The sequence below is a fragment of the Silene latifolia genome, chromosome 9 (assembly GCF_048544455.1).
Source record: "Silene latifolia isolate original U9 population chromosome 9, ASM4854445v1, whole genome shotgun sequence".
NCBI classification, from domain to species: Eukaryota; Viridiplantae; Streptophyta; class Magnoliopsida; order Caryophyllales; family Caryophyllaceae; genus Silene; species Silene latifolia.
In genome coordinates, this window is record NC_133534.1 from 33,659,107 (window position 1) to 33,731,195 (window position 72,089).

A 72,089-nucleotide genomic window follows, 5' to 3' on the forward strand; every position below is an offset into this window, starting at 1 on the left:
GACTATGATGCCGATCTAATTTATGACGAAGGAAAAGCTAATGTGGTGGCTGATGCTCTTAGCAGAAAATCCTGTCATTCTTTGAATTCTTTTCGGGAATTACCTCCTGAACTTGCTTTAGAACTTCAAAAATTGGGAGTAAGCCTTGTAAAAAGGGGCTCTCATCATCTTGATGCCATGTCAGCCGAACCTGACTTCCACCGTGAGATCCGTACTTGCCTTCCTAATGATCCTACTTTCAAATCCATTCGAGCTAAAATTCAACTTGGGCAAGCTAAGGATTGTAAGATTGATGATAATGGGTATCTTCGTTATCATGATAGAATCTATGTTCCGAGTGCAGCCGATTTGAGAAAAAGAGTTCTTGATGAAGCACACCTCTCTCCTTACTCCGTTCATCCGGGAGCTACCAAAATGTACAAAGATTTGAGATTGCAATTCTGGTGGCCTAGGATGAAGATTGAAGTTATGGAGTATGTCAGTAAATGCCTCACCTGTCAGAAGGTAAAGATAGAACATCAAAAGCCCGGGGGTTTGCTTCAACCCTTGGATGTTCCTCTTTGGAAATGGGAGTCTATTTCCATGGATTTCGTGATGGCTTTACCCAGGACTTCCACTGGGAAGAATGCTATTTGGGTGGTTGTGGACCGATTGACTAAGTGTGCTCGGTTTATTCCCATCAAAGAGACCTGGAGTTTAGAAGTTCTAGCTCGTGTCTATGTGGATGAGATAGTGCGCTATCATGGGATTCCTAAAGATATTGTTTCAGATCGAGACCCTCGATTTTGTTCTCGTTTCTGGACTGCATTACAGGAGGCCTTGGGTAGTAAACTATTGATGAGCACTGCTTTTCACGCCGCCACTTATGGTCAAACTGAGAGAACAATTCAAACTTTAGAGGATCTTCTTCGTGCTTGTGCTTTAGATTTCCAAACTTCTTGGGAGAAATGTTTACCTCTGGTTGAGTTTTCTTACAACAACAGCTATCAAGCCTCCATTAAAATGGCACCATATGAAGCTCTGTATGGTAGAAAATGCCGTACTCCAGTCTGTTGGGATCAAACCCAAAATGTTCCAATGTTAGGACCTGATTTGGTGACCGAGTCCATTGAACAAGTTAAGATCATTCGGGAGCGGATGAAGGCCGCTCAGGACCGTCAAAAATCATATGTTGATGTCCGTCGTCGACCACTTTCCTTTGAGGTTGATGATCAAGTATTCCTTAAAGTGTCACCTATGAAACGGGTGAAACGGTTTGGCGTTAAAGGGAAGCTGAGCCCTAAATATATTGGACCTTTCCTGGTGATTGAAAAGATTGGTCCTGCTGCTTACCGTTTAGAATTGCCCCCAAATCTGAGCAAGGTTCACAATGTCTTTCATGTTTCTCAATTGAGGAAGTACATTAGTGACCCTAGCCATGTCATCCAAGAAGAGATTCTTGAATTGGAGCCTAACTTGGTGGTTGAAGAAAGGCCAATTCGGATTCTTGAAAAAGCCGATAAGCAACTTAGGAGCAAAGTTGTACCTCTAGTCCGTATTCTTTGGCGTTGTGGAAATGTCGAAGAAGAGACTTGGGAGACTGAAGCTTCTATGTTAGCTAAATATCCTGAATTATTCTCGTAAGGTATTCCTTTTCTTACTATTTTTCCGAATTACTAGACCGTATTTAATCATGATTAGTAAAGATATTATTCTTACTATAGAACTTTAAACTAAGATTTTGAAAATACTTATATGATTTTTAATGGTTTTAACACTAATGAGTGTTTAATCTCGTTGTTGGTGACGTCCCAATAATGGGTTTTCTCATTTATTGGTGTAGAAAAATTTTTATATCTTGATATGAATGTGGATATTCTTGTCTGATCAACGAGAGTATCACCGTTTCATTGAAAAGATACCTACATTTTTCTTATGATTATATTATTAAGATGTTGTATATTATAATTTCTCCTTCTTAGTTTCGAGGGCGAAACTTTTTAAAAGGAGGGGTGATTGTAACACCCCGTAATTTCGGACCGTTAATATATTTCGAACATAATTAGTTAATCAAGTAAAATTTGATATTAATATATATTTAAAGCAATAATAATTCAAAGAAATATAATTTTATTATATTTTGAGGTAAAGTATTTATTTTGATAGTTTCAAAACGTTTAAAAATAGTTTAAACCGTGTAAAAATCTTTTAATTCGAAATAAGGGCATATCGGGGGAAAAATGACAATTCTTTTGAACATTGGGTAAACGAATTTGGAAATGGGTCGTATGAGTATTCAATTTTCTTTTAATCTCGTGTCTAAGAACTTTGGTCTTATCGGAATTTGCATTTGACCAACGGTTTTAACTATTATCGAAACGAGCCAAAACCGACTCGTAAAATCCCGACTAAACCCGCACCTTTCCTCTCTTTCTCCCCTAACCCGCGGCACCCCCTCCCCCTACCTTTCTTTTTTCTGATTTTCTTGAGTTCATCATCCTCAACTCTCCCAAAAACCAAACACCATTAAAACTTATACAATTTCAAGCTAATTATCATCATAACTTTCTCATTTCTACTTCAAATTTCACAAAATTTACATTTCCGGAATCCTCTCGTCGAGATCTACAACCTAGTATGTTTTAATTTCAGTTTCCATTAAGTTGTTTTAAGACGAATTTCGGTAATTTCGGTATTTATACTTATTTATTGTGTTTTTATTGTTTATTTAGGTGAAGAATTGGAAGACGAGTTTGGGGACTCGTATATTGTCGAGGATAGCGGCTAGTTGCTTGTTAGGGTTTGGGTTTTAAGGTGCTAATTGCTCATTTTCTAGCTTAAGGTAACATATTTCGAGTTACTCGACGAATAATCGTCACAATCTTTGATTTTTGTATGTTTTTGTGATTTTTGGTTGAGTAGTAAATTTTCACATGTTTAAAATGGGTTGCATGCAAGTCTTTTGGTTAGTTTAAGATAACATGTTAGTATTGGGGACGATTAATTATGTTTCAGACGGTCTTATACTGAACAAAAATGGAGAAATGGAGGTGTGGGAGTGGCGGCAGCAGACCCACGGCTGGCCCACGGCTGGCCCGGGTTGGTCCGTTGCATGTTTCGCGGTTTTCCATGCAATATTTGTCATTTCGGGTTTATTGATGTCATAGTTAGAATAAGTACACTTTTGAATTAAATCATTTTAGTAGTAAAAATTATGTTTATATTGGTAGTTGCACATGTTAGTATAGGTTAGAAAATGAAATTGTAAAGAATAGGCTCAGCATGAATTATATAGCGTTAATTGTAATGTTGGATGATTATGCCGAAAACTGAGCCTTGGTCCCTTTGACTGATTCGATGTCAGTCAATTGTGTGATTGGTCAGCCGCAATTTAACCCGTACCTGTCGCAAAGCTGGGGTTGCGGGTAAAAATTCGGTTGGATGAAATTTTATATGAATTGGATAATCGGCCTTTTTCTTGTTTTAGGCCATTCATTATATCTTTATTTCACATGTGTAGTTAGTTGGTTTAAGTAGTTTCTTATATTGTAAAAACGACCCTAGATTCCCTGAAGCCTTTAATATTGTTAAAATTGCTAGAATTGGAATGGGTATTGAATATCTCTTGCAGGTTGTTGTGTTTGTCATAGATAGGTCTTTATAGTCTTTGACGAGTATATGTTCACTGCTTAATAGCCTTTGTGTTCCTGACTAGTGGGTTTATATCCAAGTTGGGGCATGACCTCGTTACTTACTTGATAGTAAGTGGTCAGCTTAAGTACTAGCCAACCCTTTGGTGGACTCCTTAGGATACTCACTTTGTTTTAGAAAAATTGTGGGTCTTGGGTGCGGTGGTGTGTATCCGCATGTCTAGGTCTGCGCAGATTTTAGGCTAGGGTCGTGTTGTGTCTTGTCCATGTTTTATTAATATTAACCGCTGAGCCAAGATACCGGTTCGATTACCTTCCCTACCTCGTGGTATAGACTCGAGTTACAGAGTGACTATTGACGGTGCTAAGAACTTATGTCTGTCTTTGATATATTGCCCTTTCTTGTATGGTAATTTTATGAATTGTAATAGGTGAGATGTAAGCCGGTTACAATTGATAAAGTTTGGATTACTGCTTGTTATATGTTTCACATGATAGTTTAGTTTGGTCAGTTTAGGGCTCATATGTTAGAATAATTGATAATTGAATTATTTATCATGTTGTTTACATGTTTCATTACATGTTATATTCAATATGACGATTCGTGGCTGGGAGGACTCGAAGTTACTCCCCACTGAATTGTGGCTTTCGTGTTTGTATAAAATGCGATTGACAGGTACTTGATGCTTAGTTGGGGTACACGGACGAGCTAGTGAGCAAGAGAACCTTGGACTTAGTTTGGTTTTTATTTTGTAGAAACCTTTAACTTTTGGTTTTGTATATATTTTAAAGGGACATATGTCTCCCTCTTCTATTTTGGTTTGTATCTTTATATCCCCGTGTCTTTAGCGTGGTTATGTAAATTAGTTCGTTAGCATTGCAGGTTTTGGCACCCTCCTCTTGGAGAGGTTGGAAATGTTTGTGAATGGTTTAGGAAAATTTTTGAAATTACAGGTTTTTGTCTAGTTGAACCAATTACAAACATATCCTGTCAGTTTTTCCGTAGAATTTACGTAATTATTTAACGCTAAATTTAAGGGTGTCACACTTTACCTCTCAGAAATAACATCCTATAGTCATCGTGATGGGTTCAGACATGCTAACATCGAGAGCAAGCGGGAGAGTGAATGCTCTATTATCGATGAGAGAATGGAAGAGGCTCCTTGATGTGATTTTGGCAATATTTGTTGTAATTCTGAGCCCGTTTCGAAGACGGGTGGTGATGAAGGAGGAGAAGTGATGCGATTTCCAGGCGTGATTGTTTCGAAAAGATTGGCTATAGGAGACCAAGAAGTGGGTGTTAGGAGAGCATTGGCTATTAAAAGGGTGAAACAGGATATGGACGATGGAAGGTCGGCCAGGGATTATTCTTTATTTGTTACACCTACATTTGTGGCTTTGGTCTCATTTGGTTCTTGTATAATTTTTCGAGTTCCTCTTGATGCCGGTAAAATCTTGTCAGCACTTGCCACATTTTGGGTTCTCCAAGAGCCAATCTACAATCTTCCTAATTCAATTTCCTCACTAGTCCAAACAAAAGTCTCCTTGGCAAGAGTTGCATCTTTTCTTTCACTCGATGAACTGCATTCTTATCTCATACAAAAAGTGTATGTCCCTTATGATGACAGTTCCTGTTCCGACATTGCAATTGAGATTACCGATGGAAATTTCACATGGGATACTAATACTGGTTCTTTTATACATGATTACATGGGATAGTAATACTGGTTCTTTTTTCTTTCTTTTATTTCTAGGCCTTTTTTTGTCTCTCGTAGATGTCCCACCTTATGATGTATACGGTGGAGAATTACTGCGAGTCATGAGAGCTGAAATCGGAGTAGGCCGCTCCATAGCATCGGGTAACCTTATATATGTGAAAGTGAGGCTAATCGGAATAACACCATAATAACACCAAAGTAATAACACAATAGCAAAGAATAACAATGGAATAACAAGTGATAAAAAAAAGTAGTAAAAAAATTAAAGTAACACCGGAATAACATTACAATAACACCAGAATAACAATACCACAAGAATAACAGCACAATAATACGTGGTAAAAAACAAGTAAAAAAAAGAGTAAAAAAATCAAAGTAGTAAAAAAAATCAAAGTGACACCGGAATAACATCACAATAACAGCAGAATAACAGTAGAATAACAGCACAATAAGACGGGGTAAAAAAAAATCAAAGTCGTAAAAAAAATCAAAGTAGCGCCGGAATAACATCACAATAACACCAGAATAACATGAGGTAAAAAAAGAGTAAAAAAATCAAAGTAGTAAAAAAAATCAAAAGTGACACCAGAATAACATCACAATAACAGCAGAATAACAGTAGAATAACAGTACAATAACACGTGGTAAAAAAAAGAAAAAAAAATCAAAGTCGTAAAATAAATCAAAGTGACACCGGAATAACATCACAATAACACCAGAATAATAGCACAATAACATACGGTAAAAAAAATGAGTAAAAAAATCAAAGTAGTAAAAAATCAAAGTAGTAAAAAAATCAAAGTGACACCGCAATAACATCACAATAACAGCAGAATAACAGTAGAATAACAGCACAATAACACGTGGTAAAAAAAACAAAAAAAAAAATCAAAGTCGTAAAAAAAAATCAAAGTGGTACCGGAATAACATCACAATAACACTAGAATAATAGCACAATAACATGCGGTAAAAAAAGAGTTAAAAATCAAAGTAGTAAAAAAAATCAAGGTAGTAAAAAAATCAAAGTGACACCGCAATAACATCACAATAACAGTAGAATAACAGCACAATAACACGTGGTAAAAAAAAGAAAAAAAATCAAAGTCGTAAAAAATATCAAAGTAACAGCAGAATAACATCACAATAACAGCGGAATAACAATAACAACACAATAACATGTGGTAAAAAAAAAGAGAAAAAAAATCAAAGTCGTAAAAAAAATCAAAGTAAAAAAAGCACAATAACAAGATAATAAGTTAATAACACAAGGTAAAAAAAATAAGAGTAAAAAAAACTGTTACAAAAAGAAAAAGAAAAAAAGGTAACATAATGAGAAAATTAGAGAAAAAAACATAAGAGGAAAAAAAATCAAAGTTGTAAAAAAAAGCGTAATAACACGAGGTAAAAAAAAGAGATAAAAAAATTAAAGTAAAAAAAAATAGCACAATAACACGAGTTAAAAAAAAATAGAAAAAATTAAAGTAAAAAAAAAAAAGAGTAACACTAGGAAAAAGAGAAAATAAATAAAGGACACTGGTTATATATGACAGGTAAGATTAAATCTTGTTTATTCATCTCTAATATAATCTAGTGGCTGAGATTTCAAAGCCAAAACTCACAACTCACCATAAGAAACCAAACTCACAAGATCCTATCATACCTCGTGAGTTTGTTTCTTACGGTGAGTTGTGAGTTTGGAAATCTAAACCATTAAATAGGCTAAGATCAACGGATGATATTACTTGACTCAACAAATAAACGCCTGAAAACTCACATTCTTCAACTTTTTTTCCCCTCGCTCAATTTCTCGTCCTTTACACGATCAACCTCATCTCAACAGTCGTCTCTTGCTTTCGCGTCGTCGTTTTCATCATTATCTTCGTCAATCATATGATTTTGCAATACTTTTATCATAAAATTCCAATAGGTAACAAGATGTTCATCTCAACATTGTTATTATCTCAATTTCACCAACTCGATGGCTTGATTTCGGTGCCATAATATTGATATCATCTCAAATTCACCAATTTCGGTGCTTGAAATTCCGTCAGATTTTGACTCGATATGGTTTATCGGCTAATTTCTGGGTTGCTCGGCTAATTTTGACTCGATATGGTTTACCTGATTTGGATAGTGATTAGTACTATTCCGTATCAAGTTGTGCTTGTGGTGATGACATCCCAGATTGGTGATGAATGGAACAGCGGGTTTCGGGTTCAATTGCAGGTGACAGTTGCAACAACGGCTCCGTACTCGAGTCACCCCTGACTCCAACTAATCATGCGGGTAGCTTGGTGGCTCGGCTGAAAGAGCGCGGAGCAGCAGATACGCGAGATGGCGACGGGTTCGATACAGGCTGCTTGTCAAGTTTTGTTGATGACGATGCTCAGTTCTTGTGTCGCATCAGATGGTGAGTCCATTGATCTGGCAGCCACTTCGCCAGCCCAAAATATGAAATCTGCATTTTGGTTGACTTTCTTCTCATGTGACCTCATTTTGGTGTTGAGGATAATGAATCCAAGCATCATTTTGGTGGTGTTATTACGTTATAACACTAGCTAGTGATTTCACATGGGTCTGCTCATACCCACTTCCACTTCCACTTGCAATTGCATCAGGAACTACCAAATCAATTCTATCGTTTCTATTTGGGACCCCTCTTGTTTTATTAATAAAAGCAATCACATGATTTATCCCTTGCTTCCTTGACAATCTTTCACAACCTGGCCTTCCTCTCTTTGACTCTATATTACTCCGTATATGGAATTAAATTATCCATTTGTTAATGCTTGGGATCTTTGTCTGAATTTTTAAATAATTTTATAACCACTATTGGTCCACAGACTCACTCACCAGTAGGTTCAACAGACAACACTAATACATCAAGATATTTTCAGATAATGAGATGTTAGCTACTATGTGACCAATGTCATTATCTTACCCGTAACCTTCAAAACCTGTACAGAGCGGCTACGATGCACCGTCTTCGCCTATATTTATTACTGTGGTTTTTAGACTTGCAGGATATATACCTAATTAACTAGTGTACACCACCTGTCTCATGTATTAGAAGCACAGACAGATTTTGCTTATGAATGTTATACAGATTTTTGCGTTGACTGACTTCTAAGTCAATGTGAGATAAGTTTTGTAAGCTAATAATTTACTTTATTCCATTATACTCAAAATCCAATGAATACTGAATCTTTGGCTTCACTGAAATGAAAAAAATTCAAAGTAGTGAAAAAAATCAAAGTGACACCGGAATAACATCACAATAACACCAAAATAACAATACAATAACACGTGATAAAAAAATCAAAGTGACACCGAAATAACATCACAATAACACCAGAATAACAACACAATAACATGTGGTAAACAAAGTGTAAAAAAAATCAAAGTGACACCGAAATAACATCACAATAACAGCAGAATAACAACACAATAACAAGTGGTAAAAAAAATCAAAGTCGTAAAAAAATCAAAGTGACACCGGAATAACATCATAATAACACCAGAATAACAGCACAATAACATGCGGTAAAAAAAAGAGTAAAAAAATCAAAGTAGTAAAAATAAATCGAAGTAGTAAAAAAATCAAAGTGACACCGGAATAACATCACAATAACAACAGAATAACAGTAGAATAACAGCACAATAACACGTGGTAAAAAAAAAAAGAAAAAAAATCAAAGTCGTGAAAAAAATCAAAGTGACAGCAGAATAACATCACAATAACAGCGGAATAACAGTAGAATAACAACACAATAACACGTGGTAAAAAACAAAGAAAAAAAAATCAAAGTCGTAAAAAAAAGTCAAAGTGACAGTAGAATAACGTCACAATAACAGCGGAATAACAGTAACAGTACAATAATAGCACAATAACATGTGGTAAAAAAAAGAAAAAAAAAGTCGTAAAAAAAAGCACAATAACAGCATAATAACACGAGTTAAAAATAATAAGAGTAAAAACAATTTCAAGTAAAAAAAAAAATTGGTACAAAAAGAAAAAGAAAAAAAGGTAACATAATGAGAAAATTAGAGAAAAACATAAGAGAAAAAAAATCAAAGTTGTAAAAAAAAAGTATAATAACACGAGGTAAAAAAAAAAGAGATAAAAAAATTTAAGTAAAAAAAAAGAGTAGCACTAAAAAAAAAAGAAAATAAGTAAATAACAATGATTTTATATGATAGGTAAGATTAGATCTTGGCCATTCATCTCTAATATAATCTAGTGGTTGATATTTCTAAGCACAAACTCACAACTCACCATAAGAAACCAAATTACAAGATCCTATATATATATATAGAGAGATTGAATCATGTGAGGCACCCTTCTTAGGGTGAGGCGGCTGGACACCTTTTAAACCGTCAGATCTAATAACTAAAGATACTCCAGATGCTGCCACGTGTCCCTATTTAATCATACACTCAAAGCAAATGCCAGCCAATTCTCTCATTTACGACATTTTACTCTCTCTCTCTACTCTCTCTCTCTCTCTCTTTCACTCATTTACTCTCTTCACTCTCAACACTCAACTACCGATTTGCGATTAACTTCGTTCATCATCACCTGAATTACACGCCGTTCATCATCGCCCGAATCACACGCAGATTCATCATCTCGATATTTTGATCGCGATCGTCATCATCATCATCTCTTGGTCGTCCTTTTTCGGATCTAGGTATGTGATCTTCTCATTCGTATCACTATTTTTCTTCATTTTCGATCAATTATTGTAGATCTACTATTTTCAGACGCTTTTCAATCTACTATTTTTTTCGATAATGTATTGCTAAATCATTTTCATTATAATGCGAGTTTTAATCATCCTCGAAGAATTATCTCGATCAAGATTTAACGCAACAAAATCAATTTCGTAGCATTTTCGATCTACTATTTGTATGTCCTGTTCGCTCTCTTCAATACTTACTTCGTCAATTTTTGTTTATTAGGTTTTTCTCATTGTTCATTGCTTAATATGTTTCGTTTTTGTTAATATTGTGCTTTTTTGTTGTTGTTGTTGTTGTAGTGCTCTGTTGATTCTGCAATGTCGATATAGTTATGTGTTTTTGTATCATGAAACTTGGAGGTGATATTGTGAATATTGGACTGATGTGTTGTTGTTAAACCTGAGCTAATTTTGTGAATTTTGGAGTCGTTTTTGTGAATTTGGTGGAATATTTTTTGAATCTGGTGGAATATTTTGTGAATCATTCTCATTATAATGCAGGAAGTTAAACCTGCCTCATGATTGTAATCTTTTTATGATGAGTTTATGTGAATGCTTGTCTGAAGCATAGACCTTATCTTGCGAAACCTATAGACCACTTTGTCCATAGTTGGTCATTTGTAAAACTTCATCTGAATGCTTTACCTTGTTTTGATATGGCTTTTAATCCTACTTATCTGGAATGTACTTATACGAAACATGACATTTTGTGTATGTGTATGAAATGTATTACTTATTATGTTTTAGTTATTTTCATTTATTTTTGTCTGAACTGTTTTAGTTATTTATATGCCTAGGTCAATTGCTCCTGTCTGCGTATACATTGCCAACTATGGACACTTGGTGTACGGGTCGGGTAGTCGATATCTTTGAAGAGGCAGAGTTTGAGCTCATTAAATGGATATGCTATCTTCCGGATGACTTCTTTGATTGTAGGGATAGACTAGTACTGTTCATTTGAAATATAATTTAGTAGCTACATTCCCTATCACGCAAGGGTACACTTTTAAGTCTTACAAATGTGTTCTTAAGGTATTACTATGCTCAAACTCTGCCTCATCTGTACAATTCCTTGGGTTGTATTAAAACGGAATTTTAGGTTACCTTTCTTTCCATGTACTAGTAGAAAGAATATGTATCATAGATGAAGATGATAACGATGAAGATCGATCCCTACAAACAAGCCTTTCTCACGACCTATATTTTTCGCCATATCCCAACATTTGTGTTGCTCATTTAGCCCGGCCTTCTAGTTGTGACGGCGGTTTCTGGCTAAATGAGCAACACCAAATGGTGGGATATGGCATATAACATATATGCCATGAGAAAGACTTGTTTTGGAGGGATCGATTATCTTCATCGTCCTCATCTTCATCTTAGATATATTTGCTTTCTTGTACATCTAAAGAAAGCTTGCCTACAATGCCCTTATAATATAACACAAGGAATTGTACAAAAGCAGGCTGAATATGAGGACAGTAATACCTTATGAACACAGTTGTAGGACTTAAAGTTGTACCCTCGCGTGATAGGGATGTAGCTACTAAATTATATTTCAAATGAACCTATTATGTTTAGTTGTCGGTCGGTGTACTTAGGTCTATCACCGTTAGTATTTAATCTTACTTTTGTATACTTGCTAAGGCACCCTTGTATAAATATGTAATCAATAGTTTTCTATTTCGGATGTTGTATCAACATAATGTATGAATACTATGTTCTATTAATCAAGTTTATTTTCCTTTTATTTTTTCAATCCTCGAGCATCTATCTTTCATAATAACTTCGAATACAACTTTCATAATAATTTAGCTGGCATGCACTTGTGTGGACAGCGGGCCGCCCACGGGGGCGCTTGGTGAGAAGCGAAAACAAGCGTTTGCATTTTGTATGGAGTCGCCACCAATTTTTATGGGAAATTGGAACCGTTCGAATACCTCATGTCATGTCAAGACATAAAGTAGTGACATGAACACTAAGCAATCGTTACCCTTAGCATTCTATGTCTAGAATGACTCTCGTGGATGCCAATGAACACGGGTGCTCACGGAGATCTGGAGTAAGGGGTGAGGGTACGTATTAGGAAGCTCTTTTGATCGAACACCTAATCCCGCCCGCCTCGATAGCGGCCTCTACTAATGATTAGGGAGTTTATTCGTACTTGATATATCGTCGGCTATATGCATGCAATGCAACATCCAATAGATTAATCCTAACATGTGAAGGTTTAAGACTAAGTCGGTAGACAATTAGTTAGCAAACAATTGGGTCGAAGTTGGATTAAATATTGATTTACATGTGAAAGCATACAATGAAAGATACAAAGCAATAATTATAAATTACAATAATAGAAAATTACAACGATTACATTGGATTAGATGATTTATGTCGGAAATACCTTTAAAACGGATAATTTGAGAAAAAGGATAAAAGAAGGAATTACGAACAAATCAGAAGTGATAATACGGATAATAGTCAGTTACGTAAGCTAATTAAACTACATCAAGGCAGAAAAGGAGTTCAGAGACAGAACTCATCATGGAACAGGCGCAGCAGGCACTGCGCCCTTTGGAAGAGGCGCAGCAGTTGCTGCGTCTGTTCCAAGGGTGAGTTCTGGCTGTGAAGCCGGAACTGCAAATCGTTAACGTCAATTGATGATTTTAAGGATTGATTAGATTATTTGACTCGGATGGAAGTGATTAATGGATTAATTACATATGAAGGTGTCATAAAAACGGTAAAACATGGATGAGATGAAATTAAGATGAATTAATTAAACGACTAATTAATGAATTAAACAAACTAACTAATTAATTAGACTAAACATAATGAATGATGACGAATTAACAATGAATATGATAAAAGACAGGTTAGAATGTATCAATGACGAGTTCCAGAGATTCAACATGGATGAATCGAATCTCCAAAACCCGAGTTTGAATCGAATGACGAAAACCCGCAAATATGAGATTACTTGGGATTTAAGTCGGATTAGCGATGAATTAAACATGTGGATGAATGATTAATTAGTGGCATGATATTAATGAATAAACAGATGAAAATATATCAACGATGAATTCCAGAAACTCAATATGAACAAATTGAATTACTAAAACCCGAATTGAATATTAATGACGAAAAACCCGTAAATATTGATTATTTAGGATTTAAGTCGGATTTATGACGATTAAAACATGTTAATGATGATGGTTAATATACATGTGAATTATTAAACTATCATGATGAAGAATTAACAGACGAACAAAACAAGAGAAACAAATTTGATACGAATTACAGAGGACGGAGGAAGAAGAAAAGAAGCAGGAACTGCGGCAGCCTCACGAAGAGGCGCAGCAGGTGCTGCGCTCCTTCGAAGAGGCGCAGCAATTGCTGCGTCTTTTCTCGACGTCTGTCTACTGGAAATCCGCAAAAAGGGTTTTAAAGACGGTTTTAGAAATCGGTTTTAATGAGGTACTTTCAACATAAACCTTACAATTGTTATACGATAATTAAAATACAATAAATAAAAGAGAGATTAATACACCCTCAGACTTACATGTTGACGGAACGAGAAGAACTAAGAAGATCGATTAGTGATGCTCGACGCGAACGCAAGGAAAGAGTGCCCTCGAAAGAGGAAAACGATTTAACAAGTTGATTAATTAGATTGATTGAGTGTAGTGGTCAAATTGGTCGGTCATGCAACGGAGAGGCTGGTACCCGGAAGGATCCGAGCTTACGTGGTCGGAAGTCCAAGCACGTAGGCGCCAATTAGTAAGAACGAAGTCTAGAATGCAAAGGGAGAAGAGAAGGGCGGACACTCGCGTGAGAAATATGAGGAGCGAAGGCTCCTATTTATACTAATCACGCGGAGGAATTATGGTAAGACTAGGATACGGAAGGAAAGATCCGGAAATAACCGACTTAGGTTAAACGCGGAAACTTGGACAAAAAGAAAACCCTGGGAAAAGGCGCAGCAGAGCTGCGTCCCTTGGAAGAGGCGCAACACTTGCTGCGTCCTTTCCCGGGTAGGTTCCTCTGCGCGTAGAAAACGCGTTTGACAGCCTGTCGTATTTTAGGCATAACTTTCTCTACAAGACTCGTATTTAGGTGATTTCGGTGGCGTTGGAAAGCTAAGAGAAAGATCTAGGACTTTATGTGAAATAGGCCTGACCCACAAAAGTCGTTATGACCTCGTAAAACGGGCCTAAAGATCGGGTTGTCATTTTAGCTAAATGAAATGCACATTTCGTAATGTAAACTTTTAGTTCAGCCTAATGAAGTGACATGGGACTCAAAATGAGATATAATCTCAACATTTTATGATATCCTAACCTTAGGTAGACAAGCACATTGCTTTGACTCGGGATTTGACGGTTTTAAGAAATGAAGACGGTTTTTGACCCGGACTCCAAATGTACTCTAATTACTGCCAAAACGACCGTATCGGGACGTAGATGACAACTAAGAGGTCGACATTAATGTTTGAGCAATCACTTGACGATAATCTTACGAACTGTCACAAATCGTTCCGCGTACCAAACATGCGGCCCAATCATCACCGGGTGGTTTGCGGGAGGTGCAGAAACGAGGTGTCTCTGAGCCCCCACTTTGACCGAGGCTTGGACAAGGCGAAAGTCAAAGTATAGCCATCAGTTCAATCGAATATTACAACTTGACGACTATGGCGACGCGAGGCGGTTCAAGGGGTCTGAACCAAGGACCTGTCGTCGGGAACATTTTAGAGTCTGTCGACTATCGGGGAGGGTCGTTTAAAGTCCATTAGACTACGTAAGGAGGCTCGCCAGCCATAAGAAGAGACCATACCTGAGACTTCTTTCTCGAGATGCTTCCGGGGGTGCATAGGAGCTAAGGTTAAGCGTAGGAGCTAAGGTTGAGCGTGGGAGCTAAGGGTAAGACCTAAAAGTTATGTAAGGATTTGTGCTAGGGTGTGGGGCCCTAAAGGAAAGCATCGGCGGGAAGGAGACCAAATATAAGTTCAACTTAAGGGGCAACCAAGGTTTGGGTGTAGGAACTCTAAGAAAAGGTGATCCTAAAGGATGTGATCCTAAAGGAAAAAGGTGATCCTAAAGGAATATGATCCTAAAAGGTATAAGGTGATCCTAAGGAATATGATCCTAAGGAGAAAAGGTGATTTTAAAGGAATGTGATCCTAAGAGTAGAAGGTGAACTTTAAGGAATGTGATCCTAAGAGGATTTGGGATCCTAAGGTTAAGTTTAGGAACTACTGAGTTACTAATTTTTATTTCAAGTGTGTTAAGGCTTTCTGAGGTATGAGAACTCCAAAAGGATTTATGGGTTTATGAACCTAAGGATGTTGGTGTGGGAGCTTAAAGGTTTATGAACCTAAAAGAAGCCATTTTGGGATCTAAGAATCTAGGGGTAAGAATCCTAACTTTGGGTTTACGAACCTAAGGAAGGAGGCTTTGGTTTGGGAACTTTCGGAGAACGACACATTTGTCGAACTCTATGAGGAAACAATAATATTGAGGATAGCAGGACGTCGGTAGAAACTGCTGGGGAATCTGCTTGCGTCGGTCTCAAGCGAACTCTGGCAAAACTTGAGGTTGAATCTGCTTGCGTCGGTCTCAAGCGAACTCTTGTTGGGGACTATATTGACGATTAGGAACATCTTGATCGCCATGGAAGAAATCTTGAGTGAGCAATCGCAAAAATCTTCTGCTTACTGGGACAAATATTTTGACGACTAGGAACATCTTGATCGTCGTGGAAGAAATCTTGAATGAGCAATACTACAAAATACTGCTGCGCTGGGGAGAATGAAGACTTGGGTGAAGCCCCCAGTCGGAGCGAGCACTGCTTCTGATACTTACCTGCATGGTTAGTAGCCACACAAGAATGCAATCTAGTATATGCACGTAAGCGGTTATCACATGGACCTCGAATGAGGAAACACATAGGTTTTGCAAAAGTTGTTTCTTTTTAAAAGTCGTTTAAAACTTGTTCAAAGAAGTTTGTCGTTTGTAATGCGATATGCATATTCAATGGGCTTTAGACACGTGACTGACGCGACGTAGACCTTATGCGGACGTGACGCGAAATGTAGACTTAGGTTTGACTGACGCGACACTAAATTAGGTTTGACGCGACACATAGATGACCTAGACAGACTTTGCTTAAGTATGCGCAACCCCTAGCCAAGTATGGGTGATAACGCGTATCAGTTCCAAAGGTAGAAGAATCGCAAGAAAGATGGGGACATATAAAAGCAAGGCATGAGCCATGGATCATCTGTCTACTTGGATGTTTTCTGCCACCACTTACTGTAAAAGAGACCCCTCTTGAGGCACGATGACTTGGAGAATTGATCTAAGATCTTTGTCATTGTCCGGACCGAGTACTAGCTAGACTGAAAAGGAGGAGGAATAAAGGAAGGGTGGCATCTCGGAAGAGAAGCCCCCAGGATGAGAAGATGACTCTGGAATTTGGTAAAAAAGAGACTGGGCGACAATAAGGAGCCCCCAGTATAGAAGTGTTGGTTATGGAAGGGATGTTAATTGAGATTGGAAGGTTGTGATAGAGGTTGAAAGTTGATAGTTGAGGTGGTTGATAATTAAGATTGAATGTTGGAAGTGGGGATGGTTGTGCCCTTGAGGACTGCCTACGTATTCACGTGAAGTGAAATCAAACCAGATCGTAGTTCTGAGGTTTGGTTAATTTTGTTTGGGTGTTGTGGTTGTATCCTTCTTGTGTAAGAAAGGACTGCCTACGCATCCACCTGAAAAGGTGAAATCAAACGAGATCGTAGTTCAAGTGTGTGCCTAAGCTTATGTTGTTAGGACCTTAAAGTGCATGGGTCAGGAGAGTATATTCCTTTGGTGACTCGAAGAATCGATTTGAGATAACTCCCTCTGATCATAGACCAAGGTGGTATAATTTGTTTTGTAAAAATTTCCTTGTCGTGTGAGCACACCTAAAGTGGACCCTAAGGATGAATTGGGTATGTCCCGTTCTACGTAGCAAAGTATTTGAAGACTCCGTGTATGGGTTAAGGTGAAACTGGATTGGATATTTAGAATGTGGAGCTCGGTAATAAGAGGCTTTGATGAACAAATCTCTGGAGCTTGATTTTGTGGAGTTAAGGCTTAATGAGGTTATGTCTTGTAATGTGGCTTGGAAATGGAGTCTCTTGGCTTGATGTAGCCTGAGCACATAAAGGTAGGTTAAAATGACGTGGGTTCAAGTTTCCATGTCTTGGCCCTAAAGGATGGGTATACTTGACGAGCTTGAGAGGATTCTCGAAATTCCTAACTATCTCCCTATAACGGTCTCGAGAAGAACTTAGGGTGTGTGACGTGTGAAAGGCTAAGTAGGGGTGCTAGCTGACCATCTTGATTGGTGTCTTGAGTCTATAGACTTCAGCATTATTCCGTACAATATTGTTCTTGATTCAGACTCAGATTCTTGGTCTATAGTATATCTCGGCTTTTTGCTCAGATTTTTGATTCGGGTTTTTTGAGGATAACTTCGTCTGGAGATATAGACATAGGCTGATTGATTGAGCCTTCTTCTTTTGACTCTTTTGTCTTGGATTATGGGCATAACTGCGGCCTCGGATATTGATCTTGGGTATTGACCTCAATTCTCTTGATTGAGCCTTTGTCTTTGATCATGGCTCGTATTGTCTTGGATTTGCTTGCTACCATGGATTTGGGTCAGACTAGCACCTTTCGATGTGAAACAGGTTGGTCTTTTAGTAAACTGGGTTATTTATTGTGGGGAATGGGCTTGCCTTCCGTCATGGATTGTTAACAAGGGAGATGGTCTGGATTCGTCCTAGAATCTTTTGAGATAGGCTCGTCTAAACTGGGGTCATATTGTGGTTTCTATTGCCAGACATGGAATAGGTAAGAAAAATGAACACGGAGTCTCCGGTCCTCTACAACTTGGAATGGAACATCATCTAAGTGTACTCACATCGACTCGGCATGTATGGTTGTTGTTGTTCATTTTAAAATGTCTCAAACCAATTCTTGTTGTCACAGGAAAAGGGTAAAGGAAGAGATATGATAGAATATGCGGATTGAAAAGTGTACTTTTATTGAAATGAATAATGAATGTATTTAACATAGACTCGAGAAGACATGTGACTCGTGGGACAGCCCCCAGGTTGTCACTAGGAATGGAAATGGACAAGAAGGAAGACACTAGAACAACTGGGGAAAGAAAGCCTAAGACTCGGACTCGGACTCGAACTTTGACTCGATCATAGATCTAGACTCGTAATCATCGGCCCATGCTTGAGCATTTTCCCTTCCAGCAACTGGCTTCGGCATCTGATTTTGAGCATTCACCCATTTGAGCACCTCATCTTCGTCATTGGGAACACTAGAAGGGTAAAGGCCCAAGAGACCTTCCTGTCTTTGAAGAGTAAGACACCCATGAGGGTCATTCTGTTCTCTTAACGGATCGAGGATCGATAAAGATATCTTGCCGTGATCGAGCATATAGTGGATGGTATATTTGAGTTTGGAGCATTCTTCAGTGTCGTGTCTATTACCCCTATGGAATAAGCAATATTGAGAACCGTCCCAGAAGCGACCTCTCCTCTCGTACCTAGGGTCTGGGATTGGACCGATTGGTTGGATCAGTCCTTTGGCAAAGAGTCTTTTAAAGGCTACCGTATAAGGCATGCCTAACTTGTAGTATGACCTTAAATGCCGAGTTCCTCTTTCCGGTGAAGGTTCTATAAATTTTACGTCGGTAATGCGGATTGTTTGATCGTTGGGTGTAGATGTGGACGGTGAACCTCCTTGGATGACTTCATTGATACGAACAATCTCTGCCGATAAGTTTTCAACGGTTTTGATGCCACCTTTCAAATGAGAGGCGTAAAATCGGATGTAGACAAATCAATAACGCCCTCAACCAATGTCGCCTCCTTTGACTGGTTGGGCATTTGTGAATCTATTTTTCTTCTTTTCACCAAATGATTGGTGGATCTTTCATCCTTTTGATCATCTGTGATATTGAACTCCCTATAAGATCGCTTAACTTCTGTACCCAAACATTTTAGGAGTGAGATAGAAATCCTACCATCCTCAATCCCATCTTGTATGACATGCTTGAGCTTATAACAATTTTCGGTGTCATGCCCCCTACCCCTATGGTATTGACAATATGAATTGCCATCCCACGATTTAGATTTCTTTTCTGGATCTGGTGTAGGTCCTATTGGTTGAAGAAGACCTAGAGAGGATAATTGGTTCAAGGCTAGGGCATAAGGTATTCCTAGATTTGTGAATGATCTGGGAGAGTTGTTTAATTCCTTTGAGTAAGGCTCCATGAGGTTGCCTTTGATTTTGACTTCTGGATGAGAAGAACTAGGAATATATCGCTCACTTTTTGCTTTTTCCTTGAAACCATGAGGTTGAGGGTTTGTCTGGACATTCTTTATCTTGAAAGGTTGGGCATCAAGCTTCTTACCCATTTCAGCAAACTGGTTCTCTATGTTGGAAAGTCGAGAGTTTAGGATATCAATGGCTCCTTCTATTTTGGAAAATTTATTGTCGAGGGCCCTGGAAAGCATGAGCATTCCATTTTGGATATCGTCGTCTTCAAGCATGTTGATATCTTTGTCATCACGAGGATCGAGGAGATGAGAACAATCCAGGAATGATTCTTCATCATGCTTAGTGATATTGGACCCAAGAGGGTCGGTCTTCTTGGATTGGCCGACAGAAGGTGGCTTAGGAAGCTTGCCCTCTTCGATCATATCTTGGATGGTGTGTTTCAAGAGAAAACACTCTTCGATATCATGACCTCTACCTTGGTGATATAAGCAGTATTTGTTGCCCTTCCAGAGGTTCACCTGTTTCTCCAAAGGTGGATCCGGAGTCGGCCCTATTGGATGTAGCATGCCTTGGGCAGAGAGTCTCTTCAAAGCATCGGCATAAGACATGCCTAAATCAGTAAGCACCCTTTGATGCCTCCCCGGTTTCCTTTCAGCTGTTTTCGGCTTTCTAGAACGATTGTTATTACAAGAGGTAAGTTTTGGATGACCTAGACTAGAGGTTTCCCTAATTGGCATGTTCTTTTCCACCATTGCATTTTCAAGGGTGAGGACGCGAATGCTCAAATTTTCCACTGTAGCTTGAACTTGCAGGACCATGGCATAAACGTCCTGGAGAGACATGGTGATTGTGGCTTGATCTGCTTCGTGACCTTGTTGATTGACAGAACTTGCTGGATTCCTACTCGACAGAAATGACGCGCATTACAACTCGATTCGACATGGGATCACACATACTAAGGCAACAAACAAAGGAAGGGATGAGATGACACATCTTGACTTGTGAACTCGTGAAATGTCGTGAGCGACTTCTCGTGTTCGAATTCACGGTGTTTGACCTTGACCTTTAGACTCGAGTGTTGACTTTGACAGAGTGATGTTTATGTGATTGACCTTATTGACGGGATTGATGACACGTGTTGATTCTGGGCTCGAGGTTTGCTTATAGGTGTTAAGAAGACTACTGTAGTTTAGACTCAAATATGAGGCCCATTGAGACTCGTGTGTTGAGCCTCGGAACGTGTGACTCGAGTGTTCAGATCCTAACTGAATTGGGGTAGGGGGTCCAAAATGACGGCGTGACGCCTTAGGACTTGACTTGAATTTTGAAAAGACCCAAAATATAAAGGAAGACGGGTTTATGACTCGAGAGAGTTCCGACTAAGACATAGTCAGCTTGAACTCCGACTCTAACTTAGCCCGATTGAATTTACATATTTACATTCACATTGTTTGAAAAATATTTTGAATAAAACTTTTTTTTTGGCTTTTTTTTTTTTCCGGACCTTTTTGTTTTTTTTTTTTTTGGACTTTTTTTTTGCTTTTTTTTTTTGGACTTTTTAGTTTTGAAATGGGTTTTAGGCCCAAATTTTGACTCGACAAGCGGACAGAGTTTTGACTGGGCTTCGCGCTAATCTAGGCCTATTTCGAAATTTTTGATTAAGAAAAGGTTTTTTGATTTTTGAAAATTCGTCATGATTTGTTTTGAAATGGTGATCACGTAAGGTTTACATATTTATACAAGCATTATAACGGGATGCTGAGTGCATTTAAAAGGGTTTTGGTTTAAAGGGTGGGTTGCCATACCGAACCATCAAACCCGAAGTCTGTGGAGAGGCTCGTGCCAAACAAGAGTAAGGCCGATTCCTAGTCCATTTCCTCAAGTAGTGAAGGCCCTTGATACAAACAAGAGTAAGCATCATGGTATGGATAACGTCAATCGCTATCCATCCTTAGGCCCAAATAAGAATTAGGACCGTTTAGACGGGACGATTGGTCGAATGGGTTGGGTTGGGCCTAGGAAGGCTGAATAAAACGGTCTAGGAAGACCGAGTTATGAAAACCGACAATTGTCTTGTACAAACTTATTCCCTAACCTTGTTCAAGTTTCACCCTTGCTATACGTAAGTGTATTATCCCGACCGGAGTCGCCAAACCGTGCGTGGACGGGCCGCCCACGGGGCGCTTGGTGAGAAGCGAAAACAAGCGTTTGCATTTTGTATGGAGTCGCCACCAATTTTTATGGGAAATTGGAACCGTTCGAATACCTCATGTCATGTCAAGACATAAAGTAGTGACATGAACACTAAGCAATCGTTACCCTTAGCATTCTATGTCTAGAATGACTCTCGTGGATGCCAATGAACACGGGTGCTCACGGAGATCTGGAGTAAGGGGTGAGGGTACGTATTAGGAAGCTCTTTTGATCGAACACCTAATCCCGCCCGCCTCGATAGCGGCCTCTACTAATGATTAGGGAGTTTATTCGTACTTGATATATCGTCGGCTATATCCATGCAATGCAACATCCAATAGATTAATCCTAACATGTGAAGGTTTAAGACTAAGTCGGTAGACAATTAGTTAGCAAACAATTGGGTCGAAGTTGGATTAAATATTGATTTACATGTGAAAGCATACAATGAAAGATACAAAGCAATAATTATAAATTACAATAATAGAAAATTACAACGATTACATTGGATTAGATGATTTATGTCGGAAATACCTTTAAAACGGATAATTTGAGAAAAAGGATAAAAGAAGGAATTACGAACAAATCAGAAGTGATAATACGGATAATAGTCAGTTACGTAAGCTAATTAAACTACATCAAGGCAGAAAAGGAGTTCAGAGACAGAACTCATCTGGAACAGGCGCAGCAGGCACTGCGCCCTTTGGAAGAGGCGCAGCGATTCTTGCGTCATTCCCAAGGGGTGAGTTGAGTTGTGAAGTTTAATCGCAAATCGTTAACGTCAATTGATGATTTTAAGGATTGATTAGATTATTTGACTCGGATGGAAGTGATTAATGGATTAATTACATATGAAGGTGTCATAAAAACGGTAAAACATGGATGAGATGAAATTAAGATGAATTAATTAAACGACTAATTAATGAATTAAACAAACTAACTAATTAATTAGACTAAACATAATGAATGATGACGAATTAACAATGAATATGATAAAAGACAGGTTAGAATGTATCAATGACGAGTTCCAGAGATTCAACATGGATGAATCGAATCTCCAAAACCCGAGTTTGAATCGAATGACGAAAACCCGCAAATATGAGATTACTTGGGATTTAAGTCGGATTAGCGATGAATTAAACATGTGGATGAATGATTAATTAGTGGCATGATATTAATGAATAAACAGATGAAAATATATCAACGATGAATTCCAGAAACTCAATATGAACAAATTGAATTACTAAAACCCGAATTGAATATTAATGACGAAAAACCCGTAAATATTGATTATTTAGGATTTAAGTCGGATTTATGACGATTAAAACATGTTAATGATGATGGTTAATATACATGTGAATTATTAAACTATCATGATGAAGAATTAATGACGAACAAAACAAGAGAAACAAATTTGATACGAATTACAGAGGACGGAGGAAGAAGAAAAGAAGCGAGAAGAATGGCGGCCTCACGAAGAGGCGCGGCAGTGCTGCGCTCCTTCGAAGAGGCGCAGCAATTGCTGCGTCTTTTCTCGACGTCTGTCTACTGGAAATCCGCAAAAAGGGTTTTAAAGACGGTTTTAGAAATCGGTTTTAATGAGGTACTTTCGACATAAACCTTACAATTGTTATACGATAATTAAAATACAATAAATAAAAGAGAGATTAATACACCCTCAGACTTACATGTTGACGGAACGAGAAGAACTAAGAAGATCGATTAGTGATGCTCGACGCGAACGCAAGGAAAGAGTGCCCTCGAAAGAGGAAAACGATTTAACAAGTTGATTAATTAGATTGATTGAGTGTAGTGGTCAAATTGGTCGGTCATGCAACGGAGAGGCTGGTACCCGGAAGGATCCGAGCTTACGTGGTCGGAAGTCCAAGCACGTAGGCGCCAATTAGTAAGAACGAAGTCTAGAATGCAAAGGGAGAAGAGAAGGGCGGACACTCGCGTGAGAAATATGAGGAGCGAAGGCTCCTATTTATACTAATCACGCGGAGGAATTATGGTAAGACTAGGATACGGAAGGAAAGATCCGGAAATAACCGACTTAGGTTAAACGCGGAAACTTGGACAAAAAGAAAACCCTGGGAAAAGGCGCAGCAGAGCTGCGTCCCTTGGAAGAGGCGCAGCACTTGCTGCGTCCTTTCCCGGGTAGGTTCTCTGCGCGTAGAAAACGCGTTTGACAGCCTGTCGTATTTTAGGCATAACTTTCTCTACAAGACTCGTATTTAGGTGATTTCGGTGGCGTTGGAAAGCTAAGAGAAAGATCTAGGACTTTATGTGAAATAGGCCTGACCCACAAAAGTCGTTATGACCTCGTAAAACGGGCCTAAAGATCGGGTTGTCATTTTAGCTAAATGAAATGCACATTTCGTAATGTAAACTTTTAGTTCAGCCTAATGAAGTGACTGGGACTCAAAATGAGATATAATCTCAACATTTTATGATATCCTTACCTTAGGTAGACAAGCACATTGCTTTGACTCGGGATTTGACGGTTTTAAGAAATGAAGACGGTTTTTGACCCGGACTCCAAACGTACTCTAATTACTGCCAAAACGACCGTATCGGGACGTAGATGACAACTAAGAGGTCGACATTAATGTTTGAGCAATCACTTGACGATAATCTTACGAACTGTCACAAATCGTTCCGCGTACCAAACATGCGGCCCAATCATCACCGGGTGGTTTGCGGGAGGTGCAGAAACGAGGTGTCTACAACTTGATGAGATTCTGTTCTGTCTCTTGATGCTGTAATGTTGATTCATAATTACGTGAATCCTATACTTGATTTTGTGAATCTTGGAGTAGTTGTTGTGAAACCTAGATCTGCCATTGTGAAACTTATTCATTTAGTTACTCACCTACTATGCGTTCCTATTATTATTTTTAGTGAATTATGGAGTCTTGGTGCAAAGGGTGTGTCGTGAATGCTTTTGAAGAAGACGAATCGTCATTTCGTGCAGCTTATGTCTGTCAAAAACAAAACGCAATCAGTTTGTCTTTTAAGGAAGCCGATTTGGCGTGAAGTTAAATTATCTTCCCCTCGCTATCACTCACAACATTCTGTTTTCAATATTCAAGGAGTTATGCATAATATATTTTCTAAACTTGATGCCTTTGAAGACAAGGCAAATATGGCTATTGTGTGTCGGAATTGGTCTCAGTTATTTCTTATTCATCCCAATGCTCGGTGTAACCGCCGCATATTGGCTTTCTCTTGAAATCAACCATGTGGAGGGTATTCTAATTATTCATAGGGGTGCTAACCTAATATTCCAAACGTGCAAATGTTTCTTTGACCGATAATAAGTCGCTAAATTCATCCTTCATTTTCACCAATATAACCATCCAAGTGCCATGAACCTTCTGAATGCTATTGATCGCGCTACAATTTATGAGAACTTACGTTCTTTACCTCCGAGTGATGTCTCTTGAACGAGCCACCGCAATTGCTATTCTTTGTCAACTTATTTCGCAATTTTATAGATGCATGTTCTATTGATTTACCTTCTATTATGGACCTATAGCCTACATTTGCATCCCTTTTCCTAAAATACTATCTTTGTAATTTTCGGCATTGAACGTTGCTATCTTGTTTGCCGTGTTCTATTGTCGATAGTTTATAAATATAATGTATGACTACTATGTTTTATTAATGAAGTTTGCTTTGTGTTCTTTGTTTTTTGTGAATCCTTGCGTTCCCTATTGTTTCATAATAACTTCGAATGACAATTTCAATAATAACTTCAATAATAACTTCATGCCCCGTTGACATTTCTGGCCCCTACTGTTAACCCCGTCCCCCAAAAAGGGTTCACCCGTCCCCTCCTAGGGCGTCTTTTGGTCTTGGCGTTGGTCGAATGACTATATACAAGGGAAAGGATTTAGGGTTGGATTAGGCGGATCCGCCTAATCCAACCCTAAACCCTTTCCCGTCCCGTTTTAGGACACCCGGTCCCTACTGTTAACCCCGTCCCCCAAAAAGGGTTCACCCGTCCCCTCCTAGGGTGTCTTTTGGTCTTGGCGTTGGTCGAATGACTATGTACAAGGGAAAGGGTTTAGGGTTGGATTAGGCGGATCCACGGTAGCGGATCCGCCTAACCCAACCCTAAACCCTTTCCCGTCCCGTTTTTTTTTAGGACACCCGCCCCCCTCGTTAACCCCGTCCCCCAAAAAGGGTTCACCCGTCCCCTCCTAGGGTGTCTTTTGGTCTTGGCGTTGGATCAAGAACTGTTTTGAGACTATAAATCATATAGCTTATTTTTGAATCCTATAGCTTATTTTGTGAAATCGGGGTTTATTTTGTGCATCTCGGGTCTTATCCCCGGATTCGGACTATATAAATTTTATGCCTTATTTTGTGAATCATAGAGGTTAATTTGTGAAAGCGGGAGTTATTTTGTGAATCTCAGGTCTTCTCCCCACATTCAGACTATATAAATCTTATGCCTTATTGAAAAGAATCCTTGAGGTTATTTCGTGAAACTGGAGAGTTATTTTGTGAATCTCAGGTCCTATCCCTCCAAAATAGACTATATAAATCTTAGTTCTTATTTTTGTGTATCCTTTCAGCTTATTTTGTGACGCTAAAGATGATTATTGTGAAACAGGCTACAAGATGAAGAGACCATCACAGGCGGTTGTGCAAGCAAGCGCTTCTGCACCAGGCATTGTTGAGCAAGCTGCCGCTCCTCCGCCAGCAAAAAAACGGAGGGTGCGTACAAAGGGACTGCCTACAGTGAGGACTCGAATGTCGCCAAAAGGGTTGTACAACTTTCTGAAAGATACGAAAAATCCATCGAGCGATCAGCAGATTCAAGCTATAAAAGACATGGGCTTTGGCGGTCTGTTAATGATTGAAACAGACAAGGTTCCCGGGGACCTTGCTTATTGGCTAGTGTCAAATTACAACCCAGCAAAGGGATGGTTATTTGACAAAAAACTCCCTGTATTAGAGGAGGACATCCATCTTTGCATGAGCATTCCAATGGGTTCAAGACCTGTTGAGGAAGCGTCACATGTGGATAAGTGTCCGGCTTATTTAGCTACGTTGGAAAACTTCCGAAAGCAATATCCACACAAATATATCGATGATCACCACGTCTTGAACAAATTATCCATGCAGAAAGATGGTGGAGATGACTTTAAACGAAATTTCATCGTTTACATATTCTCGTCTCTGTTGGGTGGTGTGCAAGGGAATCGCGCAAGTTTGAGGATTTTAAAAAGTTTAGGTGATACTTCATCGATTCCGAATTCAATTGGTGCAATTTCATCAAACGAAGTTGGTGACCAAGTTGAGTCTTGGCAAAATGAGGAGTGGAGAGATGTCAAACGCTTGAAAGGAGATAATTTTTTTGGTGGACCCATTATGGTGCTCGTGTACATTTACTTGGACCGTTTCGTCTACAAATCAAGATTGGTCATAAGAAAGTTTCCAACTTGTTGTAATTGGACGAAAGAAAAAATTGCAAAAAGAATTAAACAGGAGTTGAAGGCAAATAAAGGTTTCGGTCAAGGTTTTGTGGAGCCTCGCCTTGTCATGAGCTACCACACACTCGCACCCGCACCTCAGCCACCGGTCACAAAGATTGAGCATGTTCAGTCCAAATCAACCATCCAATACCACGAAGAAGGCAAACCAGATATAGGGTCTGATATTCCACATTGTGGTGACAAGGAAACTGATGGCCTTAGTGACAGTAAGTGTGAGATTGTTCACAAACTTGCTGAAGCCGCAAAGGCAGCGGCTGCAGCTTTCGCTAGCAGCAGATCTCTTGCTATTGAAGCTACGATCAAGCTACCTTCCTCAGCAGCGGTTTCAACTATGGTGGCAGCCGTTAATGGTATTGCGGATGGGTATATTTCATCCCAACAGGATGAGTTTGATGAGAATGTTGGGGATGAAGAAAATGCCGATGATGGGAATAAGGAGGAAAATATAGAGATGGGTAATAATGAGGATGCTAAGAAGGATGAGGACGGTGAACTGAATTTGGACAACGTGGTCAATAATATCGTTGAAAACACGTTATCCATTGCAGCGAATGTTGTGGAGAATGAGCACGTTGTTAATGACGATGTGGAGAATGAGCATTGGAAATTATGGATGACACTTTTGTACCGATTCGTCCACCAGATCCCAAAGTGACAAGCAAACCCATTCGGAAACGTCGTAAACCAAGATTGCCAACCCCAGCAGATTGCCCACGGTGGAGGTCGCAGCGACGACGATCATTTTTTGTCTTCTCGAAGAAGACAGATCTTCTATTGATCCTCGGCCCCAGCCAACACCAACACCAGTTATCGAACTAGCCGAAACCCCAATTGTTATTGATTTACCTGATACTCCAATGATTCCAGTCGTCCGTCCACCATCTCCGAAAACGTGTGTGGAAGAATCGAGCAATTGCCACGAAAAACCATTGGTCACTCACCGTACATTCGTCGTCGTCGTGGAAACCGTTTGTCGGTGATGAAAACCACCGGTCCGTGCGAAAGCGAGAAGAAGAGGGACCAGGTGAGGAAAGCATAAAAGGCGAGGAAAGAATAGATCGTGTCGAGGGAAGAGGATGAGGGAACCAGATTTCCTACATTCCGGTACCATCGATTTCGATCATGTTGATGTCAATAATGTTGATGTCAATAATGTTGATGTCAATACTCCTGCCATTGTGCGTCCTAGAAGAGAGATAATTCCAGTGCGCCTATCGATCTCCGTATCTCCAAAGAAACATCGGTGTTATTACTCCTTTTAATAGGGAGGAGAAAATACTTTGTTGGATTTCGGGCTTTGCTCAACGAAGAGGACAAAGGTATTTGACTATGAACTTGTTTTGTAAATCTCGGGTCTCATTTTTCGAATCGGACAATTTATAAATCGTAGGGCTTATATTGTGAATCCAATAGACTTTTTTGCGAATCGACGGCTTGTTTTGCGAATTTGATTGTTTTGATTGTTGAGTGCAGTGATATTCTTTTTCAAAGTAACACTAAGAGATTGACAAGGAGCATGTTGAGGACTATACCTGAAGGTGATCGAGTATGTTCAAGTCGTAAATATTTGGTGTAAGATCCTAAACAAGTAATGAGAAGTTGAAATCACCGGATTCTCCTGTTCGTTTATTTGTTCCATACTCCAATGACGGTGTTAGTTCCTCCCCGGTTATCGAAAAATATTGATGTTTCTTGATTCAATTAGTAAGTTTTGGTTTGGTGTTATTATGTTTTGTGAAACCTATTTTCATCTTTATGTTCTTCTTTTCATTTCATCTTGTCTTGTTTTTGAGACTTGCACTCCAATCATGTCTACATCATGCCCACCATTCTTCTTTTGTTTCGACCTTCGATGGAATAAATTGTGAGTCATACACCCTATGAATGGAGTAGATGTTAACTATTTCGATTATGTGCAACCTACGGTGCGTCTTTTCCTCCATTTCTGGTTATGCAAAGTTGTGAATTTACTTTTTTTTCGTGAATTCACGATCAAAGTGTTTGACAAGCATGTAACACATCCACATAATTAAGTGCTAATTTAGGTTGTGTCGTGCGTAAAGACAGGCTCATTAATTGGGTTTCACCAAGATTCGCAGCAGATGGCGACATGATGCCCGAGTTGTTTATACCTCCTTCAATTTTGAAGTCCGGTGAAATGGATAGCGACGTCTATTTGTTTCACCTGTTGGAGCATTACAAAGGGAACAAAACTGACTGTCCTTTAATTATAACTTCAGAAGATACCTTTACTTAACCTTGTGAACCGAGAGTTAGATTTGTCGGACTGGAGTTAATTTTCGAAACACTGGGGCCGTTCGTGAACTTTGGAATAATTATAAGGACTTTTTGTTTTGCATTTATAGGTAAGTCAACTGAAACGCTATGCATTGAAGTTATGCCTTCGAATTATGACCTCCGGTGACAACATGTTGAAAGCTACTGTCGAACGAAGTGCAGAAGAGTGGAATTGTGTGCCTATGTATGACCCATTCCCTTGTTAATCATGTTTTGTGAATCTTAGATGTTATTATTGGTTTTATCTGTTGTTCTTAATTTCTGAATCGTGGGTCTTATTATGTGAATCAAAGATCTTGATTTGTGAATCACAGGTCTTAAGCTGTCTTATTAATATTTGACAGGGGCTACCGGCGTCTACCTTATTTTGAAGACGACTTTGTGAAGTTTATTTGGCACCGCAAAGGAAGAGATACAGTCACACAGTAAGTATTTTTCCCCTTTACTTTTATTTTTTTGTGCTTTTCCCTTGCCCCTTTACTTTTATTTTTATTTTTATTTGGATAATTCTAGTAATGTTTCTTAATGTGCCTTACTACAACGAGGCTATGGTGTGTACTGAGTGGATGGAAGTCACACGAGCGGCTTTATCTACGCTTAGACCGCGTCGATGGGTTATGGATCAAGTAAGTAGACTACTATCAGCGTTCATTTCATTGTATTATCTGTAATCTTTTGTTTCATTCCTAATATTATTTTTTTAGGTGATTGATATGTTTGGGATTAGGACGACACTTCATCGACCAGATCTTCTGTACTTGCCATCGACTGTCATCGTGGTTAGCTTTGAACTTGTTTTAATATTCAAGTATCTTGATTATCCCAAATTGATATGGTTTGTAAAATCACCTTTTGTGGTATGTAGAATTGTACAAAGAAGAAAACCCTTGTATTTGGAATCAATATATCAAGGGGACATACAAACCGGTGAATGGTGCCACAATCCGAAAGGTCTGGTCCCTCAACAATATTTTTTTTTTTTTTTTTTGTGGCGGACATGTAGGGCTGTAAATTGGAGACTAATCTTTATTATATCAGGTTTTTATACCGCTGATCAAAGACAGACATTGGTGGGCTTGTATATGCGATATGGAGAGTAAAACGAATTACATTCTCAACTCAAGCGCGAAAGTACAGTCTTATGATGTACATAATACAACCATAGACACGGTATTAATTATTTGCCTAATCTAACCCTTGACAGTTTGTGAATCAGAGTATATAAAACATTTTTAGTGTACAATCAGTATTAACTCGAAACATTTTCAGGTGGCCAAATTATCTCCTATTTTGGCAAGTAGTTCCCCGTCATATTATCCCATGCGGTTTCGCACTCTCACGTGGTTATAACTCTCAAAGTTCCTCAACAATCAAATAAGTAAGTTATTCCCTAATGTGTCCGCTTTACGGAAATTAAATATTGTTTACTAAACAGTTGAACACTATACTACATTCAGTTTTGATTGTGGAGCTCACGTGTTGAGGTATTTGAGTATGTTGGACTATGAGCTCGGTGATTGGCAGAATCCAGACAATTATCAGGTAAGAAACAAGTTGAACAAAGATACGTACATGAAATCTGTATTTGAAACTGTGTTGTTCATTAATTTCATCTATAATTTCTTACAATTGCGAGAGAATGCCGATTTTGAAAGTCAGTAATGATGCAACTACTTTCATGGGATGCAAATACTAGAACAGTACAGTCCGGTTCTTTAATAACTTTTGCATATCAAATCCCCATTCATTCATAGTATCCGCGATATTTTGAATAGTAGCGAGCCATGCTTGTCCGTGTATATATTTTGAAATATTTTACGTGTTTTTCGATATAGGAGTATAAGTAGCAAGATGTGCTTGTCTATGGTGGTGAGATGATGTGAAGCAGGGAGATCGTTCTTCAGTGTATGCTTCTCTGGTTGGGAATTTATTCTTCATGATTGTCTTTGTGAGCGTGTAGTAGAAACGGGACAGCATTTATTCTTTTCTTTGTGAGTTTTGGGTGTTATGCAGTGTATACTTACTTATCTCTGGTTGGTTCATCGGAGGCATTTGTCCCTTATGCGTGGAATTTAACTTGTGGTGGATACAATCAAGTATTATGTTAGTATAGTATTAGATGGTATATGCAGGATCTATCAAGTATTCTAGTGAATATGTTATTAGACATTTAGTTGGGTGCTAATCTGCTTATTTAGTAGATCTCCTTTTGTAATAGTTGATTTTAATCAATGGAATTGATTAGTCGCTTGAATTTGTGAAATTTGACGTGGATGATATTCGGAGGTGGATAATTGAGATACGAGGACGAGGATGGGGAGGAGGATGTTAATCATGGTTAATTAATGTTTCTGTAGTGATTAGTGGGAAGTTTTGATAAGTTATAGTAAGAGTTTGTGAGGTTGGTGGTTAGGAAAGGTGTTATATACAGTTGAATATAGGGTTAAGTTTGGAATTTTCTTGGCTTTTGTAACAAGGTAGGAGTATGACTGTTTTTACCTGTTCTATTAAGGTGATGAAGGCTCCAGCCTAGAGGAATTCCTATTTTTCGGGTTATTTGGATTTGGTGGTTCTCGGTGTCTTTCACACGAAAACATACATCACACCTGAAATCATTTACTCGTCCTCGTATCTCAATTTGACGTGGGAGAAAGGCTATTTTCCTGTTTCGTGACGATGTTTTACCTCTTGTATTCACAAAATAACGTCTACAATTCACAATAATTCATTTTATATAAGCCATATGATTTATAAAGCGTCTGATTCGCAAAATGAGACCTGAGATTCACAAAAGAATGTCTGAGATTCAAAAAAGACGATATTCACAAAAGATGGATTCACAAAACAAGTCGACAAAATGAGACCTGAGATTTACAAAAGAATGTCTAAGATTCAAAAAAGATGATATTCACAAAAGATGGATTCACAAAACAAGTCGATTCACAATATTAGACCTCGGATTTATATATTGTCATTCACACGGTAAGATTCATGAAATAACGTCTATAATTCACAATAATCCATTTTATATAAGCCAAGTAAGATATTTAAATTGTGTCATTCACAAAATAAGACCGTTTAGCCAGTCGACTGTTCCTTTCTAATAAGATTACGAATCTTCCTAATAATCGCGAAAATTAGACCCAGGATTCACAAATTAATACCAACAAATAAGATTTCCAGGTCTTTTGTATATATTAAGATTTAAGATTCATAAAACAACCTCTTACATTCACAAAAGAACCTCTCAGATTCACAAAATAAGATAAACAAATAAGATGTCCATATTTTTGGAAACCAATAATATGTTGCCAAACTAAAAGACTGCTCCTTTCAAAATTGCCAGTGTCTTCTTCAATCATCATATCTATTTCTCAAGGCTTAAGAAGACTCTTTCCATCATTCTTCATCCTCATCCCCTTCCTCTTCTACCTCTTCGTCCGCTAGCTCTCCCTACGTAAAAGACAAAGCTGGAATTAGAAAGATGTTTACAAACATTAGATGTACAATAATAAAAGTGAGGATCATGCAAAATTGGGTGACACGGCGTGAATCACATTCATCTTATATAAGCCAACTGTTGTCATTTATGTTACAAAGTGAGGAATTATATTAGGTTACTACATACAATCGTTTCATTTCGTGATTCACAAATAAAGATATGTGATTCACATAATAAGACCCACGATTCATATATTGTCTCCTACACAAAATTGGACCCAGGATTCACAAATTAAGACCTGGGATTCACAAAGCAACCAACCTCGGGATTCTCAAAATAAGATAAAAAGATGAGATGTCCAGATTTTTTAGGAAACCAATAATACGATCTAAGACTCACAAACCAAGGTCGAAACAAAACCACCTATTTTGAATGACATTAACCAAAATTAAACCATTTTTGCCACTCCAACAGATAAATAAAATACTTGATTAATATCAGATGTAGTTGCGTAGATGAATACAAACCTGATTCACTGGAGGACGGTCTGCAAAATCATATGGACAATTCCTTTTGTCCTGGTTACCCTTGCGCTTACAGTTAGCACACAACCTTTTTGCTTTTTCCGCCTTCTTGATTGCCTTATTTTTCTTGCTCACCAACCGTTTACCACAGCCTTTGTTCCTAGACACATTAGGCGGTAAGATGTTGGTTTCTTCTGGAACCTTGCAGCCCAGTAGAAGCTCAATTTGTTGTTGTTTTGTCAACGGTTGAGTGTTTCCCTCTAGTTTTGTCCTGAATTCCTTGATTAACTTGGCAAACTCTCCCACATCCGACTCTTCTTTCCTTTTGAGCATACCAACAGTTAACTGAATCTCATACCACACCACAGACATTCCAATCTGTTTTGTACTGGTATTGTTGTATTTCTCTAACAGATTCCCATTCCAATCATAAACGTCACTTTTGAGTGCATTCTTGCTCCACCTTTGCAAAATATATTTATCAGGTATGGCCTTAAACTTTCCCGAACAAACCCAAATGATGTGACTCTATAAAATACCTCTCCTTTCAAACAGTTTACATGTGCACCTTACATCATTCGTGCTTCTACTGCACTCAACTGCAAATTTTAGTCCTTTCTTTGCATCCTCAACTAACGACACTTCAAAGTTCGTCACAGGATCTGGCGGAGTGTATCCAACCAAACTGCAGGTATTTATTGAAAGCTTCACCTGGTTTTGGAACTCATAGAACATCGCATGGGTATAGCTTCTCACTGCTTGTGTCTCCCATTTTGACCCATACAGTGTTTCAGGGATTGAATTCGCATTCTCCTCTTCACGGAGCTTCAGCAGGTGCTTTTGGTGGTCAGTGGCGCTTTCATAGCGCACCAAGAACTCAGTTAATGTCCCGTATTTGTTTTCAAACCGCTTAAAGAAACTATTAGCACTCTCTGACCTTTGTGTAGTTCGTAGTAAACCGCCCATTGGCACATTTATGAAATAAGCGGGTATCCATGTGTGTCTATCAGCGAACTTCCCATTCAACCACGTATTGTCTTCCAAGGAGAAATCGTTCATGACTTTAAGCCACTTCTCTTCAAATTCCCCGGGCTCCAGGTCATCGTCCCATACAACACCGTTCAGACGGGTTAAAAAGTCGGTATCTCTACAAATTTTACTCCCAACCTTGTCGGTTATTTTCTTCATGATGTGCCACATGCAAAACCGATGTTTATTTGTTTTGAACTTAGCCGCAATGAACAAAATCAAATTATCGACCGTCACCATCATTTTATAATAACTAAATTCACGCAGTTTCACATAACAAAGTCATACGATGCACTATTATGTAAATCTCAAGTCTTATCCTCAGATTCAGACTATAAATCATATACCTTATTTTGTGAATCCTATAGCTTATTTTGTAAATGCGGGGTTATTTTGTGAATCTCATGTCTTATCCTCGGATTCAGACTATATAAATTTTGTGCCTTATTCGCGATATAAGTACGTGAAACATATTTTTACCCCAGTTTCACAAATTCATGATCTAGTTTCGCATAATAAGGACTACGATTCACATAAACAAAAAACCAATCAAATTATTACAACCATCATATTTTCCAGTGCCAACTAGAATCAACAAAACAGATGTAGGATTCACAATTTAATATGAAGTTTCACAAGTTAAGAGGTACGATTTGCAAATTTGAAACATACCAGGAATCGCTTTAATTATTCCCCGGGTCTTCGTCGGTGATGATGTAGTTATGCTCTTTCCCACCCATAGCTGCCTTTAAATCGGTCAAATACCCACATGAATGACTCATCGTTTTCATGTTCTATAAGCGCACATGCAAATGTGATTGACCTTTTATGATGGTCAATGCCCGTGAAAGGCGTGAAGGTCATGTTGTACTTGTTTGTACCATAAGTTGGGTCGTATGAAACTCCATCCCCAAACAGAGCATACGCTCTTTGCATGTCACAATCCGTCCAGAAAATCCTTGTCAATGCGTTCTTGGAATCTTTTTCATAAACAAAGTGGAGCCCTTTTGTTTCAGCTAGGGTGTCTAAGCGTGATTTGAACATTTCCCCATCATGACTGTTCATTAGACACTTCATTTCCCTCTGAAAATTTTTGAATTGCTTGACTGTTGCCCCGACATTTTGAAAACCACCCAATTGTTGAGTGCATAGTTGGTGTGTTAAGCTAGGACCAACATTTGCTTTTGAATGGTTGACAATCATTTGCATATGAAATTCATTGATATTTTCAGCAAGTTTCTCAAATTCCTTATTTTTCACAACATCAAGCGGGTGATTGTGGCCCTCAATAAACACGTCAACCATGTACTTGTTCTCATGGAACTTGAACTTTATCATTCTTTGGACAGCCCCACCTTCTAATCTTTGTTATTCTTGTGGTTGACCCTTTGTTGGAACTCTCTGCCTCTCCTCCACCTTTTTTCACCCTACGTTTAGGTGGTTTTTTCGGTTTGCTCTTTGTAACACCTATTTTGTTATTTCGATGCAACGGATTCATCCGCCTTTTCGCAACACCAGTTAGGGCAGGTCGTCTTTTCTTCTTATTACTGACCTTCCCGATTGCAAACCATGCACTTTGTTCTGATAATATCATCACGAAACCTTTTGCTTGAAGATTTCCTTGATTTAAACCCACAAGCAACAACGTACGTTTCATAAAACAAAGATCGCCGAGTCTAAGTCAATAAATGTTTTCCCAATCGTTGGTGTAAACTTTTCATCAATCCTATTTATCCATCGTTGCCGCCACTCGGTGTGTAAGTTATAAGAGTAGTAGGTGTGGAAATAGTTGGTCTTTGTAGGGCTTGTTAAAATAGTAGAGGTAGAAGCTTCACCGCAATTAACATTGGAATCAACAACTGAAAATTGTAGATTCACAAAATAAGCCAAAAGTGCAAGATAGGAGATTAACAAATAAAGTTCCACAATATTAGCATATAAGGTTCATAATCTCAGCCACAAACCAAGTTTCAGGATCTTATAGTCTATATTTCAATAAATAACCTACTAGATTCAAATAATTAGCTCTTATATTTACAAAATAAGCACTCTGATTCACAAAATAGACAATGTTAAACAATCTCTTACAAACCAAGCTTCATAATCTTATAGTCTATATTCACTAAATAACCTATCAAATTCACATAATTAGCTCTTATATTCACAAAATAAGCTATCTGATTCACAAAATAAGGAGAATAGCAAAACAATCTCAAAAAAATAACATCTCAAATTCATAAAAGATTGATGTTTCTTCGGTTCAATTAGTAAGTTTTGCCAAAAAGAGCAACATAGAAGATTCACAAATCAAGTTTCACAATATTAGCATCTAAGTTCCTCTGTCACAAACCAAGTTTCGGGATATTAGTCTATATTTTCAAAATAACCTCTCAGATGCACAAAATTAGCTCCTAGATTCGCAAATAAACCTCTCGATTCACAAAACGGACCAAAATAACGTCTCAAATTCATAAAATAGGGACAAAACAGAATACTGTTGTAATAGCACTCTTATCGAGAGTTTTGTAGTATCGGGAGTTAGACCGCAACATCGGCAGGAACACTATAATAAGTAGGACGAAATTGATAAATTTTGATCAAATTCAGGATATTATAGCATACATTCACGAAATAACTTCTCAGATTTACAAAATTCACTCTTAGATTCACAAAATAACCTCACATATTCACAAAATCAGGATAATAGCGAAAAAAAGGAGATTACCTGTTTCAACAGCAATATTATCACCAGTTACTGTAATGTCTGTAATCTCCATTGAAATTGAAGCTGCAACGTCAATTTGAGCCTTATTAGCTCTTATATTAACAAATAAAGTTTCACAATAGTAATGTTTCAAATTAACAAAATAGTAGGAACACCATAATAAGTATGACATCGACAACCATAGATAAGAAAGCATGCAATATTACTGATGCAAGACAATTAAAGCATTCAATGGTGCGGACTTGTGCAAACTTTTCAGAATTTGTCATCTTATTTAGTTTTGTGTTTATCTTATTTTTATCAGATTCAATAAATAACTTATCAGATTCACATAATTAGCTCTTATATTCACAAAATAAGCACTCTAATTCACAAAATAGACAATGTCAAACAATTTTCGCTTACACGATCCAAGTTTGGGATATTATAGACAATTTATATTTTCAGAATAACCTCTCAGATGCACAAAATTAGCTCCTAGATTCGCAAAATAACCTCTCAGATTCACAAAATCAGAACAAAATAACGTCTCAAATTCATAAAATAGGGACAAAACAGAATACCTGTTGTAATAGCACTATTATCGAGAGTCGAAGATTCGTAATCTCCATTGCGATTAGACCGCAACATCAGTGATAATACCATAATAAGTAGGGCGAAATTGATTATTTTTGATCAAATTCAGGATATTATAGCCTACATTCACGAAATAACTTCTCAGATTTACGAAATAACTTCTTAGATTCACAATATAACCTCACATATTCACAAAATCGAGAATAGAAAAAAAACGACTTCATAAAATAGCGAAAAAACGGAGATTACCTGTTTCTACAAAGAGTATTATCACTACATCGTAATGTCCGTAATCTCCATTGAAATTAAAGCGCAACGTCAATTTGAGCCTTATTAATGAATGAATTATAATCAATTAATGAATGAATTAACAAAATCAACAAATTTTACACCGCGACCGATTTAAATTGCTCAATTGCTCGATTTTGATCGAATTCAAACCCTAAACTAACGAAATACTTCAGTTTTGATCCTTATAAATTTACAAAACAGTTCGATTTTGTTCAAATTTGATCATTATATCATCAATTAATGAACGAAGTTAAGAAAATCAATTTTTCATCAAATAATATGAAATTACCTGGAAATTACCTCGAAATCTTCTAAGAAATCGATTAATTTGATGAATACGCCTCTTTGATTGTCAGAATTTGATTAATTTGATGAAATCGTCTCACAAATTTGATGATATCGCCTCTTTGAAATCGACGCCCAAATTTTGTGATTTTGTATAACGTGAAAACTCAGTAGTTTTGGAAGGAAAGAATTTGGGCCTTTTGTTTAGATTAGAGAGAATAAGGTATTTGGGCTTTTTTTTAGATTAGAGAGAGAAAGTGTTTTGGACCAAATGAAAAGTTTCTTGTTGACCCCCAATTTTCATCCTTATTTTTTCAAATTCCAACATTACAAAATCGGCCCATCCATGTATAATGCAAATCGGTCCAAGGTAGTAATTTGGTGAGACCAGCCGCCTCGCCATAATGAGGTGCCTCCCGATGAGCCTCTCTCTCTCTCTCTCTCTCTCTCTCTCTCTCTCTATATATATATATATATATATATATATATATATATATATATATATATATATATATATATATATATATATAAGTTGCGAGAACTCAGGATGCCGATGCTTAATCAAGTTAATTTTGGGAGTGATTTTTTTGATATCTTTTTTTAATATATGAGATAATTAAAAGAATACTTTGGGAGTGATTTTTTTGAGATCTTTTTTTAATATGAGATAATTTGCAGAGTAATATATGCAAAATATCAACATCTCGAGATTTGGAGTATATGAAGCCATATCAAGATTTCGAGATAATTGTAGATTGTATATTTTTTTTTTGGGAAGCCATATCAAGATTTCGAGATTTCGAAATAATTATAGATTGTATTTTTTTTTGTAATGACTGAGAGTGTTACATATTTTTTAGGAATCATTTTGCTATACTCTTTTTTTGGAAATAATTGAGATTTTTATACATGTTTATTGCAATAATTTGTTAGGTTATTTAGGTGAAAAGATATGGTCTAGATTATCGAACAACATTAAAGCAACTTTTGGCAGAATCAAATTTTATACTCCCTCTCATCCACTCTTTTCTTCCCCTTTGAAGTGGGCACGAAGATTAAGGGTGGGGAGTATAATATTGATAAAGATATGAGTGGGGTTTGGTATTTGGAGAGATGTATGAATAATTAGGATTAAATATTAATAAAGGAGATGGGTGAGGTTTGGTTATTGGAGAGAGGTAGGAATAATTAGAATTAAATATTAATAAAGGATATGGTGGGGTTTGATGAGTGGGGAGAGGTAGGAGTATAATATTAATAAAAACTTTCCCTAAAAAGAAAGGCGAAGAAAACCTGAATAATCTGTTTAGGAAATAGGGAATAAAAGAGTGGATGAGAGGGAGTAGAATAGAATGGCCCATAGTATAATGCCCAAAATGAAAGCCCAATTAAGAGATAAAAATTTAGGCGGGAAAAAAGGTAAAATGGCCTATTCATTTAGTAAATAGGGGATTCATTCGTTTCACCAAATGCTAAAGTAATTTCACGAAATGTTTAGCAAATGCATTGTCCATCATTTAACACTACCTAAATGTTACTTATACATCATTAATTTATGTACATGTAACACTTAGCAAATTGAATACCTTGTGTTGGATGTTTTAACCCAACAAATCCCCCTCCAACACAAGAGACCACCACCGAGGAATCAATCATTGGCCTTATGAAATTACCAGCTGCACACCCGAGTTAGTATTCGGTCCCCACCCCTAACTCAATATCGCGGTGAGATTTTCATCTATTACCAGGTCTATGTGAATATATGTAAGGATTCTAGCACAAATGCAGCTAAGCTATGCAAAACGTTGGACGAGCATGGTATCTTGGTAATGCCAGATGACGACTACAAGTGCGTATATTCCTTTCTTTCACTTTAGTTCCTATTTCGGAAATCTTGATTTATCAAGGTAACATATATTCAGTAGACCTTTGTTGTGCATTCGTTGCACATTTTGGGTAAGCGGCTGCCTAAGAAGACGATGAACTGCATTTGATTCATGACTGCCTGTAAATCGTGCTTTTTATTTCTTTGAAGACAATCAACTACTAGTCGCGTTAAAGTATTCTGTGAACGATAAACCATTGTAGACTTTTCGTCACATTAGCGAATCTAATTACAAAAGCTCGGCATAATAATAGAAACACCTGCTGATCTCCGCCAATGGTGGGCAAAAGGCGGTAAAATAGCCGCAATTTAATTTATGAGGTACAGAGTAACTTTAGACGAAACGATATTAAATCGCTAATTCGTCTCATCTAAAAATTTATTTCAGATCTCTAAACTTGTTTGTTCCTCCACATTAACTTCCTATACAGGAGCAGCACATACATACTTGACCTCCAACGGATCAAAAATGTCGCAGAATACAGTGGCGGAGCCAGCATTGAAAAATTTCAAATGAGGTAAACGGATAATTAATTAATATGACAAATATGTTTAAAAATAATGGTAATCAAGTAAAAAATACTGCGTAAAAAGTTATAAACAATTACCATAACTATAATAATAACCATCATCATAATCGCTGTCGTAGTCGTCATTGTCATCGTCCACCTCTCGTACTTTGGGTGATGAACGAATCAGTAGACCTCCGGGGAAGTTTAACAGGCTTTGCTTGCATATATATGCGAAAGCTAAATAACCAGTTTCAAGGCCACGTCTGTCGATTCTCATCTCAATGAATTGTTTATCTCTAATGTTGTACCAAAAGTATTGGCCACTATAATTTGGTATACACAATAGTTCATGTGATGATCCTTTGCGGTAAGCAATAGGGTGGTAAACGGATTCGGGTCCTTTCTCAGGAAGGCTCATCAATTTAATCCAAGACTCTTTAACACCGTATTCTTTCATAACCCATATACTATAACTCGACTTATTCACATTGTAACATGAAAAACTTAGTTGCCCTTCAAGCAAACCTAGCTGATAAACACCGCGTTGAAATTCTTGAGTTGGGTTGGAATCGATTTCACTCAAAAGAATATCAGGCAAGAGCACATCATTAGACCATCGTTCAGCCTTGATATCAAAACAACCAATTCTCGTTAAGCGACCATGACTCTCGAAAATCATGACAAGTAAATGGTTTTGTACCAAAACGGGAGTATCACACGATTCAGGCGTGCTCGGTTTACACTCGACAGGTTTCCACAAATTAGTGTTCAAGCTATAGACGATGACCTCCGTTACTAAAACGTCATGTACACCTCGACGGTATTGGACAAACCTAACAACTTTGAAATCGTCTGAACAATGACACATCCCATACTGAGCATAGTAATGGTGAGTGGGAACATAAAGTTTAGGGAGTACACGGTAAATACGCGTAGTTGGGTTGACCAAGATGAGACCTTCAAGGTCATTGTATCCGCACCCAATCAAGAGGTACGATTCGCAGGAAGCCACCATCGACATAAAGGGGTCACACCATTGTGACCATTGTGACGGTATAGGGTAAGGGCAGACCGTAGGAGGAGAGTGTAGAGAATCCAATTCGTATATACTGAAGGAGCCGCCGTACCCGCCTGGGAGGATTAAGAGGCGATGATTGGCCTCGGCAAATAATGCATTGAATTTGGGGGACGAAATCTCGGTTAGAAAAGACTTTGAGACACACTTGAAGCGAAAGAGTGATTTAGCGGGTACTTTGGGGAGTATACATGATAATATTAGTTCCATGGGAAGGCTAACTCTTGACGAACATGGTTGTAGGGTTTTGAAACTCGCATCCATTGAAAGGGTTGATTAGGGCAGAATTAAGGAGACGTAGAAATTACGGAAATTATATATATAACAAAGGAAATTAAATTAAAAAATATTAGAACATTTGGCAATTACAATACGTATGAACAAGTATTATTTTTTTATTCTCAATTTGCATTTATAATTATAAAAAGATATTTTATGTAAAAGATAAACATTACTTTAATCTTTTAGTAAGTAGGGGGAAGTGGAACTTGCAAAAATTCTATACCTAGCTACCACGGCCTACCCCCTTGCCACTCTACTCATGTTATACATTGTCGACAAAATTTTCGAAGAAACAATTAATTAATGATTCCTAAAATTAATAAACTAAACAAAATTAATGTAACAGACAGAGGATTATTTAATCTAAAATTAATATACTATATGGTAAATTTGAAAACAGTTAAGAAATTTTAACTAAAAATTTCAAAATTTAATCCTCCAAGTTCCAACAAGAGCGAGCGTCCTTCGTAGCTCCGCCACTGGGATGATATGTGATGAATGCTCGTCAAGTTGCGGGGTATAAGCATGAATAACGCTTATAACCTGGTGTTTAGAAACGCACCTTTTACTGCGGGTTAGGAAATAGCAAAGTAGTCGCGGCAACATAGTCAATCGTACATAAATTCAGACGTCGTTCTTTCAAATAGAAGTTAGTGATCGAGTCCGCATTGATGACCTCATCTCGAAGGCGAGCTTGGCCTATCGTTCGAAGTAAACATGACAAGCGGACATTTTGGCCTATCGTTCGAAGTAAATAAACATGATAAAAAAAAAATAGAGAAAACTAGTACTCGAGTTGGTTGTATTTGTGGAAATGAACAACTCTATATGCTACTACAAGAAAAGGAGCGACTCGAGCACTCCAAACGTGTGATCTTGACTGCTAATGTTGCTACAAAGTCTACGACAACAATAACAACAGCGATGGAGCCAGTTAAATTTTCGAAATTTTTCAAGGCTACCTTATACTATTACTCATTTGCTCCCGTTGACTTTAATTTAAATCCCGACTCCTTTATTGAATAACAATAACTAACAACATTACCTCCAAATCTTCAATGAGTCAATTGCGTCCACAAATTGCTGAGTAAGAGAGGTCGGACGTATGAAACCCCTAAATTACCTTTGGTAGATCCTGTTTTTTGGACGTTTAGGAATTGAACTGGACTAAATTTATAGGAGCTGAAATGAACTTATAGGAGTTTGACTGAACTTATAAGAGCTCAACTAAACTTAACTGAACTTATAGGAGCCGAAGTGAACTTATAAGAGTTGAACATTTAGAAGTCGAACATAACTTACAATTTTTTTGCGCTTTGTATAATTTTTTTTTTGCAAGTACTACAATACATTACAATAAAAAATCAATTGCGTATCACATTTTTTTTTCTGAACATCTGTTTTCATATTATCATCCTTCTCGTCACTTTCAAATTCATCTTCATTATCAGTGACATCATCAAATCCATTGTCTCGCCAAATGTCTTTTACTTCGTTTCAAACATGGCTCAATCAGTTGAGATTAATGAGGTATAGGTAAAATTAGGGTAAAAATATTATTGAGATAGGTGAACTTGTGAATAATTTTACGAGTAGGCTGTTTAGCATAAACAAATTAAAATAGATACAAGGGTCATTTTTTTTTTTAAAGAATAATGTGTATATGATAATTTTAATATTGGACTTTTTTGCATTGATTCAAATGAAAAGCGTGCTTTTTTTTTAATTCGTCAATATTATAAAACGGCTATGAATTCATAGTTAATATAAATTGTAAGAACTTGTCTAAACTGAACTTATATGAGCTAAACTGAACTTCTAAGAACTGGACCGAACTTATAGGAACATGACTAATAAGAGCTGATATAATACTCCACTGAACTGAAGACGTTATTCGGGTGAGGTACCCCTTTGAAGAGTTTCATTGGTAGGCTTAAAATATGACTAATGCTTAAGAGATTAAAGTACTACTCATATAAACAAAGTGCACTTTTTTTTTCTGGTTATACGTGTTTGGCTGGGAGTAATATTAGGATTGGTGATCTCCTAGTTAGGTTCCTGAATGTGCATGAGTGAGGACAAAATGCGCTGAAAAAGATTTGCGTTGATCTGGGTTGGGGTGTTACAGTTGAACTGAACTGGAGCTAAACTGAACCTATCAATACTATATATTAATTCCAGAAACCAAGGGACTTCAATGTAATTAAAGAAATTTATACAAATTAATTATACTCTATAGTTTTAAATCGATAGCACCGTGTGATGGACCTGATAAAGGGACCTCAATGTAAATATTATATAGTTTTGGTTAAAAGTATAATATAAAGATGCCTTGATGATGAATATTTATGGAAATTACATTAAATTAAGGTAATTAAATTTAGAAAACACAAGAATATAGTGATTTTCCTTAAAATTAACATGCCCCACTTATGAAATTAATTAGTATCATCATAGAATTATACATTAAATTAAATGTAATAAAAATAATAGTACCAGCAACGAGATTAATAAAATTAACGGTATTAATGTGGGAGTAGTGACAGTTATAATAATGATAGTGGGAGTAGTGAAAGTAACTACAAATGTAGTGAAAGTAACAGTGGTAACAATGAAAATAAATTTTACATTTCATCATAATTACAAGATATGCCGTAGAAAAATATATTACAAATAGTAAAGGTGTGAGTTAGACAACTCCAACATAGTTTATTTCATTGAAAATAAAACTTAACGGTAAATAGAGGTAGCCCGGGCGAAGCCGGGCACCAAACCTAGTAATAACTAAACTAAATTTAATAGAAGTGATTTTAAATTTAAAAGAACATGGTCTTAGTGTCTTACTACGAAGTATTTCTGCAAAAGAAAATTTGTCATTCTGCTGGTGGCAATTGCAGTACCTTTACTTTTATATCTAAACAAAAGCATCAACATACACTACATTCTACAAAGACACACCAATACACGTGAAAAATAAGTCATAAGTTGTTATAAGTCATAAGTTGTTTATAATGAGGTGTATCATGTATGAACCCAAAATCGTAACCAAATAAATATAGCTGAAAATATATATGTTTACTGCATTCATATAAATGAGGTGAAAAATAAAAAATTATAGATATTTGTGTAAATAGATTGCCAATAACAATAACAATTGTTATAAGTCTTCATTGCCTCAAATGGCTCCCGCAAATTACGAGGTCATCTTTTAAAAATAAATTCTTTATATTCCGTATATTGCACACATGAAGTAAAAAATACTGCGTAAAAAGTTATAACCATTCACTATCACTATAAACACAACCGTCATCGTCATCATCATCGTCCACCTCTCCTACTTTAGATGATGAACGAATCGGTAGACCTCCAGGAAAGTTTAACAAGCTTCGCTTGCATATAAATGCGAAAGAGAAATTACTAGTATTAAGGCCATCTCCGTCGATTCCCGTCTCAGTGAATTGTTTATCTCTAATATTGTACCAAAAGTATTTGCCACTATATTTTGGTATACACAATAGTTCATCTGATGATCCTTTGCGGTAAGCAATAGGGTAGTAAACGCCTTTCAGCCCTTGCCTAGGAAGGCTCATCAATTTAACCCAAGACTCTTTAGCACCATAATCCTTCATGACCCATGTAGTAAAAGTCGTTTTGTTCATATCGTAACACGAAAAACGTAATTGCCCCTCAAGCACACCTAGGTGATACTGACCATCTCGCGTTGGGTTGGAACCGATTTCACCCAAAAGAATATCAGACAAGACGACATCATTAGACCATCGTTCAGCCTTGATATCGAAACAGCCAATTCTCGTCATGCGGCCACTACTATAACATATCATGACAAATAAATGGTTTTGTACAAGGACAGGAGTATCCAACGATTCATTCGTGGCCGGTTCGCACTCGATAGGTTTCCACGAATTAGTTGTCAAGCTATAAACGATGACTTCCCTTTTCTCGTTTTGGACAAACCTCACAATTTTGACATCATCATTGATTTCACACATCCCATAGTGTACATAGTCACACAAAATGGGAACGTAAGCGTTAGGGAGTACACGGTAAATACGGGTAGTTGGGTTGACCAAGATGAGACCTTCAAGGTCAGTGTATCCGCACCCAATCAAGAGGTAAGATTCGCAAGAAGCCACCATCGACACAAAGGGTGCATACCATTGTAACGGTATAGGGTAAGGGCAGACCGTAGGAGGAGAGTCTAGAGAGTCCAGTTCGTATATACTGAAGGTCTGGTACTCTTTGCCTGGGAGGATTAAGAGGCGGTCAGGGTTTCGAAACTATCCATTGGAAAGGGTAAATTTGCTTGTAAAGTTGTAATAATAGGGATTAGGGCAAAATTAGGGTAATGTCGAAGTTGTGGAAATCTGTGTATATATATATATATATATATATATATATATATACGAGTAAAAGAAATTAAAGAATAATAAAAGTCACGGTATATAATAAAGAAATGTGAAACTTGCAAAACTTCTACCAAGGGGCAAGGTACTTGTGTTATACATCGCCTTCCAAATTACTGAAAAAAAAAAACCTGTAATTAAACTCGAAAATTAACAAATAAACTAAACAAAGTTACTATAAAAGACAGGATAATTGATCAAAAATCTAAAAGGAATTTTTTATAGTACCTTCGTGTTTTTTCGATATTTACCTAGTATCCCTCACTTTTAAAAAACATTGGTATTCCTAAATTTTATAACTTGTTCATACAATACCCAGATTAATATAATTTGAGTATTATAACAGTTTAATTTAATAAAGAAAATATTTTAAGATTGAATAATGTAAATTGGGGATAAAATTTCACAAATTATCGCTACAAAATTATAAAATGTACATAAATTAAACATTGAAATTGACATATTAGAGGTATTTGGGTTTTTTAAGGAGGTTTTCATTAAATTTAGAAATACCAATGTTAGTTTCAATAAATGAGGGTACCATGTAGAATTCAAAACAAACACGAGGATATGTGTCGAAAAATCTAATCATAAAACATCGGACTGACGGTCAATGGTTGTCCTTTAATTTTGGCACAAAGACAAAGGAAAGAGGGGGGTCAATTCATGTTGAGGGTAAGATTATTAGTGAGCTAAGTCTTACATCCAAAATATACTCTCACAATGAGAAGGGCGGTAGACTCTTTTGTTCCTTCGAGACTACTATATTTATTGGCAAATGGCGAGGTGGATGGCGGTATTTCTACCCTTGGTGGTGTACTACTATCCATCCAAGAACTGTGAAGAATAATGAAGACGGGACCATGAGAGATCCGAAAGGGGCGCTTGTTTATCCCATAACAAGGCTTATCTGCCTCGAAAATTCCCATGGAAAGTAAGAATAGAATCACTTTTCTGCTAATCTTGATGTGCTTTCTAACATTAACCCTCTCATTCTGACTGTTTATATATTAATATAAGTTATTACCTAAAATTTCCATGCAACTGCATTTTAGACGGTTTTACTATTTATCCAGCATTACCTAAAATTTATATATTAATATAAGTTATTGTTAAAAGTAGCCTATCTTTTAAATATCACACAAAATCCCCGAAATGTTAGGGACGGCCGTGACTCTAATTATATTTTAGCGTTTTTGTATGCTATAATTTTTATTAAATACCTCCATTACATAAATCCTAGATTCGTCACTGTAAGAACCCCTAACAAAAATGCTAATGAAGAAAAATACATTGTAAAGACGTCTAATGAGGCAAAGATGTCGCATAAGTTATAATAATTCATCACTCAAGAACAAGTATCTAGTGTCCTCCTTCTCCTCCTCATCATCACCACCGTCATGTTTGTCATCCACGTCTTGTTCTTTGGATGATGAACAAATCGGTTGACCTCCGCGGAAGTTTAAGAGGCTTCCCTTGCATATATATGCGAAAGCGAAATTACTAGTATTAAGGCCATCTCCGTCGATTCCCGTCTCAGTGAATTGTTTCTCTCTAATGTTGTACCAAAAGTATTTGCCACTATATTCTGGTAGACACAATAGTTCATCTGATGATCCTTTGCGGTAAGCAATAGGGTAGTAAACGCCTTTGACCCCTTGCCCGGGAAGGCTCATCAACTTAAACCAAGACTCTTTAACACCATAATCGTTCATAACCCATATATTATAAGTCGACTTGTCCACATTGTAACATGAAAAATATAATCGGCCATCAAGCACACCAAGGCGATAGTGTCCATCTCGAGTTGGGTTGGCATTGATTTCACTCAAAAGAATATCAGGCAAGGGCACATCATTAGACCATCGTTCAGCCTTCATATCAAAACAACCAATTCTCGTCAAGCGATCATCATCATCATCATCATCATCATCATCATCATCATCATCATCATCATCATCATCATCATCATCATCGAAAATTGTATCATCATCATCATAATAATCATAGAAAATCATAACAAGTAAATGGTTTTGTACAAGGACGGGATCATTACACCATTCCGTTGTGGGATTTTGAAAGTCTATAGGTTTCCACGAAATACTTGTCAAACTATAAACCATCACTTCCCTTAGACCATCACATTGGACAAACCTGACAATTTTGAAATCGACATTTAATTCATCGTCTAAACAATGACACATCCCATAATATACGGAGTCAGACCAAGTGGGAACGTAAACTTGAGGGAGTACACGGTAAATACGTGTAGTTGGGTTGACCAAGATGACACCTTCAAGGTGGTCATTGTATCCATACGCAATCAAGAGGTATGACTCGCAAGATGCCACCAGCGACATCGTGGGTGCATACCATTGTGACGGTATAGGGGAAGGGCAGATCGTAGGAGGAGAGTGTAGAGAGTCCAGTTCGTATATACGGAAGGAGGCGTAATCGCCTGGGAGGATTAAGAGCCGATGATTGGCCTCGGCAAATAATGAATTGAATTTGGGGGATGTAATCTCGGTTAGAAAAGACTTTGAAACACATTTAAAGCGAAAGAGGGATTTAGCCGGTAATTTGGGAAGTATACATGATAATATTAATTCCATGGGAAGGGTAATTCTTGAACATGGTTTTAGGGTTTTGAAACTCGAATCCATTGAAAGGGTTGATTAGGGCAGAATTAAGGAGAAGTTGAAGTTTTGAAGTTACGGAAATCTGGATATCTGTGTGTATTGTGTATATATAAGAAAGGAAATTAACATAAAGATGGAGAATAATCTATCTATCTATTCTATTCTATATAAAAGTATAATAGAAGAACCGTTATCCATTAAACTTGACACGTGTCAACTGACGTTAAAAGATTTCCGCCTAAGCATTTTATAGAAATATGGAAATAATATTATGTGAATATTGTATAGTTGTCATATATTCTACATATGTTATATGATTGCCTATTTGTTAGAGACAATAATAGAAATATGGAAATAATATTATGTCCATATTTCTATACATTCCAATCCCTTAACCTAATCGTTATCATTATAATTATTTATCATTATCATTATTATTAGAATATTAGACCCATGCCTGATATCCTAATAATTATTACTCATATTCTTTTTTTTAAGGGAAATTATTACTCATATTCTTGGCTGCTTCATCTCGCACAAATAGGATTATACATCCAGTTGTATATAGAGCATTGTACAACCAAGGTATAAGAATTCGAGCTTATATGTATTTTTTTCTGAGCTAATTCAAAGTTCATATTTTTAATGTGTAAATGGATGAATTCAGATACTTTCTAATAAAGCTCATATTCTTTAAGATAAAGCTCGGATAATTTATTACAAAGCTCGGATTCTACACTGTACAACTGGTACATCTGGTTGTATAATCCATGAATTGTTCATCTCGCCATTTTCTATTCATTTCTCTTTTTCTATTCTTTGGCTGTTAGTATTGGAGTAATAAAATTCGATCACTCGATAATTTACTCATTCTATATTTTTATTTATCTCATCTCACCTTTCAAAGACACGATAAACCTTCACTATACAGACTCTCTTCTCTCCCCTTAAACCCTTCTCCAATTCAATGGATTACTATCACCTTTCAAAGACACGATAAACCTTCACTATGACTCATTTCACCGAATGTTCCTTCAAATGTTCGTTATATGGATTAATGGATATCGTTTGATTTGATTAAACTTTTTGTAGATTTACGTTGTTCGCTTCACATCTTAGACAATCTACTCATTTATTCTTTTTATCTTTTCTCCGCCCTTGATTCCCATATGTTCTTCTCTAATCCATTAACCTCTCTAAAAATTATCACCATAAGTTATTCGTAAATCACGATTTTTATTATGTTTTCTGACGACAAATCAGATTACTGTACTAAGTTTTTTATACGCAAGTTATTACTTTCATACATTACTTAATTAGAAATTTAAGTATTTAACTTGATAATAAGATAACGGCAAGTACATAATTCGGGGGTAAATAGGCAACATATCAAGTCATCATTTCCTACAAGTCTAATTTTCAAATTGATTAAGGTGTACCAAAATATAAAAAACGTCAGTAGATTTTATGAGAAACCGTCTTCCACTAATTTATTGGGAGACATAATAGAAAAAATAAATAAATTTGATGGGCCCCTCACCTCATCATGTGAGATGTCTCTCAATAACGTTATTGAGAGAGCGTCTCTCCGGAGTTTTTGTGAAAAAACGTGTGGGTTAATAGCTTATAAATGCTCAGTTCAAAGATACGAAACACAGGCCCAAACATGATAGTATATAATAAAGGGACGTTTGTTTTGTGCATTGATATGGATTGGAATCGAGAATCATATTTGCATGGTATCTGGTTGGAACTTGATTTCTCATACCTTGTGTTTGTTTCGATTTTGAGTGTTATTGGTTTCAAACTCAATTAAGGTTAAAATCTATAAAATAAAATATTTTAAATAATAATTTTTGATATTATAAAATCATATAGATAATTTTTTGATCAAATAAATATTGGGGGAAGTGATGATTGAATTGACCTCATAACTTTGTGCAATTGTGAAATTAACCCCCACAATAACTTTTAATTGGAGTAATTTGGTCTCATAAGAGCAAGTCCAATGATTTGGCTTAGGGACTTGCTTGCAATTTCTTAAAATTACAAGCAAGTGGCTAAACCATTGGACAAGTACATGCATGTAGGGTAGCTTAAACCAAGCAACTAGCTTCATTAAGCTAGTAGCTTAAATGACCCTACCACAAAAATACAACCAATAGAAATTAGTTTGATTAATTAACATATGAGTCAAGCTAGTTAAAATTTAGGCTAAACCATTGAAATGAATTAGTAGCTCAAAAATAAACTAGCTTAAAATGTGATGTGGTAATAGTAAGCTAGTTGAAACTAGCTTACCATTGGACTTGCTTTAAGTTTCACATAAGGTGCAATCAAACCTCAATACAAAATATCATTATATACCAACGGCTATACCAATACATATACGTATAACATACCAAAATTATACGTATTACATATTAAAACCATTTTTTTATATACATATGTAATTTGGTATGCTTTTTTGAAAAAAAACAATTAACAATTTTATGTGAATTATTTTTTAAAATGTTGAGAATTAGAAATATTTGAATATTTATTTACGCTTTTATTATATTTATTATATTTTTTGTCATGAAAATCTTTTGATCCGAATTTTGATTTTAACACTACCTTACAAAGTATTTTGCAATTGATTTTTTTTTTTTATAAAAACGGTAAAAAATAAAGTTGAAAAACCTGTTCTTTATATAAAAATAATAAACTGTTTGATTTTCGTAAAGTATTTTTAATTTTTTTTATCTAATTTATGCTATTTTTTTTATTAACTTTTTGTAAACTTTTATTTTGTATTTTTCATAAGAAGATAATCATTTTTACTTTTTTGATATGATAAATTTAATCTCTCGTGAGATTTTGATAAATGGGTTTAATTTCACTTATTAGGTAAGTTTTTAGGGGTAATCACTCCAATTGAAAGTTGTGGGCCTATGAGTGTCACAATTGAACAAAGTTATGGGGGTCAATCATCACTTTCCCGAATAAGTATATACATATGCCATATTTTTTGTTTTCACATGTTTTAGTGTTTTACCCATTTTAATTTGATACCCATGTGAACCAATTTGATACTATACCCACTCGACAACCCCTCCTTTGGATATGAGAAATCCATACTTTATGGGTTTGAGGTATGAGTATGAAACCCTTATATTTTGCAAACAAATATTTGGTATGGATTTAGGCGTTTAGCTTATTTCAAACTTATACCTCATACTTTTTTTGTTTGAACCAAAACATGTTTTATAATTTAGGGTGATGTCAAAATTTTGTGTGATCATTTAAACAAATAAATTATTATAGTGCTTATACATATTAGATACTATTTGCTCTATATTGTTGAATGTTTTTCTTATGTATTCGTCAATTTGTAAAATTTATTTAGGAGGATTTTTGGTGGTCGGGTACATATTTTTCATTTAATAATATAAATTGTTTATATAAAAATGTTACACGTTTAACATTTTATAATAATGGTGTAACTAAAAAACCCTAAAATTGAATTACATATTATTATTTATATATGTCCGTGCAATTTTGCATGGGTCTTAAACTAGTTTATTATTTATACAACAGTTGGGCTGAACAAAATACAGGGGCTTCACGTCGATATTGAAGCAGTTGAGAATAATTAATAAACTACAAAATTAACATAAGTACTAGTTTTATACCCGTGCAGAATTGCACGGGATTGGATATAGTGTTAATTATTTAACGAAATATTTAAATGGTGAAAATAAAATTACACATAATTGTAAAATTTAAAATATTAATTAATAAATATCATTAAATAAAAGTCAAGTTACAAATATTGGTAGATGATCTCTCATTTAATTGTAAAATTTAAAATATTAATTAATAAATATCATTAAATAAAAGTCAAGTTACAAATATTGGTAGATGATCTCTCATTTAATTATAAAATTTAAAATATTAATTAATAAATATAATTAAATAAAAGTTAAGTTACAAATATTGGTAGATCTCTCCTTTGTTAGACGAAATTGGGCTGTAGAGCTTATTACTCACTAATTTAGACTTGGCAAAATCAACCCAGGCCTGACCCGAGTCCCGAAATCAACCCGAACTGCCGCACCCGAAACCCGAATTGACCCGACCCTAAAATGACCCGACCTTTCATGGACCTATAACAGACCCGACCCGAAACCACTCAACATTACTGACCCGAAAGACTTGAAATGCCTTTTTTCTCTCTTAATCATTGACCCGAAAATGTTACGACCCGAAACAACTCGACCCGCTTGACCAAAAACAGACCTGACCAAAAACCCTGAAACAAACTCGTAACCCGAAATGACCTAACCCGAACTAATATAAATACTTGTTTAAATTGGCCCAAATGAACACTTCCTAAATACTTGTTTAAATTGGCCCAAAAAAGCTTACACCCTTTAACCCAAATTTTATCAAGTACTCTAATTCCGTCCAACGTATGAATATATCAAAAGTACTTTATAATCTTCCTATCAAAGAAAAATCCTAAATATTCGTCAAAATTTGTCATCTTCAAATATACCTTCTTTTGTACCCCATCTCATATTTAAGCCATCATCATTAATCATTATCAAATTTATGATCATCAAAAAATTTAAATCTATGCTAAACCAAAATTATCACCATCCATTTCACCGTTTTGCTCTTTTGATCTCTTCACTCATCCATTTGTGCTCCTCCATTATACTATAATTAATTAATTTGTGATTGTAAGGGCAATTCATCTTGGTTCTGACTAAATTCCTAAATTAATTAAATTGTTTTCTATCCATCACTTTCAGAATTAAATTTCATTCATAGGGTGAGTTAGATTTTCTCTGCTACTCATTTTGATTTATTGTTTTTCTTATTTACTTGTGTTTTTTTATTTTGGTTTTTGTGGGTTTTTGATTTTGATTAATGTAGCCATGTTGGTTGCAAAACCAATGTGATCCTTTATTTTTTTTTTCTCGATGATTCATTTATGAATCGTTTATACTCATATAATTTTTTTATAGTTTTTTTTTTATAAAAAACTGGTTTTTTATTTTTATTTTTCATAATATTTTCTCTTATCAAAATTGATTTTTTTTATAAACTACAAAAATTAAAAGTACTACTCGTACAAGTTTTCTTTTTTTTTTTCATTTGTAAATTGGTATTGTATCGAGTTAAATAAATTGTGTCAATAAAATGTAAAGCAAATTTAAAATCTGAAATTATTGGAGGGAGACTAATTAAATACCTTCAAAGAAGGTGGTGGTCCCTACAAAAAAAACCAATACTTAATCCCTGAAATCAAGGGACCAATAGAAATGCAAAGAAGGCTTCAGCTTTTATAGTAAGGGGATTCGGTGATTATGGGTTGACTCTGCTCCAAGATCAAGAACATCAATCTAATCACAAAACTCAAAAGCTCGCTATAATAATCGAAAAGCACCTGGGATCAAAGATGTCATAGGATATAGTGGCGGAGCCAGAATTTTCCAAAGTTTTTGGTTCCATTCTGGTTTCGGTCTAATCCAAACCGGTGTTCAGTCTTACTTAACGGGGTGAAAGAGTTCAGTGAGAGAAAATGGTTAATATTATAAAATAAATTTTAAAAAATTTCAAAATTTTTAAATAAAATTATACTTCCTCCATTTTATTCAATTCCATACATTTGCCTTTTTGAACACTATTCACAAGTAGGGAGAATTTTTGATACAACTTCTAATATATAGCATAAAATATAGTCATGTGAGATCTTGTTTTAATTGTCTTACCGAGTACATTGTAAATAACAAATTTTTATAATTTTTACTAATATGTAACTAAAGATATGAACAAAAGAAAACGAGCATTGATATACGTGTATAAAGCAAATGTATGGAATTGAATGAAATGGAGGAAGTAAAAATTTCCTCCTCCACCGAAGCAAGGGCAAATACCGCCAGTAGACCTATCAAACGTGTTAAAGATGTTTACATGACTAATCATTGTTCATTGTCCGGTCAAACCTTATCATGCATAAGTGTCCAAAAGAATGACCATTGGCTTTGGCATAAACGACTAGGTCAAATCCGGCTGTGAGTTTGAATGTTTTAATTTCGCTTTTTGATTATTGTGAATTGCTTACCTCTTAATTATATGAATGTTGATTGATAATTTCTAGGTGCGCAACTAGTAATCGATTTCTTCATTCTATTGTTAGTATTGTTGATTGAATAAAATTTATTGATTCACTTTACACTAGTAACATCTAAGAATTAGTATTGAACGGGATACATTGATATTAGTAGTTAGAAGCGATTCACATAAATATTTAAAGTGCAACTGGATTGTATGCGCTATTTATTCTCAATCGAATTCTCTAAATTATATTGTTGATGTTGAATTAAACCTTGAACTGGATTGTTATGGTTGATTAAGAACGGGATTCGTTTTAATTGACTATTCGTAAGGAGAAGTGAAATTTTACATTCACGATAGAGTAATCACATTACTAATTGAAATTGTCATACAATGATCAATTGTTATTGAGTGTGGATATATGCTTGGGTCTAAGACCTTTTAAACCATTTGAATTCATCTATTTTATTATTTTCTTAGTCTTACTTTATTAGATTAATTAAACTGACAAAACTCCCTCCTAAACTGGTTACTTTACTCTATATTTTTGTACACTTTAATTGACTTAATCTTTCCTTGTGGGTTCGACCTTACTTTCACTATATTACTGTTTTAATAGTTTAGTAACTAAGAGATTATAAATTTACATTTGATAGGCATACGACGTTCAGCTCGTCAAAAAAACCGGATAATTGATCAAAAATCCAAAAGGAATTTTCCATAAGAAACCTTTGTGTTTTTCGATTTTTACGTGGTATTCATCAGTTTTTAAAAATATCATCGGTACTCCTAAATTTTATAACTTGTTCATAAATACCCAAAATAATAAAATATGAGTTTTATAACAGTTAAGTTTAATAAAGAAAATATATTTAAGATTGAATAAATTAAAATTGTGAAGATTGACAAATTATCGCTATGAAATTATCAATGTGCATAAATTAAACATTTAAAATTGATGGATTAGAGGTATTTGAGTTTTTTTAAGAAATTTTCATTAAGTTTAGGAATACCAGTAATGTTTACAACCAGATGGGTGTGAAGATGCTATTCGAAAAGCTTGGGAGACGGGGAATGGGGATTTAGTTGATATTATCTTGGATTGCGTTAAGGAGTTGGTCGAATGGAAAAGATTAATATTGGTAAAATACTTCATGACATTCATGCTAAGAGACGGCGGGTCAAAAATCTTAACGAAGGTAGTAGATCGTCTCAGGTTTGTAAGGAGTGGACAAAGGTAGTGAAAGAGATAGCTAATTTGCTGAGGCAAGAGGAACTGTTTTGGCCTGGTCGAGGGCTCCGTGGCTTCGAGATGAATACAAAAAAACTAAATATTTACACCAAAAAGCAGGTCAGCGAAAGAAGAAAAATCACGTTGCAAAACTTGTTGACAATGAGGGTAGAGATCAACTGGGAACGAAGGCCGTATTTGGGGCGACGAAGAGCTTTTTTGAAGGGTCCGTGAGGGTATCCTTGACGACGTGGCTGACCAGGTCACTAGTGATATGAATGCGGGTGTAATACTACGTATTTATGAGTCTTGGGGTACTCTATCGAGTAGGCCTTACTCTGTCGAGTAAGAAGTGTTGCGAAATAAAAGAGTTTCTGACCTGTTGGGTACTCGATCGAGTAACTAGGGTACTCGATCGAGTAAGGGGGCACTCGATCGAGTACCTTAGCTACTCGATCGAGTAGCCGGTTTACGGGGGTTGTTTTCTCGGGTTTTGTTAATAATGCGATTAGAGTATATAATACTTCCGTCATTGTTCCTAAATCACTTTTCAAAACCTAATCACTGTGAGAAGAGAAAGCAAACTACGTTATTAGCTTTAATCGCATTGTTGGCAAATCCCGGAGCTTGGAAGGTCGGATTTCACCTTTCCTTACACCGTTGTGATTCTTGCGTCGAGGGAAAGACCTATATACCGTTTTTATGATGTTTCTTCAAAGTTAGTTAAACCCTAATATTGGGAATTAGGGGTTTTGTTGTGTCATATGCATGGTCGTGATTATGTGCTTGTATATTAGGAGGAGGATTCGTAGAGGAAGCTTTTTGATATCAGCTGTGAGTTCGTCTGATTGTTGTGCTTTCCAGGTAGGGTTTCCCTACTCAGTATTACTTCTATAATGTGTGGTGATTGTGCTGTGATTAGTGTGATTGATTGATTCAGACGGTTGTGCTTATACATTGTTGATAGATTCAGACGGTTGTTGATATTGTGATTGTTTGTCTGTGGTTCTCGAGATGCGTTCTCGGCTGAGTGGAGTCACTTGCGGGAGTGGCTTCACGCCCTAATTTCGCCCTTCGTGGAACCTGCCACGGAAGGGGATGTGCACATTAATGGGACAGGGTTATCGCTCGGTATGATGAGCGGGGATTTGGTGGGTACGGTTGCGGTCCCCCCACTGGCAGGGCTGGTCCAGTGGACAGTCGGTGACGGAGATGGAGTGGAGTGACTGATTGTGTATGATCGTTTGTATGAGCTGTATTGGTTACTGTTCTGTTGGTTATATAATTTATGTAAATAGTACTGACCCCGATTATTGTTTTAAAACCCGCGGTGATCCATTCGGGGATGGTGAGCAGATATTGAGAAGGTATGAGATGAGTACTGGGATAGCTGGGATGTGCCACGATATGATGATAGAAGTCTTCCGCTGTAGCTTAGTAGTTTCATAACATTTCAGTTAGAACAGTAAACAGTCAGTTTGAGAACATGTATTTGTACTTTGGTTTTGATTTCGAGATTGTAACCTTTCACTAAGTATTTCTATTTAAACGTTGTTTCTTTATTGTTTATTTGATTATCATTGCCTCGGGTAACCGAGATGGTAACATCCTTATACCTGGGTGGTCCTGGTAAGGCACTTGGAGTATGGGGGTATTACAGCGGGCCTTCGTGCAGATTATAGAGAGGAGGAAGTTATCTCGGCTCTTAATCAAATGCATCCTCTAAAGTCTCCAGGTTCGAATGGTATGAATGGTTTATTATATCAGAATGAATAATATAATTGGCATGTTGTTGGTCCGTTGGTGGTGAAGACGGTTCTTGTTAGGAGATTACGATATAATTTGATATACCGTAATCAGAATAATATCGATATTATGCAATAAGTTAATTATCTTTACCATTGTTATGAGATACTATGATTATTATGTTCAGATCTTAGAAGTACTATAAAAGCAAACTATTGTAATGGTTGGAGACATGAACAATCATCAATAAAACAACGATCACTCTATGAATTCCTCACCTCTCCGATTCTATTATGGTATCAGAGCCTCACTCTCTTGAGGCCTAAAATACACGAAATTTCGTTACCTGCCGGTGGGGTTATGATTAATGTATAGCACACACTGGCGGGATGTCGTTTATTAATGTCTATCTTGATTCACGTTAAAAAAAAAAATTTGTCCTTTTGATGTTGTTGTTGTCTTTGCGATTCCTTTATTGAGAGTACGAACGAGTTCTCCATCGATTTGATATGACGGATATTTTTCCGTTTTTTAACAAAGTTAAATTCGAAAAATTGCAGCGTTCGTGGCCATGAAATTTCTACGAATTCGAAAATATTGATCGTTTGATATTTCGACGGGTCCGAAAAACGACGGCGTTTCCGACGGATAATATTTTTCTTTTAGCAAGTTCGAAAAGAGTGGCGTTACTCTTGAAAATTGAAGATCGAAAATGGAAGAATTTGAATGATTCTTCTTTTTTATATTTGGCAAACCCATGAAAATTTCGATAAATTGCCATGGGTTTGAGGGGGGATGTTAGGAGATTACGGTATAATTTGATATACCGTAATCAGAATAATATCGATATTATGCAATAAGTTAATTATCTTTACCATTGTTATAAGATACTATGATTATTATGTTCAGATCTTAGAAGTACTATAAAAGCAAACCATTGTAATGGTTGGAGACATGAACAATCATCAACAAAACAACGATCACTCTATGAATTCCTCACCTCTCCGATTCTATTAGTTCTTGATATTCTTCGAGGTCAGCAGATTTCTGCTGGTTTTAATAGGACCCAAATTGTGCTTATACCCAAGAAGAAAGCTCCGGACAAAATTGTTGACTTCAGGCCTATCAGTCTTTTGTAATGTGGTGTACAAACTTGTTTCGAAGATGCTCGCGAATCATTTAAAGGTATTTCTTGGTGATATTGTGTCGGAAAACCAATCAGCCTTTACTCCGGGTCGATTAAATTGAGCTCGAGCAGCTAGAGCTCAAAGCCCCAAACCAAGCTGAGCCAGAGCACAGCTCAGACGCTTGTTACATCATTTTTTTATGAAATTTTTTTTATGTAACTTAATTTTTTTGAAAAGAATTACCTGAAGTTACATCATTTTTTATGAAAAATTATTAAAATATGAAGCTTCATTTTAATAAGTTAATAAACGAAAAAAAAAAAAAGTAAAATTGAATTCGAGCTTTTGACTTAAAAATTTCATTATAATTAAAAACAAATCGAAACTATGATACAAACAAATTAAAATTTGAGCTCAGACTCGTAAAATGTATCGGACACGATTTTTATAATATGAGTCGAGCTCAATCGCAGGTGAACTTGAACTCAGCTCGACTCTGTTACACCCTTGTAATGCGATGAAAGTGAATATGAAAAGGCTAGAGGATGTGATATTCAATGACTAAAACACCTAAAAATGAGGATCGTGGTCCACAGTCATACAACAGTTTAAGATATTCGATCAGGTATATTATTTCACAGCTCCTTTTCTTCGTTCTTCGACCAACTAATAATCGCGAACTATTTATGGAGCGTTGAGCGAGTAAGTTGCCTAAGCGCCTAAGAGTCGAAGAATTTAATTTTATTCATCCTTCCGCATGTAAAATTGCACTCCTATGTTTTTGTTTAATTGAAAAAAAATGGCAAGAATTGGAAAACTCCGTCTATGGTGGGCAAAAGGCTTGACATTTTAACTTATGAGGTACGGATTGACTTTGTATCGAATTATATTTAATCGCTAATTTGTATGATCTAAAGCATTATCAATTTATCTATACCGGTAAGTCCGTATATTGCACACATGAGATAAAAATATAAATATAAATAATCGCGCAAACAGATAGCCAATAACAATTATTGTTATAATAATTCACAACTCAAAAATGTAACCATTCACCTTCATTATAAAGGTAACCATCATTATAAACGTCGCTGTCATTGTCATCGTCATTGTCATTGTCCATCTCCCGTTCATTGGATGACGAACGAATCAGTAGGCCTCCAGGAAAGTTAATGAGGCTTCCCTTGCATATATAAACAAAAGATGAATTTGTTCTAATAAGGCCATTACCATTAAATCCAGTTTCAGTGAATTGTTTATCTCTAAGATTGTACCACATATATTTTCGACTATAATTTGGTACACACAATAGTTCATGTGATGATCCTTTGCGGTAAGCAATTGGGTGGTAAACAGCGCGTTCGGACCCGTGCACTAGAGGACTCATCAACTTAACCCAAGACTCTTTAACACCAAACTCTTTCATAACCCATACACTATAAGACGACTTGTTCACATCGTAATATGTAAAACGCAATCGCCCATCCAGCACGCCTAGGTGATACTGATAGCGATCTGCTGACCATTGTGGAGTTGGGTTGGACTCGATTTCACACAAAGGAATATCAGGCAAGAGCACATCATTAGACCATCGTTCAGCCTTGATATCAAAACAACCAATTCTCGTCATCCGACCACTACCATAACATAACATGACAAGTAAATGGTTTTGTACCAGAACGGGAGTATCACACCATTCAGACGTGGTCGGTTCACACTCGATAGGTTTCCACGAATTAGTTTTCAAGCTATAGATGATGACTTGCCTTACTGTAACAACGACCTCGTTTACCCATTTATCGCATTGGACAATCCTGACAACTTTGAAATCGTCATTGAATTCATCGTCTAAGCAATGACACATCCCATACTGACAATAGTCATGGTCAGTGGGAACGTAAACTTTAGGGAGTACACGGTAAATACGCGTTGTTGGGTTGAGCAAGATGAGACCTTCGAGGTCCGTGAATCCGCACCCAATCAAGAGGTAAGATTCGCAAGAAGCCACCATCGAGATAAAGGGTGCACTCCATTGTGACGGTATAGGGTAAGGGCAGATCGTAGGAGGAGAGTCTAGAGAGTCCAGTTCGTATATACCGATGGTTTTATTACGGCCTGGGAGGATTAAGAGGCGATGATTAGCCTTGGAAAATAATGCATTGAATTTGTGGGACGAAATCTCGGTTAGAAAAGACTTGGAAACGCATTTGAAGCGAAAGAGAGATTTAGCGGGTAATTTGGGGAGTATATACGACAAGATTAATTCCATCGGAAGGGTAACGGACGAACATGGTTCTAGGGTTTTGAAACTTACGTCCATTGGAAAGGCTAGATTTGCTTGTTAGATATACAATTAAGGACTAGGGCAGATTTAAGGAGATGTAGAAATCTCTATTTATGAGAAATTAAAGTAATAAAATAATAAAATCCAAGTCACGGTATATAAACTAATTACCGAAAAATAATTAATTAGATCCTATCCAAAATTAATACACTAAAATAAAAAATTAATACACTAACGCTCCGTTTCACAAGTAATTTATTTGATTTGGTCAAGGGAAACAACTCGCCGAAATATTTTTTCCTTTTGGAAGATAGAGGAGCGAAACAATCAGCCTATTGATATTGGAAGACCGAAAGAGCTAGTTTTTCCAATATATCATTTTTGGGTCCATAAAGATTTTTTTCTTTCGACCATATTTCGATTGTTATTACGATATAGTTTGATCAGGGAAACCACAGAAAATATTGAATCTGCTAATGAAGGTTACAGATTCGGTCAAGAGGAAGAAACTTATAATATCGTAGCTGCTCATGGTTATTTTGGTCGATTAATCTTCCAATATGCTAGTTTCAACAATTCTCGTTCTTTACACTTCTTCTTAACTGCTTGGCCGGTAGTAGATATTTGGTTTACTGCTTTAGGTATTAGCACTATGGCGTTCAACTTAAATGGTTTCAATTTAAACCAATCCGTAGTTGATAGTCAAGGTCGTGTAATTAATACTTGGGCTGATATTATTAACCGCGCTAACCTTGGTATGGAAGTTATGCATGAACGTAATGCTCATAACTTCCCACTAGACTTGGCTACTATTGAAGTTCCATCTATAAATAGATAAAATTTATTTTTAAGTTTAGTATATACGAGTTTTTTTTTTTAAAGTAAAGGTGCAATAAAAAATTTCTTTTTCGATCAAGAAACTAGTACTGCCCCTTTTGCAGTGTAATCTATGGGGTGTTAACAGAAATGAAGAATTCTTACAAGAACTCAAATGACACTTCTTCAGAATGCAATGAACTATATAAATTTGATAAAAATAGCAAAAGACCTCGACAATTCATGAAATTTAGTGACAAATTAGTTCAATAACTGAACTAATTCTGTGCCAATTTTCAGGACTATCCAAGCAGTCTAAGTATTTTAAATAAATTAAAAACCAGATCAAAACTGATGGAATTTCAGACAGTTTTCTCAGCAGAGTTGTGTGTCTGTTTTTGTTTGATTTTTGTAAATAAAAATGGGATATAATTAACAAACTAATTTCCAAGCAAGCACAGGAAATCAATTTGATAATTTGGGGGTTTAAATTAAACCAACTCAAGCAAACACAGAGTTAAATCTAATTTAAACAAACAACAAGACTCAAAACAGTCTAAGCAAGCACAAGACTGTTTGGGACTTGCCACCAGGTCCTTAATCAATACCTAAGCAAGCACAATGTATTACTAAGCCTGACATACAACTAAGCAATTTGCCTAAGTTGATAACATTTCAATTTTGAGAGAAAACTCAATTTTTTCATTCAACATAATCTAAGTGTTACAATTTCTAGTTGCTTGGTTTATATAGACCAAGGCTTCTAATCTGGGTCGTTCAAAGTAAAATCTAAGGCCACAAATCGCTCACAAAAGAGTACAAGAAAACAACTAGTTATCTTACACAAATTGAACACAAAAAACTAGAAAATAATAAAGCATAAAGTAATAAAGTAATAAAGTAATAAAGCTGAAATGAAATTTGTTTGCTTGCACAATGGTCCTTGGCATCTCAAGGGCTCTAAAAAGAGCTTATAAATGAGGGCTTGTCGTGGCTTGGGGCAGGTGCTGTTCTAAAGCAAAGGCAGAGAAGCAACTGGCCAAGGAAGACCACAAGATGTCATTTTCAGACATCAGAGATTGTCGTTTACTTTCCTCAGGCCAAAACCTCCTTAATTTGTGAACCGGGTCTTGTCACCTCCCATCACATTGCATAAGGACCATATTAGGTTCATCATCCATCTTAGGACGTACTAATATAGGCAGGTGAAAGGACAAAAATGCCTTTGACAAAGAATTGCATCAAACATAAACTTCAGTTGCATTTCAGGAATCATGCCTTTCTTGCAGATGCCACCATTTGCTACTCAAGATGAACTAGGGTACGTCCCTTATACCAAATGAAATCTACATGAGTTAGATTCCTCCTCTAATTGGAATCACAAAACGAAATGTCCTGGAACTTGAGATATAAGACCTTAAGTAAGTCCAGGTCAGAAACTGATATTCAGCAATTTCCTTGTGCAACATTAGTAATCTTGGAAAAATCATATCTCCTAACTCAAGTTGAAATAAATCATGTGAGATAGCTTTAATGAAATTTAATGATGTTAGCTTCCATCTCCAAAAATAATTAGCCTTTGAAATGGCCTAGAAATTGAGATATGAATTTATGAGTAAGAACATATCAGATTCTGACATTCAGCATTCTTCATGTGCAGCAGCTGGTACTTTAAAAATCCATATCGCTTAGATCATGAAGGATAAAAATACCCAACATACATCAAATGAAAGCTAATGATGTTAGCTTTCATTTCAAAAAAGAATTACCCAATAATATCTAGCAGTTTGTGAGTTATTCAAGTTTGAACACAGATAGGTCAGTTCAGAAACAGCATTGCATTAAATCGTGATAGTCTTTGAAGGTTTATTGTGAAAAATACACACCTTTAATATTGTTTATTCTAATTCCATTGGAAAGTAGACTCTTTCAAGATTTCATACATGTAAGGAACAAAAATTGTCACCGTTTAAATCTTGAGATATGGTCATCAGAATTCAGACCAGACATTCTGAAGTTGTTGATGCATTTCAGATTGTTTGTCTCATTTGGAAATTGCTTTTCTCACAAAATAAAATAACTCTTGGTCCTATTTCAAAGCTCATTGTTAGATGGCTCATTAACTTCCAAATAAAATAATAATCAAAGGGTTTTCTTGAGTAGAACTTTAGATATGAAGCTTCAAAGTCAGGCATGTTGCATTGAAGTTTCAGAACAATGCTTAACCCATTTTCTTCCTCTGAATAACATTCAGCATTGACATTTCCTTACAACAGTTCCATGGACTATTTCATTGGTATGGAAAACGATGGACCATTGCCCCTAGCTTCTGCTGCAACCTCCCCAGGTTCAAACTAATTTGACCACAAGTTCTGAATGTAAGAAAAAAAATTTTCCTTACACCTTGCTTGATCAAAAGAGCAGTTATATTTATGGACTGATATTACATATCTTCCTCCTGGATCAAATACTAAGATAGCTTGCCTTGGACTTATAGGAGCAGCACTCAGAAGTTTAGCAACATGAAGGGAGAATTGGACATACAAGCCTGAAGCATGTGCACTCTCATTGCCTCTATTTATGCTCATTCCTGTTTTCTTTTCAACTGAGTCCATGCACCCTTCACCAAAAGGCTAAGGTGGCTCTACTCCAAGCTTAACAACAATTATACCACATTGAATGACCAGCATTATGTATCTTCTTAATCTTAAACTCAAATAAGGAACACCATCACTATTAGAACTTAATCATGCATCCAAGGGACTGTTGCTGTTTTGATGCATTAATCTCATCATGAACATCTTCAAACTGCCTAAATCTCCTTCAAGACCAGGTGGATAACTTGCACATGATATCCCAAATAATCCTAACAAGTTCTCAGAAATGTTTGGGACATTACTCATCTTAAAACATAGGAATTTCATAAATGAACAGCAGCATCTAACTTGATCCATGACACCATTTTTCCCTTCCAATATATGTGAATTTGCACTTAAATGGACAAGGCTAACTTGTAACCTCACCACCATGTAAAAATGGAAGTGTGGAGTTGCAAGAGCACAAATTATACCTCTCAAGAAGCAGGTTCTGAACCCCGGACAGCAGCTAATGCAATAAGTTTGTTTTTCTGTTTTTGAGCATGAAACAAGGCAAGAACATCCCTTTTGTTCATTCTTGCTGGAACTCCAACATCTTTTATCATCAAGTAAGGTCAAAAACTGATCCATCTTAAGGCTTAAAGGTTGCTGTAACCTTTTGCTTATGTAAAGATCCAAATGACTCATGTAAGTTCTCAAAAACAAACTTTGGACGGCAGCAACATTTTCCTGTTTTGCACCATGAACTCCAACCAGATTGATGTCAGCTTTTTCTTCTTCTATTGAAGGCAAAGGAACATGACTTACATCTTCCCCTCCATAAGGAAGAACCTCCATGGAATTAGGCTCAATTGAGCTCAAGTACTCCTCTGTATAAGCACCATTCACATGGCTCACATCATTAAATATGATGAGTCTATTGATCGAATACGAAAGAGGGTGTGGGGGGGTGGGGGGGGGGGGGGGGATTAAGTATTAAAAACGATGCCCACTTTTTTTTCGATCTATATGATGTAAAATAATTATTTGATTTTATTGATTAAAATCAAATAATTAATTTACTAATAATAAACGCAAAATCGAAATAACAAAAATAAAGATAGAGAAAAACAGAGACACACATGATTTTTGAAGTGGTTTAGTTTCACAAGTCGAAACCTACATCCACTATTCTCGATTAATAATTTTTAGTACCTTTGTACGGATTACAAAAATTATCAATCCACTCGTATAATCAACACTATGATTATAACTCAGATTGAGTATCGCTAAATACTCTAAATTGCTCTTACGTTAATAAGAAAAGCATAACGATAAATACTAATCTCACGTTATGCGAGTGAGTATAATATCTTTGTGTACTTAGTACCCTATAACGATTTCCTTTGAGTGATTGACAAATATGATGCGCAACTTTTGTATATATATAAGCAATTTGTAAAATAAGAATTAAAGCTCAAAGAATTTTTGCTTAAATATTTTTCTCTTGAAAGTTGTAGATGTGTGTCACCTTTAAAATGTTGAATGAAGAGAGGTATTTATAGTTTTTAGATTAGGGTTTAGAATATTCTGAAAAGTGTGAAACCCTAAATAACTTGACGAACAAGTAGGAGGCTAGGGTTTGGTGGTTCGGCCTCTAGGGTTTCGGCCGGCCCATCATTGGGCTCTCATGAGTCCAATTTGGCCTCCACTTGTTCATAACAAATCGAGATAGAGTTTAGTTGAAACCCTAGGTTGCATGACGACATAAATATCGTGTTACAAACCAATAGTACATCCAACTTAAATTCTAATTAAATAATTCCAATTATATAAATACTCTCTTATTCTTATAAAACATTAAAAATATATTTTCCAAAAATTAACGCATCATTTTTGTCTAGTAGTAAAGTTATGGCTATGAGGTCATAACTTTACTAACCTTTAAATCAAACAAAGCAAAACCATTACCGGATGACGACCTATACTATCTAATCTTCAGAAGATCTTCAGTAAATGAATCGTCTCTTCACAAGTCTCTCATCTTGAGTCTTGTGATTGTTATTTGATCTTGATCTTGAATATTACCATCAAATGTCTTTGAAGTTGTACCTCCTTGGTCCAAACTTCAAGCTTGCATCTTTTTGAAGTTATACCTCCTTGGGCCAAACTTCAAGCTTGCGTCATTATAATTGTTCCTTTCTATATTAATACTTGAGCACACAATTACACGCATATGTTTATAATATTAAGTCCACATACAAATCATTACTGTCATTATCAAAACAACTAATTAGGACTAAAGGTCCAACAAATTCCCCATTTTTGATGATGACAAGTCTCCTATGATTTGTGTCTAAGTCTAGTTCCCCCTCAACATAATACTTCCCAAATTATAGAATAGTTGAGCGCAGAAACTAATAATCTTTTCAAAGTTATAACTATAGAACGCCTTGAGAGAATTAACTTGAGACGGTCGCAAATCATAAAAACAATTCCCCCTCTTGGCATCATTGAAAAGATGAGAACAAACATAAAACAACTAGAATAATATATAATGAGACAAGAATTAATCATGAAAAACATATTATATTAAACGCAATCTAGTTCTTCATTAGCATAATAATATTATAAACCTGTAATCACACAAGTAATAAAATGCGGAATTGAAAAAGCTAATATCCATAAGAATGGACTTTTATTGTGTGCAAAGGAATTAAAAAGATAAGGCTAGGTTGGAAATTTGGATGGGTAGGGCGAGGTGGTCACGGGATGTATGGGCTCGGTGGACGTGACCTTGGACTGGTCTGATACTCCAAATCCTTGAGCCGTGCGTGACAATGGTCTAGGAGCGCAACTTGAGCAGCTAATCGAGCGTCGAAATTAACAATTATCAAAGTCATAGCTTTAACTGCTTCGTATATTGTATGCATCTCAGACCTAATATCATTTCCAGATTGTAAAAGCTCATCACCAAACTTAACCAAACTATCCATACCTTCCCTCATATGAGTAGATTCGGAGTGTGTTCGCACGGCTGCCTTAAGAGCGTGGTCGACTTGCGTGTCCAACCGTGACAACATGGTGTATAATCGCGCCGGGCTAACACTACTCGGTCCACTAGAATCAACTCTCTTTCCTTTGTAATGAAATCAAACAACTCACATAATTTCTTGTCTTGCTCATTAATCCTTCCAAGAATAGAAGTAAAATTTGATTCCATCTTAGAATCCAACATCTCTAAATTCACATTGCTTTTTCCTCCTTTTTCTCCTTTTGTTTCAATACACAATTCCGGGCCATTAATAACAAGCTTCATATAAGATAAATAAAGATCATTCATCTCATCATTTGCAATAACTCCATAGCTATGCTTCCCAATAACTCCTTTCTTTTCTAGCATACGAGAAATCCAATTTCCATAAGGCAAACTCAAAGTAGAAGCTAGATCGTCCATCTTAGCCGTTACACTAGCTTGTATAATTTTATGAAACACAAGCATAGGTAGACTAACCTTTTCTCCTTCAAGCCAAGCCTTCATAATAATTATCTCATGAACACCAAATTTATCTCGACCTTCTTTACGTGGAACAATAGTAGTCCAAATAAAGGTAAAAAAGAATTTCAAAGAAGGCGACAATTTATTTGTTAAAATAGTTTCAGACGAAGTCGCATCTCGTTTGAAATACCGTTTCACTACTAATCTCTCATCAGCCGACATACTTCCCCATTCTAAGCTTGGATTAATTTCGATTCCCTCTCTAGGAACTCGAGCCAAGTCGCAAAAATCACCAATTGAGACACGTATAGACGCCTCATTAACCACAACAAGTAAATTTCCTTCCTTCAATTGAACAGTAGCATAAAATTGATATACCTCAATAGGAAAGACTGGACCACTTACATCAACAATATTCTCCCAACCTTGATCTTTGAGAAAATTCCTAAAGAACCCAAGTGCTTTATATTGCTTTAACTAATCAACCGAATATACTCGTCCTGCGTGAATGCGGTATTGAGCAACTTGATTGATATTCCTTCGTTCTACTTGAGTTAATCGAAGATTATTCAGTCCATTGTTAGTGTAATCGTCCATATGATATGCGTAAAGAACACGTGAAGAGCCATCTTGAAGTATATAGCTCTCAGTTTTCAAGCTTACCTCAGTTTCCGAAACCAATTTTCCTTTACCTTTAACCAACCTTCTCTTCTTGCTAACAATAGGTAAACTGGCGGTGTCGATGCGGTCGGCGGCGGACCGAGGTGACCGTGAACCGGTCTCGGGTGGCGTGACGGAGCGGGTGGTTCTCAGGGGTGATCGGGTTACCTTCTTTCCAACAACAACGATTTTCTTGGATTGAAAGCGGGTTGTAGGATGATTTGCCATTATTAATTTTGAAGGTTTTGAAGAAGTATTAGGGAAGGAGATGATTAAATTTATGAGAATTATGGAGGGGTTAAGAGGGTTTAAATAGTATTAAGGAGTTTGTGTTTTGGTAACCATAGAATTCTAAGGAAAGAAAATAATACCAATTTCTATATTTGTTTTTTCGGTGCCTCTTTTTTTTTTTTTTTGCAACTTTTCCTTTTTTTTTCCGTGCTTTCCTTTTTTTACGGCACAAATTTTTATTTTTATTTTTGGTATTATCTCCTTTTTCTTATATGATATGAATAAGAAAAGAATCCTATTTGTTGTGAGATAAGGAAATAATATTTTGTGTTAGTGTTTAGGTAGGATTGTGAAGAGGTGGTTACAATAATATGGCAAGGATAGAGATTTGTGTAGGAATATAATAAGATAGAAATATCTTTATTATATTTAGGCATTTTTGTAATACCCCGTATTTTGATAATTAATTAATGATAATAATTCATGTAATTTAATAATTAAATTAAAGGCATTTCTAATAATAAAGAAATACGTTAATTAATTAATTAATAATCCGAGTCGTGAATTGGGCTTAGCTAATAATCGAGTGTTGGGTCGTGTGCTATTATTATATGGGCCGAAATTTATTAAATTGGTACGAGTGTAATCGGGATTTGTATCGGGAAATTTATAATAATATAATAAGGAAATAATAATATATAAAGGTAATTATAATTATAATAATAATAATAATAATAATAAAGTTATGGCAATAAAAATTAGTAAATATTATATGAGAAAATCCTAGTTATGGTAAGGTTAATAATATATGATAATAATAATAATAATAATAATAATAATAATAATAATAATAATAATAATAATAATAATAATAATAATAATAATAATAATAATATAATTGTAATGACAATTCCTATACTAATTAGAATAAGGTAAGTTACATAGTTTCCTAATTGGCCTCGTATTCTCTAAATCTTACACTATAAATACCACCTTAAATCTAAGAAATAATTCACAAATTAAAAGAAGGAGCTTTAGGAGACGGAAGAAGAAGGAATTAAATAAATCAATTAATCAACTCGAGGTAATTATTCATCTTAAATCGGTTTATATTCTTTTCATGCAAGCATATTTAGATCGAATAGTATGACTTCTATAGACCACCATAGGACTCGGAAATTGGACCTATAGCGACATTGGACTGCAAAGTTTCTGACCTGACCATTTTTTTACCATCGTTGACCGTGATAGGGTGGTGTTTAGGGCGGCTACAGGTGGCTGGTCAGGGGATTATGCGGGTTTGGCCGTGACCTGGGTATAGAGGGGTTATGACGGGGGAAGGTAGTCGACCAACTTGGTGGTGTCTTGGTGGCCGGAAATGGTGGGTTGTGGCGGTGGTGGCGAAAACAGGGGATTAACCCGTGTTAGGACAGGCGGTTTTTGAGGATGTTTTTAGTGGTTGTAGGAGGTCTGGGTTGGGGTGGTTTTTGGTGGCTTTTGTCGAGAGTGGTCTGCTGAGTTGGGTGGTGGTTGTAGGCGGCAACATAGGCGGTGTTAGGTGGTGTTTTGGGACGGGTTTTGTGGGTGTGTCAGAAGGGTGTTGTTGGTGTCGGGTGGTTTAGGGCGTGGGTTTATAGGTTGCTGGTGGTGGTGGAGCTGGTAGTTAGGGATGAGTTGGGTGCGTGGGACTGTAGGCTGGGGGTGTCGGGGCTAAGTGGTGGTCGTGGTGGTCTGTGGTGGCAGTTTGGGTGTGTTTATGATGAGGGGGGAGGGGTGTACACAGTTGAAAAATCGTGTAGATGGGGTGTTGTTTGGTATCTTGTGTGTCAGGTTTTAATTAAATAATTTGTTGGGTGACTCGGGTTAGTTTATAAACGGGTCTTTAATATCGTAATAACTAACAGAATTAAAATATAATTGAATAATTAATATAATAAATTATAATAACATGGAAATAGTTGAATTATAATATTTTGATTAGGTGACGGTTGTGAAGAATTATAATCGGATCGGATTGCTATATTTATTGGATTGCGTAATTGGAGTGATTGCTTTCGAGGTAGGATAACTACTCAACTCGTCTTATCCTTGTTGGTTTGTGGAAATTATAAAAGTATTGTGGAATCCGGTGAATTAATGGATGTGGATTATATGTTGTTGGATTGTTCATCATTTAATTATTTATATTGGACTTTCGTTTGGATTGGATACCTCAGCCTCGTGTCTGAGATGATTTTATGTTGACATGGTGTATAATTATAAATGAATACCTCAGCTTCGGTTGGGATGATGAATACCTCAACTTCGGTTGCGGTTGGGATGGTGAATATTTCAACTTCGGTTGGAATAATGAATACCCCGGGCCAGGGATTGGCAGGATGAATGGGTGTTTCGGGTGATGAGCTTAGTCGTATTTGTATTATATATCATATCATTTTACTTTGACTTGTTGTTAGTTATTCCTACTCAACCATTGGTTGACGTGTTTGCTTATTGGTTGACGTGTTTGCTTCTGTGTCAAAATAAAATTGATGCCTGCTTTAATTGATGGCATCCTGTGGTGAACCATTTAATATTTCCGGTTAAACGGGGAGCAGTTTTAAATAACAGGTTTTGAGTTAGCTGGATATGGGAAGCTTGGGCGTGTGAGCTTTCGGACCTGCAGGAGTCTAGATCACAAATGTAGTTATATCACTTATT

General features: G+C 36.4%; 4 protein-coding genes across 4 annotated transcripts; all 4 read right to left on the reverse strand.

The window, feature by feature from the left end:
* Positions 1-32,821: 32,821 nt before the first annotated feature.
* On the reverse strand, positions 32,822-34,576 carry LOC141600827 (protein FAR-RED IMPAIRED RESPONSE 1-like). The gene is made up of 3 exons (XM_074421082.1): positions 33,957-34,576; positions 33,392-33,851; positions 32,822-32,875 (listed from the first exon to the last, which is right to left on the reverse strand). Exons 1-3 carry the CDS (start codon positions 34,574-34,576, stop codon positions 32,822-32,824), a joined length of 1,134 nt encoding a protein of 377 aa, XP_074277183.1.
* Positions 34,577-35,137: 561 nt separating this feature from the next.
* LOC141600828 (protein FAR1-RELATED SEQUENCE 5-like) lies at positions 35,138-35,722 on the reverse strand. The gene has a single exon (XM_074421083.1). The coding sequence runs from the start codon at positions 35,720-35,722 to the stop codon at positions 35,138-35,140; it is 585 nt and encodes a 194-aa protein (XP_074277184.1).
* Positions 35,723-45,320: 9,598 nt separating this feature from the next.
* On the reverse strand, positions 45,321-45,866 carry LOC141600829 (F-box protein At4g22390-like). Its single transcript, XM_074421084.1, has one exon. The coding sequence runs from the start codon at positions 45,864-45,866 to the stop codon at positions 45,321-45,323; it is 546 nt and encodes a 181-aa protein (XP_074277185.1).
* Positions 45,867-60,359: 14,493 nt separating this feature from the next.
* LOC141600830 (F-box protein At4g22390-like) lies at positions 60,360-61,334 on the reverse strand. Its single transcript, XM_074421085.1, has one exon. It carries the CDS (start codon positions 61,332-61,334, stop codon positions 60,360-60,362), a length of 975 nt encoding a protein of 324 aa, XP_074277186.1.
* Positions 61,335-72,089: the final 10,755 nt, after the last annotated feature.

What these genes read in the sequence shown, in the direction of transcription:
- LOC141600827 (XM_074421082.1), bottom strand. Translation starts at nt 34,576, where the DNA reads ATGAAGAAAATAACCGACAAGGTTGGGAGTAAAATTTGTAGAGATACC. An exon ending in AGAAGCACGAATGATGTAAG is followed by an intron (nt 33,852 to 33,956) that starts GTGCACATGTAA and finishes TATTTTGCAAAG; the next exon opens with GTGGAGCAAGAATGCACTCA. An exon ending in ACCGTCCTCCAGTGAATCAG is followed by an intron (nt 32,876 to 33,391) that starts GTTTGTATTCAT and finishes TCTTTTACGTAG; the next exon opens with GGAGAGCTAGCGGACGAAGA.
- LOC141600828 (XM_074421083.1), bottom strand. Translation starts at nt 35,722, where the DNA reads ATGGTTGACGTGTTTATTGAGGGCCACAATCACCCGCTTGATGTTGTG.
- LOC141600829 (XM_074421084.1), bottom strand. Translation starts at nt 45,866, where the DNA reads ATGACGAGAATTGGCTGTTTCGATATCAAGGCTGAACGATGGTCTAAT.
- LOC141600830 (XM_074421085.1), bottom strand. Translation starts at nt 61,334, where the DNA reads ATGGTGGCTTCTTGCGAATCTTACCTCTTGATTGGGTGCGGATTCACG.